The sequence below is a fragment of the Elephas maximus genome, chromosome 21 (genome assembly GCF_024166365.1).
Source record: "Elephas maximus indicus isolate mEleMax1 chromosome 21, mEleMax1 primary haplotype, whole genome shotgun sequence".
NCBI classification, from domain to species: Eukaryota; Metazoa; Chordata; class Mammalia; order Proboscidea; family Elephantidae; genus Elephas; species Elephas maximus.
The window spans coordinates 5,553,848-5,623,497 of record NC_064839.1 but is presented as its reverse complement, the minus strand read 5'-3'; the positions used below and the strand labels follow the sequence as shown (position 1 = coordinate 5,623,497).

General features: G+C 41.0%; 1 protein-coding gene across 6 annotated transcripts; it reads left to right on the top strand.

Annotated features, from left to right (window-relative positions):
* Window positions 1–15,955: 15,955 nt before the first annotated feature.
* HEATR3 (HEAT repeat containing 3) lies at window positions 15,956–60,224 on the top strand. 6 transcript variants are annotated; one of them, XM_049863635.1, is made up of 15 exons: window positions 15,956–16,227; window positions 16,362–16,534; window positions 18,218–18,305; window positions 19,831–19,943; window positions 21,802–21,911; window positions 24,937–25,077; window positions 25,981–26,258; window positions 35,574–35,664; window positions 35,770–35,927; window positions 36,216–36,298; window positions 38,080–38,216; window positions 44,809–44,897; window positions 49,767–49,910; window positions 51,945–52,121; window positions 57,570–60,224. In XM_049863635.1, the coding sequence occupies exons 1-15, from the start codon at window positions 16,096–16,098 to the stop codon at window positions 57,690–57,692; spliced, it is 2,037 nt and encodes a 678-aa protein (XP_049719592.1). In that variant the 5' UTR covers window positions 15,956–16,095; the 3' UTR covers window positions 57,693–60,224. The 6 variants fall into 6 exon arrangements, with proteins under 6 accessions (XP_049719592.1, XP_049719594.1, XP_049719593.1 ...); XM_049863636.1 differs by having other exon boundaries at window positions 16,154–16,232; XM_049863639.1 differs by lacking the exons at window positions 15,956–16,227; window positions 16,362–16,534 and adding an exon at window positions 16,585–16,904.
* The last annotated feature ends 9,426 nt before the right edge of the window (window positions 60,225–69,650 follow it).

Here is a 69,650-nt window from a genome sequence, read left to right as displayed (position 1 = left end):
CCTTTTCTGACAGTATCTTTTCCCTCATCCAATTAACTCCCTCCTCTTTGTCCCCTTGGTACTTTTTTATAAATACTTGCCACATTATATCTTTATACCTTAATTATATATAACACCTATGTATCTTTGACTGCAAATTCAGATGTGTAAGAAATATAACTACATTTTGTTACTACAAACTAACTTTAAGTCTCTATTCCGAGTTCTTGTCATTTGTGTATCTTTAGTATCCAAGAGTATCTGGCATATGGAAGGGGCTCAATTACTACTGGCTGAATAAATGGGTGAATCTTGACTTTAGTTTTGAAATTGGGTTTGTACATAAATATACTAAATCATAAATTTTCTTAAATTTTTTATCTCATTTTAGGGGAGGTTCTTGAGATAGAAAACTAAATGCACAGATTTGTAATTTAAATAACAGTAAACACACAAAAAAACACAAACCCATTGCCCTTGAGTTGATTCTGATTCATAGCGACCGTATAGGACAGAGTAGAACTACCCCACAGGGTTTCCAAGAAACAGCTGGTAGATTTGAACTGCCGACAAGCTGGTTAGCAGCCAAGCTCTTAATCACTGCACCACCAGGGCTCCATAAATAACTGTTTAAAAAAAAAAAAAGCCCATTGCCATCGAGTAGATTCTGACTCATAGCGACCCTAAAGGACAGGGGAGAACTGCCCCAAGGAGTGCCTGGTGGATTCAAAGTGCCAACCTTTTGGTTAGCAGCCATAGCACTTAACCACTACAGCACTGGGGCTTCCTAAATAACAGTAGGAAAACTAAAATAGGCAAATAGGCAAATCTATTATAAATTCAGCAGGTAAGCCAAAAGAGAAGTATATCCTTGCTAACCAAAAAAACCAAACTACGCCACCAGAGTTTCCATATCCTTGCTAGAAGCTGCTTTTTATTTACCTCCTTTTGTTTTTTTAAATTGTGCTTCAGATGAAAGTTTACAGAGCAAATTAGTTTCTCATTAAACAATTAATACATTGTTTTGTGACACTGGTTGCCAACCGCGACACGTGTCAACACTCTCCCCTTCTCAACCTCAGGTCCCCCATTTCCATTCATCCAACTTTCCTGTCTCCTCCTGCCTTCTCATCCTTGCCCCAGGCTAGTGTGTAGAAGCTGCTTTTTAAAGTTTAAATTTCCTACAAGTATTTATGAATATCGTCAGCCTTGTTGTTGTTGTTAGGTGCCCTCGAATTGGTTCCGACTCATAGCCACCCTATGTACCACAGAACAAAACACTGCCCAGTCCTGTGCCATCCTTACAATCATAGTGATGCTTGAGCCCGTTGTTGCAGCCACCGTGTCAATCCATCTCTTTGAGGGTCTTCCTCTTTTCTGCTGACCCTGTACTTTACCAAGCATGATGTCCTTCTCCAGGGACTGATCCCTCCTGACAACATGTCCAAAGTGTGTAAGACACAGTCTCGCCATCCTTGCTTCTAAGGAGAATTCTGGTTGGACTTCCTCCAAGACAGATTTGTTTGTTCTTTTGGCAGCCCATTGTATATTCAATATTCTTCACCACCACAATTCAAAGGCATCAATTCTTCTTCGGTCTTCCTTATTCATTATCCAGCTTTCACATGCATATGATGCAATTGAAAATACCATGGCTTGGGTCAGGCACACCTTAGTCTTCAAGGTGACATTTTTGCTCTTCGACACTTCAAAGAGGTCCTTTGCAGATTTACCCAATGCAATGCGTCTTTTGATTTCCCGACTGCTGCTTCCATGGGTGTTGATTGTGGATCCAAGTAAAATGAAATCCTTGACAGCTTCAATCTTTTCTCCGTTTATCATGATGTGGCTTATTGGTTCAGCTATGAGGATTTTTATTTTTCTTTGTGTTGAAATGCAATCCATACTGAAGGCTGTGGTCTTTGATCTTCAAGAGTAAGTGCTTCAAGTCCTCTGCACTTTCAGCGAGCAAGGTTATGTCAAAACCAAACTTATTATGAAAAGTTTTAAACACATACAAAAGTAGAGAGAATAGTATAATGAACACTACATATCCATCACCCAGCTTCAACAATTAGCAACACAACAGATTGCCAGGTCTTTTCTCCTGCGCAGCTGCTGGGTGGGTTTGAAACCACCAACCTTTCCCTTAGCAGCAGAGCACTTAACCATTGCGCCACCAGGACTCCTTTGTTTCTTATATACCCCTCTATTTCTACTTCCTCCCTCACCCCTACAAAGGATTATTTTGAGGTAAATCCCAGACATCATTCATCTGTAAATATTTCAGTAAATATCTCCAGAGGTAATAATTCTTAACATAACCAAAATACCCTATCACAGCTAAAAAAACCAATAATAACGACATACCATAAACTATCCAATTGCCTCACAAATTTTTGGGGGGGAGTTGTTTGAATCAGGATCCGGGTAAAGTAAGCTTGAATAGCAGTAGTTTGGGAAACACAACTGAGGGGACTATTTAAGAGGAATTACAGTAAAACCTGCAAAAGCCAGAGCCTGTGTAAGGTGGAAACCTGTAAGAGAAGGAAAACTCACTGGGTGTTGATGAGGTAAGATTTTTAATAGAGAATGATTGAAAAGTGGTAGGCACCCTTTCAAAGGGTGAAAGCTTGCAAGACCTGGAAAAACAAGGCAGTCCAATCAAGCTCTGGCTCTCATAGGCTTCACCATATCTGACTGGAAGGAGCCCTGGTGTCACAAACAGTTAAGCAGGCACTCAGCTGCTAACCGAAAGGATGTCGGTTCAAACACACCTAGCGGCTCCACTGGAGAAAGACCTGGAAATCAGTTGCCGTAAAGATTAAACCAAAAACCTACTGCCATCGGGTAGATTCTGACTGATAGCAAACTAACAGGACACGGTTGAACTGCCCCATAGGGTTTCCAAGGAGCAGCCAGCTGATGGATTCTAACTGCTGACCTTTTGGTTACCAGCCAAGTTCTTAACCGCTGTGGCACCAGGGCTTGGTGTAAAGATTATCGCCCAGAAAACCATATGGGGCTCTGTCATGTGGGTTCACCATGAGTCAAAAAACAACTGGATCATGGCACCTAACAACAGCGTATCTGGTTGAATTTGTGAATTTAACTTATTTCTTAACTTTATACATAATACGTTGCCAATAAATAATGTAGAGTGACTTGTCAGAAGTTTCCACAGTGAACAGCAGCATGATCACAGTAAATACCACTGCTGCCACTACCGTCTCTCTATGTAGTAACAACTGCATAGCCTCAGAAGCCCTACGGTAAAGCCAGCACATTTTGAAACCCCACAGGTGTCACTGTGTCGTACTATGGTGGCTTGCCTGTTGCTGTGAAGCTGGAAGCTATGCCACCAGTGTTTCAAACACCAGCAGTGTCATCCATGGGGGATAGGTTTCAGCTGAGCTTCCAGAATAAAACAGACTAGGAAGAAGGACCCAGCAGTCTACTTCTGAAAAAATCAGCCAGTGAAAACCTTATGAATAGCAGTGGCACACTGCAGACAGTGCCAGAAGATGAGCCCTCGGGTGGTAGGGCACTCAAAAGAGACTGGGGAAGAGCTGCCTCCTCAAAGTAGAGTCAGCCTTAATGACATGGATACAGTAAAGCTTTTGAGACCTTCATTTGCTGATATGGCATGACTCAAAATGAGAAGAAACAGCAGTAAACAACCATTAATAATGGGAAAGTGGAATGTACAAAGTATGAATCTGGAAAAACTGGAGGTTGTCAAAAATGAAATAGAATGCATAACCATCAATATTCTAGGCATTAGTAAGCTGAAATGGACTGGTAGTGGCCATGTTGAATCAGGCAATCATATGGTCTACTACACTGAGAATGAAAAATTGAAGAGGAATGGCGTTACATTCGTCGTCAAAAAGAACATTTCAAGATCTATCCTGAAGTACAATGCTATCAGTGATTGGATAATACCCATATGCCTACATGGAAGACCAGTTAACAGACTATTATTCAAATTTATGCACCAACCACTAATGCCAAAGATGAGAAAACTGAAGATCTTTAAGAGCTTCTGCACTCTAAAATTGATCAAACATGCAATTAAGACACATTGATAATTACTGGTGATTAGAATGCAAAAACTAGAAACAAAGAAGAAGGAACAGTGGTTGGAAAACATGGCCTTGGTTATAGAGATGATGCTGGAGATCACCTGATAGTATTTTGCAAGTCCAATGACTTCTTCATTACAAATACCTCTTTTTACCAACGTAAACATTGACTATACACGTAGACCTCGCCAGATGGAATACTCAGGAAACCAGCTGACTACATCTGTGAAAAGAGGTGATGGAAAAGCTCAACATCATCGGTCAGAACAAGGCCAGAGGCACCGTGGAACAGGCCACCAGTTGCTCATATGGAAGTTCAAGTTGAAGATGAAGAAAATTAAAACAAGTCCACAAAAGCCAAAGTATGACCTTGAGTATATTCAACCTGAACTCAGAGATCATCTCAGGAATAGATTTGACTCATTAAACACTAATGAGCAAAGACCAGATGAGTTGTGGAATGACATCATACATGAAGAAAGCAAGAGGCCATTAAAAGACAGGAAAGAAAGAAAAGACCAAAATGGATGACAGAAAACAAGTGGAAGCAATGATGAAGTAAAAGAGCTGAACAGAAGATTTCAAAGGGCAGCTCCAGCAGACAAAGTATTATAATGAAATGTGCAAAGGCCTAGAGTTAGAAAACCAAAATAGAAGAACACGCTCAGCATTTCTCAAGCTGAAAGAACTGAAGAAAAAAATCAAGCCTCAAGTTGCAATTTTGAAGGATTCTACGGGGAAAATATCGAACAAAGCAGGAAGCATCAAAAGAAGATGGAAGGAATATGAAAAGTTACCAAAAAGAGTTACCAAAAAGAACTGGTTGACCTTTAAGTATTTCAAAAAGTAGCACATGACCAAGAACTGATGGTACTGAAGGAAGAAGTCCAAGCTGAACTGAAGGCATTGGCAAAAATACAATGCTTCAGGAATTGACAGAATAACAATCAAGATGTTTCAACAAACAGATGCAGTGCTAAAAGCACTCACTTGTCTATGCCAAGAAATTTGGAAGACAGCTACCTGGCCAACCCACTGGAAGAGATCCATATTTGTACCCATTCCAAAGAAAGGTGATCCAACAGAATGTGGAAATTATCAAACAATATCATTAATATCACATGCAAGTAAAATTTTGCATGTGAAGATCATTCAAAAATGGTTGCAGCAGTACATTGACAGGGATTTGCCAGAAATTCAAGCTGGACTCAGAAGAGGATGTGGAATGAGGGATGTCAGATGGATCCTGGCTGAAAGCAGAGAATACCCGAAAGATGTTTACCTGTGTTTTATTGACCATGCAAAGGCATTCACTTTTGTAGGTCATAATAAATTATGGATAACATTACAAAGAATGTGAATTTCAGAACTTTTAATAGTGCTCATGTAGAACCTGTAAGTAGACCAAGAGGCAGTTGTTCAAAGAGAACAAGGGGATACTGCATGGTTTAAAATCAGGAAAGGTGTGCATCAGGATTGTATCCTTTCATCATACTTATTCACTCTGTATGCTGAGCGAATAATCCGAGAAGCTGGATTATAGGAAGAAGAACAGGGTATCAAGATTGGTGGAAGACTCACTAACAACCTGTGATGTGCCAATGGCACAACCTTGCTCGCTGAAAGTGAGGAGGACTTCAAATACTTATTGGTGAAGATCAAAGACTACAACCTTCAGTATGGATTACACCTTAACATAAAGAAAACAAAAGTCCTCACAACTGGCCCAATAAACAACATCATGATAAATGGAGAAAATATTAAAGCTGTCAAGATTTCCTTTTACTTGGATACACAATCAACACCCTTGGAAGCAGCAGTAAAGAAATCAGACAAAACACTGTATTGGGAAAATCTGCTGCAAAAGACCTCTTTAAAGTGTTAGGAAGCAAAGATGTCATTTTGAGCACTAATATGCACCTGACCCAAGCCATATTCATGCCTCATATTCATGCAAGAGCTGGACAATGAATAAATAAGACCAAAGAATAATTGATCCCTTTGAAATATAGTGTTGGTGAAGAACACTGACTATATCATAGACTGCCAGAAGAATGAATAAATCTGTTTCGGAAGAAAAGTACCACTAGAATGCTTCCTGGAAGCAAGGATGGTAAGACTTCATCTCCATACTTTGGACATGGTAACAGGAGGGACCAGTCCATGGAGTAGGACATCATGCTTGGTAGAGTAGAGGGTCAGCAAAAAAGAGGACCCTCAAAGAGATGGACTGACACAGTATCTGCAACAATGGGCTCAAGCACAACAACGATTGTGGGGACGGCGCAGCACTGGGCAGTGTTTTGTTCTGTTGTACATGGGGTTGCTATGAGTTAGAACCAACTTGACGGCACCTAACAATAAAGTCATGCACATGCGACTATAACTACATGGTGCTAATGCTAAGGAAAATTAAAAAAAAAAATTATGAAACTTTCAGTTTAACCAGGGCAGACTGAGCAGATTTTCTCTCCCTTCCAAAAATCACACTAAGGAAACAAAAAGATACACCCCTGTGAGTACTAGGAGAGTGGGAGAAGGTACAATGGATAAGAAATTTCAAAAAGTTCTCATGATGGGAAGCAGACACAGGAGCAGTGGCTGATTTAGGCAGGAATAAGAGCCTGCATCCTTTGTTCCTGTAAAGGAGCAATCTCCCAAGGAAAGGAATCACTTTGCCTCTCAGCACTCTGGAAAGGCTTAGATGCCACAGAACACATGGGTAACTGGAGGGCTAAAAACAGGAGAACTAGTTGAAAACTTTTATTCAGAATGGTTAGAGCCCCAAGGTTTTCCCCTGACCCGGTACAGCCAGGCAGACAGCCCTCCACCCATCCCAGCCCACCCCATCTCCACCATAGGAGCTGGGAGATGTATTCCCTCATGCAGTGGTTCTCAAACTTCAGCACGCATCACAAACGCTTGACCTGGAAGGCTTATTAAAACACACAGTGCTGGGGTCCGCCCTCACAGCTTCTAATTCAGTAGGAGCCCTGGTGACAAAGTGGTTATAGTGCTCAGGTGCTAACCAAAAGTTTAAATTTTTACAAAAGCAGACTGCGACATCTCTCTTCCACGGAGCAGCTGGTGGCTTCAAACTGCCAGCCTTCTGGTTAGCAGTTGAGAGCTTTAACCACTGCACCACCAGGGCTCCTTCGTGAGGATTTACAGCCTTGAATACCCTATGGGACTATTCTACTCTGTTCTACAGGGTCGCTACAAGTCATTGACTCAATGGGAGTGGGGTTTTTTTGGTTTGGGATTGGGTCCAGAATTTGCATTTTTACCTAGTTTCTGTGTGATGAAGCTGCTGCTGGTGTGGGGGCCACATGCCGAGAACCACTGCTCTGGAGAAATCAAAGCTGGAAGGGTGAAGTGCAGGCCTGCAAAGGGGCATCAGCTGAGAGTCTGCCCACCCACCCACCCAAACACCCACTGCCGTCGAGTCAATTCTGACTCATAGCGACCCTATGGGACAGAGTAGAACTGCCCCATAGAGTTTCCAAGGAGCGCCTGGTGGATTTGAACTGCCAACCTCTTGGTCAACAGCTGTAGCACTTAGGCACTACGCCACCAGGGTTTCCGGCGAGAGTCTGCCCACTGGCTTCCTTTCCCTCATTTTTCTTCTAGCCAGGCTTATGCCCTTGGTCCTACTTCCCAAAAAGCCAGATTATCATTTGAATGCACATCAGTAAAGTCTAACCATCAATAAACTGCAGTTGGCATGCAAACTTGCTAATCTAGTAAAGCTTTTTAGGCCTGTCTAGAATCTGGGTAGCCAAGGATCACCAGAAATTTGAGAAAAACCTTTAACAAAAAAGAGGAAACCAAAACAAACAAACAAAAAACAGGACAAGCAATCCAGATAAAACAGGTAATACAAAGAGCAGTATAAAAGTTCAAAAAAAGTTTTAATTACACATAAAAAAGACCAGACTTAATGGTCTGACAGAGACTGGAGGAACCTCTTAAACTGTGGCTCCCGGACACTCTATTAATCCAGAACTGAAACCATTCCCAAAGCCCACTCTTCAAAGGTTACACAGGACTGTAAAACAAAAAACAATACACACCAATAACATGCTTCTTAGTTCAATCAGATACACGAGACCAAATGGGTGGCTCCTGTCTGAAAGCAGGATAGAAGGCAGGAAGGGACAGAATTAGTCAAATGGACACAGGGAACCTGGGGTGGAAAGGGGGAGTGCTGTCACATTGTGGGGATTGCAGCCAAAGTCACAAAACAGTGTATGCATAAATTTTTTAACAAGAAATTAGCTTGAACTGTAAACCTTCACCTAAAGCACAATTAAAAAAAAAAAAAGCTGTAATTAATATCTTTTGAGCAAGAAGCAAAATTACACCCATGAAACAAGAAAAGAAACATCCAAATAACAATAGTATTGGCAAAACGTAATAGAAACTAAAAATGAAGGGTTGGTGGGTAAAGCTGAGGCATTTTTAGACCCTCTCCCTTTTTTATCTTCTGGAAATATATATAGCAGTGTCACAGATATTGTTAGTTTCCATCGGGCCACCTCCTACTCAAGGCTGCCTCCCTACAACACAACAAAACTTTGCCCAATCTCTTACCAATCGCCAATCTGACAAAAAGTGTCCTTGTCTTTTCCTGAGTAAGAATACACGCAAAAGAGAAACTTTATCTTCAGCAAGCTTTATTTTGCTTGAGTCAAGCAAAAGGAGTCTAAGCCTCTCCAAAAGACTGACTCGAAAAGGGAAGCAAGGCTAGGGCTTATATGGGTTTGGTGGAGACAACAGAGTGATGAATACTTAGTGGGCTTCTTTATAGGGACAGGTACTTCTCGGAATGGTGGTGCATGTTAATTAGGTTGCCCACACATCTGGAATCTAACATAGAACCCGCTGATATTCAAGATGGAGTCCTCTAGGCAGCCCTTGGCATCACTTATTATGGCATATAGTGCAAGCTCACTTGATCTTCGGCACTACACTGCCATCTTCGGAGGACTGAGGAAGGTTGAACAGCGGTCATGCTTTGTGCAGAGCCTGTAAAGGAGGAGGTGACTAGAAAAACATTAAGAAGGAGATAGTAATTTATGGATTGTTTCAATCTTATCTCCTGTTGACAGGGTGGGTTCCTGCTTACCCAACGTCTAGACGGTAATCTTTTAACACCTCCTTTGTCCAGCCGGCAGCACAGTTAGCCCTATCTGTCTCAAATCCTGTACCATCTTCAGGACCCTTGGGATGCTTGAGTCCCTTGTAGCTACTGTGTCTTAATCCATATCACAGAGGGTTTGGGGGACTTCCTTGTTTTTGCTGATTCTCTACCAAACTTGATGTCCTTTTCCAGTGATTGGCTTTCCTGATGATTTGTCCAAAGGGAGCTAAAGTCTCACCCTCCTCACTTGTAAGGAACATTCTGGTTGTATTTTTTTCTGAGACTGATTCTATATCCAATCTGGTCTTTTGTGTCTCAAAACTGATTGGTTTAAAAGTCACCCTACACTGATATGGCCTCATTAAAATAACAAAGACAACCCTATTCCCAAATGGGATTACATCCACAGGTATAGGAGTCAGGATTCCAACACATATTTGGGGTGGGGGGGAGATACGGGGGGGGGGAACAATTCAATCCACAGCAGCACCCAATAAATATTTGTTAAATGAACAAATGATATGGAATTCCTAACAGGCAGCAGACCCTCTGCAGTGACTTCACCAGGTGCTTGTCAGCAATTACACGATCGTAACACTTACCTCAGGAAGTTCTGAGGACCAAACGGGAGGATCAGACTCAAGAGCCTATCCCACCTGAGCAGGAGGTGTCAGGGCCTGGGACAGAAATAATCAAAATGGCTCACAGCCCTCTGATATTTCAAAGACCCTTAAAGAGTCTTTGTAAATGAAGAAACTGAGGTCTAGAAGAGGGACATGACCTCCCTTGATCACTGGAGGCAGAGCTGTTTATCTACAGATGACATTACCAGCAGTGACACTCCTTACTGATGACTACTCAGTCACTTTACATAGTGCCAGCTGAGGCAGAGGGCAGTCACCATGTAAAGGGAGTATACACCCCATGGGCTTTAAATCAGCCTAACACCAGGCACCACCATGCATCTGTCAGTTTGTCCCACTGTGGTGGCTTGCTTGTTGCTATGATGCTAAGAGCTACGCCACCAGTATTTCAAATAACATTGGGGTCACCATGGCAGGCAGGTTTCAGCAGAGCTTCTAGACTAAGACAGACTAGGAAAAAAAAGCCAAAAGATTTACTTCTGAAAATTAGCCAATGAAACCCCATCCAATACAGCAGAATACTATCCAAGACTGCACTGGAAGATGAGCCTGTAGGTTGGACAGCACTCAAAATACTGTGGCCACAACAGTGGACTCAAACATGCCAACAATCGTCAAATGGTTCACGACCAAGCAACATTTCATTCTGTTGTACCTGGGGTGACATGAGGCAACTAACAACAAGATAATCATTGTTTGGATTTTCTTAAATGTCTGGTTAAAGATTACCAGTCTTCAAAGGTCACTGGGCTCCTCTTAAGACTAATAACAAACTGGAAGTGGTTCACAGGTTTATGAGCTCTTTATAGCTTATCAATCATTTTAGCAGAAATGCTAATTTATCGCCCAAAGAATAAACACTGATAATGGACCACAAGGATTTACCCTAACTAGGAAGTACAACCATAACACTCCTTAGAATCAAAGATGGCAAGACTACATCTCACATACTTTGGACATATTATCAGGAGAGATCAGTCCCTAGACAAGGACATCATGCTTGGTAAAGTAGAGGGTCATCGAAAAAGAGGAAGACCCTCAACGAGATGGACTACACAGTGGCAGCAACAATGGGCTCAAGCATAATGATTTTAAGGATGGCGCAGGACAAGGCAGCATTTCGTTCTGTTGTACACAGGGTCGCTATGAGTCGGAATCAACCTGACAGCACCTGACAACAAGGTTTTGAACTATTTTTCGCTCATCACCAGTGTCATATTAGAAAGTGAGAGGAACAGCAGGAATCTCTGTTTTTATTTCATCTGATTCTATTTAGATTGATTAAGTGGTCTCCATTCATTCAAAAATTACATGCCTATTAAGTGCTCGGCCCTGGACTAGTGTTGGGGATGAAGCAATATATGAAAACAGTCTAGTCCTCAAGGGTTTTAGTATCTAGCTGGGATATAGGCAGTTACATAACTACAGAAAGACATTTAAAATTGTAACTATAATTTTGAGGTGTGCTTTGAAGCAAAGGTGTAAGTTAAGTGCTGTCTCAAGAGAGACCTGACTCATACTGGGAAGTCACAGGAGTCACATACTAAGAATTCACAGTCACATTAACTAGTACTCAAGGTGGAGCTGGGGCTTGTGCAAAGCCCTGAGGTTAAAAAAAAAAAATCATCTATATAGACCAAATGGTCAACACCGACCCTAAAGCAAAGATGAGAATGTGGGGTGGGGAGGGGGTGGAAACAACTAGAACAGAAATAAGAATGTTGATATAATGTGAAAAATGTAACCCATGTCACTGAACAATATGTATAGTGAGTGTTAAGTGAAAACTTAATTTACTGGGCACTTTCCCCCAAAACACAATAAAATATTTAAAGGAAAAAAAAAAGCCCTGAGGCAGAAGAAAGCTTGATCCCTTGGAGGACACCTAAGGCAAGGGTGGATGAAGAGCAGAGTGCAAGAGGTGAAGTGAGATGAAGCTGGAGTCTGGGGTGAGACCCTGCAGCCCAGCTAAAATTTTGATCTTTATCCTAAGAGAAAAGGAAGCCATTTTAAGCAAGGGAATGAATATAGTGAGAAATATGACAGGACAACATTCATTTTGAAAATATCATTTTAGCTGCTGTATGGATGAGGGATGGGGCAGGGTGAAAATGGAAAGACCAGAAGGCCATGTGGTCAAAATAAAAGAAGACAAAGAAGACAGTGGCACTTGTGAAGACAGAGAGATCTAGGGAATAAAACACACCAGTGTGTGTATACATACATACACGTTTTTGTTTTCTTTCAGATTTTATTTGTTGTTGTTGTTGTCATTGAGAATATACCTAGCAGAACTTGCACCAGTTCAACACTTTCTCCATGTATAATTCAGTGACACTGATTATTCTTGAAGTTGTGCGGTCATTCTCACCTCCTGTTTCCAGTTGTTCCTCTCCCATTGATAAACTCACTGCCCCCTAAGTTTCCTACCTAATCTTTCAAGTTATTGTTGTCAATTTGATCACACGTAGATAGTTCTTAAAAGAGCACAATGTTCAAGGTAGACATTCTTTACTAGTTAAACTAAACTATTGTCTGTATACCAATATATATTTAATATGCTGAGTGGGTTTTTTAATCTTCTACCAAAGTTTTCTTGCCCCTAAAGTTGGCCTTTAAGAGGCCCCAGCTTCTGTAAAACCTCAGCTAAAACTTTGTGATAATTTTCTAAAATGTGCTATAGTAATTAATGTTATCTCTCTTACTATTCTTGACTCTCTGAGGGTTGCCACGAGGTGGAACATTTCTCCCACACAGTGATGACCTGAAAGTTTTGCATTTATTAGGTGCTCAATAGATACATGTTAAATTATAAACACTAAGAGTCTCCTGTGCTTTTCCTCCCTTAGCTTCCTACACTTACCACAAGTGTAACTAAATCATTATTCATATAGTCATGGAGTTTCTGGGTGGTGCAAATTTTTAATGCACTTGGCTATTAACTGAAATGTTGCAGGTTCAAGTCAACCCAGAGGTACAGTGGAAGAAAGACCTGGCAACCTACTTCTGAAAAATTGACTATTGCAAACACTATGGAGCACAGTTCTACTCTGATACATGTTGCCATGAGTCAGAAAATACTTGATGGCAACTGGTTTAACTGGTCATATAACCATATATTTAACACACTTCTCGCGGGAGTATAAACTCCATAAAGACAGACCAAATCTGTCTCGGTCACTGATTAATCCCAAGGCCCAGCACTCAATCTGGTGTGCAATAACTACTTGTGAAAGAATTTTTTTAATGTTAAATGTTTCAACCAAACATTTACATACTGCTTATTATGTGGTAGTCTCTGTTCTTTGTGCCTTAAACATATTAACATATTTAATCCTTATGACAGCTTTATCCCATTTCACTGATGAGGAAACTGAGGCAGCGATACTAGGTAACTTCGTATGAGAGTTCGTCCTATGAAATACGGATATGCATTCATTCTAAAACATTGACCGGCTTTATGACAGGAGCTGTGCTGGGGACACAAAATAACATCATGAAATTTATGTCAGGCTTGGTGTTAAGCACTTTACATAATATTATTTAACCCAAAAGAAAGTCATCAAAACATATTATAATCAAACTTGCCAAAACCAAAGATAAAGAGAGAATTTTAAGAGTGGCTAGGGATAAATGAAAAGTCACCTACAAAGAAAAGTTGGTAAGACTAAGCTCGACTACTCTGCAGAAGCCGTGAAGACAAGAAGGCAATGGGATGACATACACAAAGCCTTTAACGAAAATAACTGCTAGCCAAGAATCGTATATCCAGCAAAACTGTCTCTCAAATATGAAGGCAAAATTAGGGTATTTCCAGACAAACAGAAGCTTAGGGAATTTGTAAAAACCAAACCAAAATTACAAGAAATACTAAAGGGAGGCCTCCAGTTAGAAAACCAATAACATCAGATAACAACCCAAAACTAGAACATAGGACAGAGCAACCAGATATCAATGCAGATAGGGAAGTTCCAAAAATAAATCAAAGCTAAAACACTAAACATAGGGAAATGGAAACCTCAATATGTAGAAGATGACAACATTAAAACACAAAAGAGGGACTAAAAAATGTAGTCACAGATCTTTCATATGGAGAGGAATTCAAGGCAATATAAAGAAATAAAAGATTGGTTTAAACTTAGAAATATAGGGGTAAATATTAAGGTAACCACAAAGGAAACTAACAATCCTACGCATCAAAATAAAATACAAGAAAAACATACTCAACAAATACAAAATCAACGACAAGGAAAAAGATGAAAAAAATACATTAAGAAAAGGACTCAGCACAGAAAATTAAGTGAAACAAAGAAAGTGTCAACAGAACACACACACACAAAAGCCATCAAAATGACAGCACTAAACTCATACGTATCGATAATTACACTGAACAGACTAAATGCACCAATAAACAGACAAAGAATGGCAGAATGGATTAAAAAACACAATCTGTCTATATGCTGCCTACAAGAGATACACCTTAGACTTAAAGACACAAACAAACTAAAACTCTAAAGATGGAAAAAAATATATCAAACAAACAACACTCAAAAAAGAGCAAGAATGGCAATATTAATCTCTGATAAAACAGACTTTAAAGTAAAATCCACCATAAAGGATAAAGAAGGACACTATATAATGATTAAAGGGTCAATACACCAGGAGGACATAACCATAATAAATATTTACACACCCAACAAGGCTCCAAAATACATAAAACAAACTCTAACAGCATTGAAAAGAGAGATAGACAGCTCCACAATAATAGTAGGAGACTTCAACACACCATTTTTGATGAAGGACAGTGCATCCAGAGAGAAGCTCAATAAAGACATGGAAGCTCTAAATGCCACAATCAACCAACAGAACACTCCACCCAACAGCAGCCAAGTATTTTTTCTTTTCCAATGCACATGGAACATTCTGCAGAATAGACCACATATTAGGCCACAAAGCAAATGTTAACAGAATCCAAAACATCAAAATATTACAAAGCATCGTTTCTGACCATAAAGCCATAAAAGTAGAAATCAATAACAGAAAAAGCAAGGAAAAAAAAATCAAACACATGGAAACTGAACAAGACCTTGCTCACAAACTACTGGGTTTTAGAAGAAATTAAGGATGGAATAAAGAAATTTACAAAATCAAATGAGAATGAAAACACACCCTACTAGAACTTTTGGGACACAGCAAAAGCAGCGCTTAGAGGTCAATTTATAGCAATAAACGCACACATCCAAAAAGAAGGGCCAAAATCAAAACATTAACCCTACAACCCTAGAAAGGGAGCAGCAAAAGAAGCCCTCAGGCATCAGAAGAAAGGAAATAATAAAAATTGGAGAAGAATTAAGTGAAATAGAGAATAGAAAAACAATTGAATGAGTTAACAAGACCAAAAGCTGCTGCTTCGAAAAGATCAACAAAACCGATAAACCACTGGCCAAATTGACAAAAGAAAAACAGGACAGGAAGCAAATAACCCAAATAAGAAATGAGATGGGAGATGTCACAACAGACCCAACTGGAATTAAAAGAATCATAACAGAATACTATGAAAAACTGTACTCTAACAATTTAAAAACCTAGAGGAAATGGAAAAATTTCTGGGAACACACTACCTACCTAAACTAACACAAACACAGGTAGAACCACTAAATAAGCCTATAACAACAACAACAACAACAAAAAAGATTGAAAAGGTAATTTAAAAACTCCCAACAAAAAAAGCCCTGGCCCTAATGGCTTCACTGGAGAATTCCAAAACTTTCAAAGAAGAGTTAGCACCACTACTAAAGGCATTTCAGAGCATAGAAAAGGAATGGAATAACTCCCAAACTCATAACTTAAGCCTCACAATAGCCTTGCAAATTAGGTACTATTAATTCTATTTATTAGAAAGGAAATACAGGCTTGGCCGGGTTCAATAACTTGACAAACTCCACAAGGGCGGAAGGAGGCGGAATCCAGCCTCCTCCCACGTCCGCGGAAAACCACGGGACTCCACCCCTCTGCCGGGTCTGGCTCCGCCCATCCCCTCTTTTGCGCCTGCGCGCTCTCCGCGCCAGCCCCCTCCTCACCAGAGACGCACCACGCGCCTGCGCACTGCTTCCCCATGCGTGTTCGGTCCAGCTGAGCGGCACGAAGTCAGTCCCCTTTGGGACAAGTCCCTGTCACAGGCTTGGCAGCCCCCACCGTCTGCTGCTGTCCTCCTCGCTCCCTCTGCTCCCACAGCGCACACGCCATGGGCAAGAGCCGGACGAAGCGCTTCAAGCGACCTCAGTTCTCCCCCACGGGCGACTGTCAGGCTGAGGCGGCGGCGGACGGCACGGAGGGAGAGGAGGACGACGGCCCGGCGGCGGAGCTGTTGGAGAAGGTGAGGTGAGGGCCCGGCCGGGAGCGGGGGCAGGGCGGCGCGCCGTCCCCGGAGCCCTCGCGGGCGCTGTCCTCTCGGGGTCGCGCGGCTCCGCCCGTGCGTGCCCCGCCCTGACGTCCCGCCCGTGTCCGCAGCTCCAGCACCCGAGCGCCGAGGTCCGCGAGTGCGCCTGCGCGGGGCTGGCTCGGCTGGTGCAGCAGCGGCGGCTGTGCCCGGGGCTGGCTCGCCGGGACGCCGTGCGCATGCTCGGGCCGCTGCTGCTGGACCCCAGCCTGGCGGTGAGGGAGACGGCGGCCGGCGCGCTCCGGTGAGTGGGCGGCGGCGGGCGGGCGGCGGGCGGGCGGGCGTGCGGGGTGCGCCGCCAGCTCCCCCGGACCTCGCGCCCGGGCGGGAGCACCCTTCGTCCAGCGCGTCTGCCCCGCCTTCTCTTCTCAGCCCCACTGCGGCGGTGGGTGGGGAGGGGATTTGAGCCCGGACCCCGCCTGCACTGTCAGCCTGCTGCTTCCGGGCGACAGCCCCTTGCAGACGCCCTGGACTACGCCTCGCCCTTGCCTGCTCCTGGAAGCTCCGTGGAGCCCTGCGGTTGACTTAGCGCGTCCGCCCCCCTGCTCCTCTCTGAAGCGCGCAGGCCCGTCAGTGTGCCGGGACTTACTCTTGGGGCAGGGGATTTCGAGCAGGTAGGACAGGAGGGCGACGGACGGCCCCCTGCTTTCACAGAGCCTGTGTTGAGACAGGCAGGAAACTAGCAAACAGGTAGGTGAGAGCGTAGTGAGAGGTGCTGTGGGGAAACAGCCTGGTGAGTTCTCTCTAGATGACGTTTGAGCTGAGCCCTGAAGGACAGGAGAGCCAGGCCTGGGAAAAACGTGGTGAGGAGCGTTCATGACGTAGGGAGCAGCTAGGGGAAAGACGTGAAGGGACAAAGGGCGTGGTGCGTCAGAGAGCACAAAGGTTCGTGTGGCCCAGTAAAGCTGGGAGTGAGGAATTACAGGAGATGGGGCCGGAGAGGAGGACCGGGACCAGATAGTGTAGGTCCAGGGCTTACTCTAAGCAGGGAGTGACGTGATCTAACGATCACCCTAGTGGCTATGCAGAGAGTGGACTGCAGAGGGGGCAAGAGCAGTAGTATTTGTGGTTCTTATCGTAGCTCTGTATTTGCTATTTATGTCTCATTCAGTGGTTTAGCAAATGTATGTTGCATGCCTTCTGTATGCCAGGCACTGTGTTAGGCTCTGGCCGTGTGATAGTGAGCAAGACAGACATAGCCCTGGTCCATAGTGTATCTTAACAGTTTAATGAGGCAGATAGACATTAACCAAATGGTCACAGAAGTGTGTATTACAACTCACAATAATTACAAAGGGTACTGTGAGAAGTTCAGGGAAGAAAACCCTGAGGGAATGATGTTTGAGCTGAGAGCTGAAGGAGGAGAGAGGGTTAACCGTTCCATGGAGGAGTAGAAAAGCCCCCTCCCCACCAGATGTAGACACACTGGGAGCTCCTGGAAGATGGTGTGTGTCTTCTGATTTGTCTTTGTTTCCCCAGTGCCTAGCACAGTGCTGTGCGCTACGAAGGCGAGCATGTCTTTTCAGTTTAAAATTTAATTTAGCCAGGGCTGTTTCAGGGGATGTCATCCTCAGTAGCTTTACCCCTGCCCTTGAAATCTTGATTGCAAGAAAAGGCCCCTTCATAGATGATCAGGCCATGATTTATCCACACTGAGTAGGAAAAGTCTTCTCCCATCTCCGTTCCTATATTCATGAAGCTGTGTCCTGTCTCAGACCTTCTCTTCAGAACTGGGTGCTTACATGACAAGTCATTTGTTTACATCTCATAGGATGTAAACGAGGTTCCACAGCACTTTACAGAGGTAATAAGCGGATTTTCTCTCCAAAACCTTCAATATGGTTAACAATAGAAATACATTTGAGAGTTTGATAGAGTTTTGTGACATATGATCTGAATGTGAAATATATTTTAACTTCTTTTGTAGAAATCTCAGTGCTTGTGGCGGTTTTGAGGTTTGTGATGACATGGTGACTAAGGATGTCATGACGCCCCTAGTGGCACTGCTAAAAGAGGTATGCAGTTTTTAGAGCCTCTGGATGGTAGTTTCTAAATGTAGCTTTTCATATACAAACTTAGTTTCCTTTTTTTGATTTAGTAATTTGGTGTTAACTAATTTGTCTTCCCTCAAAATATCCTGTGAGGATTTAGTTTCTTTTCCTGGGAATACTCATCTACTTTCATTTCTTTGCTGGTCTCTGTTACTTTGTCTCCATCACCTTTATTGAAAAAGACCCTCCTATTTTTTTATGACTGGCTCTTTAGAGTTTAAACTTGATAACAATAAAAGTCATTAGCATTTATTGTTTTTTTACTTATGTACGAGGCACTGCTTGGTGTACTGTGTGTTATTTAATCTGCACCATGTTCTTACTCGCCTTTTACAAACAAGGAAGTTGATGCACAGACATTAGGAACTAGCCATAAAGATTACATTAAGGTCTCATAATTAATATCACACCCAGTCTTATTGTGAGATGTGTTCAGGGGTCAGGGAGCTCTCACTCTGGTGTCCCTCTGGCACACTCTTCTGTATGGGTGGATAACTTTCACTTAGGGCTATATAAAGGATATCCAGTTTTGATGGCAGGCCTCATTCATGTTCGTTTTAGAGCAGTGGTTCTCAACTGGGAGCGATTTTGCCCTGCAGGGATCATTTTGAGACATTTTCAATGGTCATAACTGGGAGTGGGAGGTTTGTGCTGGCATCTAGTGGGTAGAGGTCAGGGATGCTGCTAAACGTGCTACAATGCACAGGACAGCCCCCTACAACATAGAATTATTCTTTCCAAAATGTCAATAGCACCGATATCAAGAAACTCTGCTTTAGGGATGCCACAAATTTTATTCAAGGAGCAGTACTTGAGAGTGCTTCAGAGCACTAATTTTGGAGCCATGATGCCTGGGTCTAAATCCTGGCTTTGGTGTATACTAAGCTACCTTCAACAACCTCCCTGTACCTCAATTTCCTATTTGTAATGGAAGATTGGGGAAAATAATTCATCTACCTCATAGGTTTGTAGTGAGGATTAAATGACTTAATATATGTAAGGTGTTTAGAATAGTGCCTTGTACATGGAAGGTGCAACATAGATGTTGTTTTGTGCCTTTGAGCCAATTCCAACTCCTAGCGGCCGTATATGACAGAGTAGACCTGTCCCATAGGGTTTTCTAGGCTGTAATCTATATGGGAGCAGATTGCCAGATCTTTTCTCCCGAAGCATGGTTGGTGGGTTCTAACCGCCGACCTTCGGTTAGCAGGCGAATGCGTTAACCGTTGCACTACTAGGGCTCCTATACAGACGTTAGCTCCTATTACGTGTTATTTTTCTTCCCTGTCTTAACTGTCTTTTATCATGTTAGATAAAATACCTTGTATTGATTTTATGTTTTCATTAAAAATATGAATTATATCCAGTTTGCACAATAACTGGGGGACCTTTTTTGTATGTGGCTTTTGCCAGAAGGGAAGCAGGGTCGTGGTAACTGCACTGCTTAATTCTTTTGAACCTGGGTGCTAATCATGATATTTGGTTTCAGTGTAGTGCTGGATTGAATTCAAATGAGATGTCTCCACATGAAAAAAAAGATGAGAACAGAAATTCTGTTGAGAACATAGCCAATGAGGCTGTGAATGTGCTGTGGAATATATGGTAAGATGCTTTCCAGCACAGCTGCTGCCACATTGCTGCGCTGGCTGCTGCTCTTTCTGTCAAGCTACTTAGGAATCTTTTCCGTTTGGTAGGCCTGGAAATTGTGATACTGATAACTTAGCAGGAGATGGTACTGGGTGACCCAAGATAAGCCGTCTTTTCCAAGTCCTTTGTGTGTGTGTTTGACATCTCTTCTCCCCAGTTGTTACTACTGACAAAACAAGATGAATCGTGACCATTAGCACTTAGTGTACCCCCTTTTTCCTCCAGTACCCACATACCCTAGGCAGCATTTGTCGTAAAGCTGGTCAGGTCCCGGTGCAATAGCTGCTTTGGTTTGGTATCTGGAGAAATGAGGATCCCAAGCCATGGCTGGTGCTTCTCTCCTCTGCTCCTGGAGTTACCACTGACAGGAAAGCAGATGCACAGAAGAGCCTCCTTGGTCCAGTGGGAGGTAGAGGCCAAGCTCAGACCACTCCCCACTGTTAGTGGCAGTGGTGGGCTGGGGTGCACTTGCTGCTAGGAATGGAAATGGCTCAGAACACAGCCTGGATTTTTTTTTCCCCATCCCGTTTGATGTCCCACATTTCTAGCAAGGTTCTGTCATAGTTCCTTATGTTCAGTCAGCAGTGATTATACCCTCTGTCCAGAGTGCACAGGCGTTTCTTAGAATGTGAGATTGGTAGGGTCCTGAAAAGCTGCCTCCGCAGCAGTCCCAGCTTGCCTGTGATCACGTTTCAAACTACTGGGTGCATTCCGCCAGGAAAACGGGAGAGATCGGATGTAGGAAAGCGGCGTCGGAGCGCGCCGGCAGCTGCAGTTTTTCTGTTGTACCACAGTAACCTTACCTTTTCATACATTGTTGAATTTGGAAATATTTTTTAATTCTTTGGAAAAAGCCTGAATATACCTCCAAAGTGATTTCTTTTTTAAGTGCCTGTAAGCCCCATCTGTATCATTTACAATTATCCTAGCTCTTAACCTTTTTGCTTCATATATTTTAAATTACCTTTACATGTGATTTGTCTTCTAGACTGTATTGTGGGCTTCTCAAGAACAGGGTTATAGCAGTGTCTCAGTAACGAGATAGATAGAATAGTTTATTTTTAGATAGAGTTGATTTAATAATTTAGTTCTGTTAGCTCTTTGTCATGTTTATGTGTAGTATGCACGGAGGATACCTTTCTCTGGGAATATGAGTAAAGTATTATAACTAGCTCTGTTGACTCTGTTTAGCATGGGTGCTTATTAAAAACATTGATAAGTTTTCTGATTCTTTTTTCTTAAAGATACTGTAATTTCTCATGTAATTATTACAGTAATTTCTCTGTTGTAGATGGTAAGTCCTGCTTGATGAAATTATAAAAGTGTCTTAGAAGGAATGAATAAAGCATAATTTTGCTGTTTTTAAATCAGTGCTTTTTGTGTGTGATAAGTACAGGGCCTTCTATCCTTACTCTAACTTATTACTGTGTTATGGTAGAAAGAAGAATAGGCTGGACCCAAGGGACCTAGCTCTACCGCTAACAAAATATGTCATCTTTGGATAGATCACTTTACTTTTAGGACCTCAGTTTCTTCGTCTGTAAAATGGGGAATTGAATTAAATAATTTCTCAGATCTCTTCCAGCTCTGACCTTCTATGAGGATACTGGTACCAAGAGGTAAAGGCGTTGGCTCAAAGGTCCCACTGTGCTAGAAATAAAATATACAGTGAATATGGATGGACATTGGTTTTTATAAAACGGCGGGTGTTTGCGGTTCTTCGGTTCTGTAAACCCTAATTCTTTTCATGGGTTTCTGTGCGAATTTATTAATGTTACAATGTGAAGAGTGAAACTTTTTCCCTTTAATTTAGTGAATGCGATAGTAGAGCAGTATCTGTATTCAACAAAGAAGGCTGTTTGGAGATCGTGTTAAAGTACTTAAGCAGGTTTTCCACCAATGTTGACCTGGCTATTTCAGTAGGTAAGTGAAGAAAAAGTGATAATTTATTGAGTGTGTGTAGCCTTACGAAAAATTGTTTGCTCAGATATAGCATGCTTATTCTACAGGAGCGATTTTTTTCTCGTTGTATGTAAATATGTAGCTGTTCTGTTTCTTCTCTTTGAAAATCTGTGATAAATGCTTTGATTACTCACAGGTTTTCTGCTTTTCACTTGGAAAGGAAGGAGCAGAATGTAAGTGAGCGTATGTGATTTCTAGTCTGCTGCCATTCTTAGAAGCCTTAGTTTTTAAATTCGTTTTCATCTCCATTTACTATGAAACAGTAACCCCACAGCTACCAGACCTTTGAGCCAGATTTGATTGGAATCATCTAGACTGACTTAAACATCTTGTCCCACTGTCATACTTCCAGCAGAAAGCAGATAAGCTGTGTGGTTTTCTTGAGAGAGGACAATAAGTGACTGAAATTTCACTTAGGTCTGCTTTCCTTCTGTCAGCAGGGAAAGCAGAATCCAGCAACTTCAGCTGTCTTGGCTCCTACCCTTCTCTGTATTGGCTTAGAGAGCCATTGGGGCCCCTTAGCTCAGCAGGAGGGGAAGACAGAACCAGAGGGTGAGAGTGAAGAAATAATTGATGAATAGCATTTCTTTTTTCTCCACATAGTGGCAGGCTTCCAGTTGTTCTTTATCTAACTCTGCATTAATGCTGGCAAGGACGAAGTGCATACCCTCATTGATGTTTCTCTTGGCTCTAATGGGTACTTTCAAGAGAACAGAAAAGAAAAAAGGGGGAGGGGAATAAATACTACTTGGGAAAACTTAAAAATCAGTTTCTTAAATGGAATCTCGGCAGAGTGAGGATTTGTGAGTAAATGTGGATTTTAAAAACAGTTGGTAGGGGACTTTTAATCTCAGAGGACAGTTTTTATTACAATAAGAATTTTAGAAGAGTTAGTTTATAACTTTTAAAAGAAAAACCAGTTCTATGTCTATGACTTTTGTTGTAAATTTAGTTAATTTTTTAATTTTGCTTTTTCTCCTAATGAACTTCTTTGAAATAGACTGTGGTCATTTTGCATTGTGTAATAGTTTCTCTTTTGCATTTAGTCAGGCTAATGATTTACTTAACAAATGTCGGTTCCTTTTGTTTTGAAAGTCAAGCAAGGCTTAGGTATAGTAAAGTGAAGACAGGAGATTCCATCCTGTATTTTAATATAGCTTTCTTTGAACTTGTATTTTCTTTTTTTTTTGAAAAAAATTTTTATCATGGTAAGTATATAGGTAACAAACGTTTAGCATTTCAGTAATCTTCACATGTACAGTTCAGTGACTTTAATTATGTTTATCGTGTTGTTCAGCCATCACACCATTATTATGTTGTCTTTTTATGGTATCAATCACGACCTGACCTTTTACTAAAGTGAATTTCATCAGGCTCTTAATGAAAAAATATTACATTCAGATATATACATGGGTATTTGGGGAACCAAACTAGATTACAGCAGTAGTATGTGTTTAATTTGGGTGGGTATGATCTATTTTGGAATATTTAGATCTGGACAGAAATGGGTCTGTATGAAATTTCATAAAAAATCATCCTGGGCTTGCTTCCTCTTTTGTGTTTCAGAGGTTTCTTCTCAAGCCTTTTCGTGTAGTCCCAGTTATTTTCACACCTCCTTTTTTTTTTTTTTAATTGTACTTTAGATGAAGGTTTACAGTTTCTCATTAAACAACTAATACACATTGTTTCTTGACATTGGTTGCCAGCCCCATGACATGTCACCACTCTCCACTTCTCAACCTTGGGTTCCCCATTACCAGCTTTCCTGTCCCTTCCTGTCTTTTCTTCCTTGCCCCTGGGCTGGTATGCCCATATAGTCTGGTTTTGTTTTATGGGTCTGTCTAATCTTTGGCCGAAGGGTGAGCCTCAGGAATGACTTCATTACTGAGCTAAAAGGGTGTCTGGGAGCCATACTCTTGGGGTTTCTCCAGTCTCTGTCAGACCAGTAAGTCTGGTCTTTGTGTGTGTGTGTGTGTGAGAGAGAGAGTTAGAATTTTGTTCTACATTTTCCTTCAACTCTCTCCAGGACCCTCTATTGTGATCCCTGTCGAAACAGTCAGTGGTGGTAGCCGGGTACCATCTAGTTGTGCTAGATTCATTTTGGTGGAGGCTGTGGTACTTTTGGTCCATTAGTCCTTTGAACTAATCTTTCCCTTATGTCTTTGGTTTTCTTCATTCTCCCTTGCTCCAGTGGGGTGAAACCAGTCGGGTATCTTAGATGGCCGTTCACAAAGTTTTAAGACCCGAGACGATATTCACCAATGTAGAATATAGAATATTTTCTTTATAAGCTGTATTATGCCATTTGCGCTAGATGTTCCCCGAGACCATGGTCCCCATAACTCTCATCCCAGTAATTTGATCCCTCAGGGTGTTTTTATACTTTCGGTGAAATATTTCTAATATGCAGGCTGTAATCCATTGTCCTGTTATAATTTGAGGGAAGGAGTTAAGTACTAAATGCATCATATGTCACTATCAGTATTTTACCCATTTCTTAACTTGTTCATATTTTTATGTGAATGTAAATTTTTTTTCTTTAAGAACTGTTGCTTCACCGGAAATAACCCTAACTTTATAGGTCATGCTGAATTTAAAGGAAGCCAGAATGTCTGTAAACCTAGGGCTCGTTATCTACAACAGAGCTACTGAGACTGTGGACCGTGGGCTGATGATGTTACACAATACGTACAGAAATTGAGGATAAGCCTTTATAAATGTTTACAGTAACTTGACATGGTCATGACATTTAAGAGCTTTCTTATTACATTTTATAAAATTTCATTCTGTACAGGATTAGAAATTAAAAAAAAAAAGTCTTTTGCAGTATTGAAGTTTAAAAACCCTGATTTGCCTTGAAGTAAAATCTGTATACATGTGTCTAAAGCATTTGTAAAGATGAACGTTTTTTGATAAGTTATATTGTTTTAAGGTATCCTAAGCAGAATTCATTTGTTTCTAAATATTTAATTTTTGCATTAAATAGCCTATTGTTTGCAGACCGTGACGGAAGATAATCCAGAGTTACTGAAATCCTTTAGTGCTGCAGGATTGTGTGTACTGGAATCAGCAATGTTGTCGCCTGTCAGTTCCATGGAGTACCTTCTATTAAAGACGTTAGTGGCAGGTAAAATTTAGCCATGGGGTGATGTACCTTTTTAGTAACTTCTCAGTGTAGCATTGGGGGCTGGTGTTGCAATCATTTCTTCATTTCATCACACCTGGCCTTCTTATAAGCCTGTCTGTGCTTATATGCCTGTTCCGAAGATTTTAATATTAAAGTGGAGACCCTTAACTCAAGCAGTTCTCTATATTTGTGAAGCCTTCTAGACTAGATTTGTTTTCAGTGAAAGAAACTACTGTTATGTGACAAAGAAATGCTGGGACCAGGATCCCTTTCTCTGTATGAACCAGTGAGTTCAGAAATTGGCTCTGGGGATCCAAGGCCACTTACTTTTCCAAAAGTTCTTTACTTGCAATGCTCATCTTCCCAGAACGTCTAAATACACAAATTAGAAATAATCTGATGGTCTGTTGAGTAGTACGTATTTCATATAATTCTGCATCTGTGCTCTTGCCCTTTGGCCTCATGGAGGTAATTAGTCTTGAAAGGTATTTTTAAATTAGTCTAACTACTTAATGATAGCTACTGTTCTTTTTTGATAAGAGGAATTTTAGTACATTCCGCTCCATTCTTGGAGTACAAGAAGCTGCTGAGGAGAGCAGCCCAGGAAGAGATGAAAGAAAATGAGGCAACTTGATTTATAGTTTAAAAAAAACTTGATCTACGTTCTCTTGGTCTGCTGATGTATAGTGTATTAGAGAAACATATCGTGTACTGAGGAAGGGAGGTGATAATGAAGGATTATCATAAAGGGAGCTTTTTGACGTTTTACAAAAATTGAACAAAGGCAGTGGGGTTGAGATTTTTGAAATTACACCTGAGCTTAAAGAACCAATCTTGTGGAAATTGCACTTAATAAAAGATTTCACAGGTGATTCCTTTGTCCTTGCATTCATTTTTTTCCAGGCACAGTTTGGAATCTAAAGGACCTTATTCCTTCAAAGAGTCAGGCAGAAATCATAAGTGCTGTACTAAAGATCCTAGCTGAAGTTTTGGAAATGGATGCTGGTGAAACGGTTGTTCAGATGAAGGAGGCTGAAACTCAAAGGTTGAAAACTGCTGCAGAGACTGAGGAAATATTAGAGAATGCTAATGGTGATGTTTTGATTGAAGATGATGAAATGGAAGAAATTCCTCATAAAAGAAAAGCAAGAAGGAAGACTTTCATTTCAGATTTACTTCCAGTAAGTCAGGTCGATGCTGTCAAACATAGATTTATACCAGCTTTCTGTCATTAACGTCCTTAGCTTTATAGCAGAAATTTACCACAAAGTTAGCTATAAAGTGAATCAGCAAAAATCATATTTTCCTATCAACTCTCATTAAAACACTAGAAGTCTACTTCCAAACGAGGGAAAAACATTTTGTCTAAAATGAAATTTATATACAGGAGATTTAAAAAATGGGATAGACCAGTACTTTTGCAACACTCTAGAAACGTGCGATCATCTCCCCCAGCTCTTGTGTTGCCCACTTCAGATACACACTATGTTCTAGACTGTCTTTAAGCTAAAGGGATTTTTAATTTGCTTGGGTGCATGTGTGTTTATTATGGTTATGTCATCCTGGTGTATTGACCCTTTAACCATATAGCGTTCTTCCTTATTCTTTGTGGTGGATCTTGCTTTAAAACCTATTTTGTCAGAGATTAATATTGCCACTTCTGCACTGTTTTGTTTGCTTGATATGTTTTTTCTCCTTTGAGTTTTAGCTTGTGTCTTTGAGTCTCTTGTAGGCAGCATATAGACAGATCATGCTTTTTCAATCCATTCTGCCACTCTATCTTTATTGGTGCACTTAGTCCATTTACGTTCAGTGTAATTATTGATAAGTTTGAGTTTACTGCTCTTACTTTGATGTGTTTTTTTTTTTATGTGTTGACAGTTTCTTTGTTCCACTTAATTTTTCTGTGCTGAGTTGTTTTTCTTTATGTATTTTCTTTTCATCTTTTTCATTATTGTTGATTTTTTGTTTGCTGAGTCTTTATGTTTTCCTTTTTTATTTTGATGTCCAAGTTTGGTAGCTTCCTTTGTGGCTACTTAAAAATTTACCTTTATTTTTCTAAGTTTAAACTGACCTTTTATTTCTTGATATCACCTTCACATCCTCTACATATGGAAATTCTATGAATACTCTGTTTATTCCTTTTGACTTTGTCATCGTCTGCATATTGACACCTCTGATTCTCCTCTTTTAGCTTTGACTTGTTTTTGTGACTTCCTTACCTGGGTTGATAACTGGTTGATCTGTCCTGTGTCCAAGTCTTGGGTTGTTGTCTGATATTGTTAGTTCTCTAACTGGAGGACTCCCTTTAATATTTCTTGTATTTTGGTTTGGTTTTTACAAATTCCCTTAACTTCTGTTATCTGAAAATGACCTAATTTCGCCATTGTATTTGAGAGACAGTTTTCCTGGCTATATAATTCTTGGCTGGCAATTTTTTTCCTTCAAGGCTTTATACATACCATTCCGTTGCTTTTTTGCCTGCATGGTTTCTACGGAGTAGTCAGAGTTTAGTCTTACTAGTTCTCCTTTGCAGGTGACTTTTCGTTTATCCCTAGCTGCTCCCAAGATTCTATCTTTGTCTTTGGTTTTGGCCAGTTTAATTATGTTATGTCTTGGTGACTTTCTTTTGGGATCTACCCTGTGTGGGGTTCGTTGAGTGTCTTGGATAGATACCTTCTCATCTTTCATGGTATCAGGGAAGTTTTCTGCTAGCAGATTTTCAACAATTCTCTCTCTTTTCTCTGTTATCCCCACCCCACCCCACCCCCGGTTCTGGTACACTTGTCACTCATAGGTTTTTCCTGTTGATAGTGTCCCACATGATTCTTAAACTTTTCATTATTATTTTTCATTGTTTTTTCTGATTTTTCCTCAAAATAATTGGTGTCAAGGGATTTATCTTTAGTCTTACTAATTCTGACTTCCATTGGCTCAATTCTGCTTCTGTGATCTTCTATTGAGTTGTCTAATTCTGAAATTTTATGGTTAATCTTTTGGATTTCTAGTTGCTGTCTCTCTGTTCTTTCTAGCAACCTGTTAAATCTGTCGTTTTGTTCTTGTATTGTTTTCCTGAATTTCTCTATTGCTTTGTTTGTGTGTTCCTTGGCTTGGTCAGAGTTTTGTCTGGTGTCCTTCCTAATCTCTTGGAGAGCTCTGTGTATTAGTCTTTTGAATTCTATCACAGGTAGTTCCATGACCTTATCTTCCTCTGGAAAGTTTCCTGGTTCTTTATTTTGTTCGCTTGCTGGAGCCATCTTGACCTGCTTTTTTTTTTTTTTTTATTATTATTAACTTTTATTGAGCTTCAAGTGAAAGTTTACAAATCAAGTCAAACTGTCACATATAAGTTTATATACACCTTACTCCGTACTCCTACTTGCTCTCCCCCTAATGAGTCAGCCCTTCCAGTCTCGCCTTTCGTGACAATTTTGCCAGCTTCCAACTCTCTCTATCCTGCCATCCCCCCTCCAGACAGGAGATGCCAACACAGTCTCAAGTGTCCACCTGATACAAATAGCTCACTCTTCATCAGCATCTCTGTTCTACCCACTGTCCAGTCCCTTTCATGTCTGATGAGTTGTCTTTGGGAATGGTTCCCGTCCTAGGCCAACAGAAGGTTTGGAGACCATGACCGCCGGGATTCCTCTAGTCTCAATCAGACCATTAAGTATGGTTGACCTGCTTTTTTAATGTGATTTGATATTGACTGTTTCTGAGCCATCAGTAAGTTATTTTATTTTATTTGTTTTTTATTTATGTTTATGTTTAGCTTTTTGTTTTGTTTTGATATTGCCCAAGTAGGCTGGGCCTGTGTGCTGCTTTGGTTATTGGCATCTATGAAGTTCTCACGTCCTGCCTTCAGGTGGTTAAAGCAGCCACTAGCTATGTGAGCCCAGGAGTCTGTTCACTTTTCTTGTGCAGATGCGGCACAGGTGAGCAGGTCATTGATCGCCGAGCGCATGCTGTAGACTCTCACCTACAGTCCTAGATGAGCAAGGCTGCATAGGGGTGTTTGGAGCAGGCACAGGTATCTGGCTGCAATATGGGGCTATGTGCGGAGCAAGGCAGGGGCTGATGGCCGCCCCTTGGTAGAGGGCATATCCCTGTCCCCTAGAGTGCATCGTGGGTGGGGTATTGCAGCAGCCAGTGCTCTTGGCTGGAGGGACTGGGAGGTGGCACTTATGCTCAGACCGCTACCATGGGTGGCTAGATGGAGTGGGTGGTACCAGCAGCCCTCAGGCCCCTAATGTGGGTGGGTGAGGTCCCAGCCTAATGGGCATGGCAGTGTCAAATATCAGGAACCTGCCACTCCCCCTTGGCTGCTGCAGTTGAAAATGGGCTCAGGTGTATGCCTTGTTGTTTTACGCTAATGAAGGTATGCTGTGTTGGATCAGCCCACACAGGTCTAGTCAGAGGTTAAGGACGCTGCAAGTCTGTGGACCCCTTCTGTCTGTGGCTGGACGAAAGGGCAGGGCCTCCCAACCTGCCCTGGGCTCCTGGCTTAGGGGACGTGGTGTTTTTTAAAGCCATGAGACTGGTGTGTTCCTGCTTAGGGGGCATGGCAGTTGTTGAATACTGCCCGACTGGTGTATGAAGGGAGTGGGTTGGGGGTGTGTGACGGGGCAAGGAAGCTGTGAAGCTGTGAAACTCCCTGAGGTGGAGGGGTTATTCTTCCCCCGCATGACAGGTTAGATGCTTACCTTAACTTTCGCAAGTCCAGTGCCACTTCCAACGGCTCCTGAGGCTTGTGCAGACTTGCCACTGCCTATCCTCTCCTGACGTGGTGAGACATGTCTGAACGCTGTTGCTCACCTCAGCCTGCACGCACCAGACGACCCAGCCAGCAGGATGCCAGCAGTCTCGTGACTGGCACTTCTTCGCTTCTCTTGAATTGTCTCTCCTTTCCCTGCCACTCAGTCTGACTGTTCAGCTTTGTCTTTGACGATCGGGGCTCCTAGATTGTCACATAAAACCGATTCACTTGTTTTTCAGGTCTTTGTTGTAAGAGGGACCACAGGAGTGTCTGACTCTTCTGCCGTCTTGGCCTTGCCTCCTAATTTGCCTGGATTGTCCCTTGCATTCTCGTCTCTCATTGTAGTAAACATGTATATGACAGCATTTGCTGCTCGTTTTCACATGTGCGATTCAGTGCCGTTAATTAGATTCATCTTGGTGTGCAGCCATTAGCAGTATCCATTTCCTAGTTTTCCATCCTACTTAACAGAGACTCAGTGCCCCATAAGCAATGACACATCATTTCCCTTTCCTGGCTGCCCCTGGTAATCACTAGGAAACTTTGGTCTGTGATTTTCCAGTTGTAGATATTTCACATAAGTAGGATCATGCAATATTTGTCCTTCCGTGACTGACTAATTTCACACAGCATCATGTTTTCAGAGTTCACCCTGTTGTAGTGTCACAACTTCATTTTTCCTTGTGGATGAGTAACATTCTGTTGTGTGTACATACCACGTTTTGCTCATCCACTTACTAAGTCTTTGCCCATTTTTTGATTGGCTTGTCTTTGCTAATTTGTAGGCATTCTAAATACATTTTCTGAATATTAAACCCTTTTCAAATAATTTGGTTCCCCAAAATTTTCTCCCAAATCTGTAGGTAGGTTGTTTATTGATAAAGTCCTTTGATGAAGGTCAACTCACCTATTTTGTCTTTGTTTCTCGTGTGTTTGGTGTCATATCTAAGAATCCATGGTTAAATACTAAGTCCCAAAGCATTCCTTCTATGTTTTCTTCTAAGAGTTTTATGGTTTAGTTCTTACTTTGAGGTCTTTGATCCATTTTGAGTTAATTTTCTTATGAGATATGACATATGGGTGCATCTTCTTTTTTATTTATTTCTTCTTCGTTCCATATGTCATTTACATCTTAATTCTTTTGCATGTGGAAATCCAGTTGTTCCAACACCATTTATTAAAGAAAGTATTCTCTCCTTATCAGATGTTCTTAGTACCCTTGTTGAATCTCAATTCTGTTCCCTTGGTCTGTATGTCTGTCATTATACCAGACTGTTTTGATTAATGTAGCTTTAATAGTACGTTTTGAGATTAGGAAATGTGAGTCTCCCTACTCTGATCTTCTCATTCTCTCTTTTCTTTTAGTATTTAGCCTTACCAGAGTGGTAAGTCAAACTTTCATTTATTTACTACTGTTGAGCAGAGGAGGTTGGGTGATTGGGGGAGTTAATGATGGTTTGTAGTTTTTGCAGACTGAATGATTGTAGCGTATTTGTACTAGTGGGTGTGATGTTGGAGTAAGGGGGAGCTATCTTGGATACAAGAAATATTTCAGTGAGCCAGTCAGCAGAGAAGGAGCCAAACTTTGGGAGAGCATTTCGTCAAGGTGTAGAAGACAGAACAGTGAGTTTTATTCATTCAGGTGCACATTTACTGCACTCATCTGATGTGCCAGGTGCTGTGCTAGATACCAAAGCTAGAAAGGTGATTAAGACATACTTCTGTCCTCGTCAACCTCTCCTATTTGGCGAAGACAGACGTATAAACCCATAGTTATAATGCCTTTACTTTGAACAGTTACAGAGCTGTGCACCAATTCTAAGGAGTTTCCTGTAGAGTAGGCATGTCTAACCCATCCCTGGTGGGAGAGGAAAAGAAGCAGTTGCCAGAGAAGACTTTTTGGACAAAATGCATGAGCTGTCTTAGGGAAGAGGGAGGTAAGAAGCAGCATGGTGGAAGCCGCATGATAAAAGCAGGTTAGTGTTGTTTAGACAGACGATTCAGGCAGCCAGATGGGAAAGAATATAAGGAGCCCAGAGGTAGGGAGACCTGTAAAGAGGCTACTGAAGTCGTTTTGAAGAACAATGACAAAGCCTGGACTGGAAGAGAATGGTATTAACATTCTGTCACTTTTTCTAAAATTTCAAAGGTGGCCTATCCTGATTCATATAAAATGAACTAAGATTGTCTTAAGTCAGTATCTTAGAATTTTGATAAATTTTTACCCAGTAAGAATTCTTTAAGCAGAATATATTGAAAGTAAATGGAATAGTATATTACTTTCTTTGTGTTCATGAAGTCTTGAGAGGTATAAATTGGCGATGTTTTAAAGAAATAAAAAATTTTCTTTCCACAAATAACTGTTAGGTCTAAAGCATTGTGTTAAGTGCTGGAGAAGATGCAGAAATGTAAAGGCCTTCCTGTTTTTAAGTTGCCTGCAAATCATAAAGTGGTTGGAAATCATAGCGCCAGCTTTTAGTGCAGGGGGCAGGGTCTAGAACCCCACTTGTTGCATCTGACTGTGTGAGTTTGAATAGAACTTAAAATCAGTGAAGCTAGATGGATAAAGGCTCAGCTGTGCTCCTTGCCCTCCAACAGGGACGTTTATAAAAACCCTCGCAGTGTCATCTCTTCAGTAATCACAGGAAGGTTAAGTTATAGATCTGGAGTGTACTTGGTTTAGTATCCATATGTGGAAAGTCAGGATGTGGTAAATTAGTGCTCTGAGGCTCCTTGTCATCGTTTGCTTTATACTGATCAGGCCTGAGTTTATCTAACAGGTGCAGGTATAACATGTTTCAGCACTCCCTATTCCTGTCAGAGCAGACATGGAACTACAGTTCTGTTGTCAGGAACTCCTGGAAAAGGGGAAGATGGTATTCCTGGGCCATGTCCCCATCTCCAGCCTTGCTTCAGGAGCCTCCAAAAGGGAGCTATCGAGGAGCCAAGACCCACGTCTGCTGAGATTAAGATGGGATTTGCCACTGCCTAAATTTTTTTTTTTTTTTTAAAGACTATTGATTTTTTTTTTTTTTTCCTTAATTTCAGTTTATTGTGCTTTAGGTGAAAGTTTACAGCTCAAGTAAATTCTCGTTCCAAAATTTATGTACATAGTGTTTTGCAACATTGGTTGTAATCCCTGCAATGTGACAGCACTCTCCTTTTCACCCCAGTTCCCCGTGTCTGTCCATTTTTCCTGTCCGTTCCTGCCTTCCTGTCTTGCTTTTGGGGCAGGCGTTGCCCATGTGGAAAAACTTGGTTTTTAACTGTTACTTAGAGATTTATTTTCCTAAGCGTTGTTTAAAAATAGAATTTTGGTGCTTATAAAAGGAAGTGTTTTCTTACAGCAGAAACTTGCTTTTCGAAGTCTTGTTAACGTAACTGAGTAGACTGGATGAGTAAGCAGGCTCGTCAGTCAGCCACTGCTGTCAGTGCCAGTAGGGTGCTGAACTTCCTGCTGATGTGTGCCCAGAATACGAAGTTACAGTCAGCTGTGGCCTTTCGCTCAGCCTGAGGCTGGGCGGCTCGTGCAGGAGTCCTTTAGAATCAAAGCCTTCCTTACATTATTTAACTTAGGGAGGTATAACCACAAATAGGTAAGAAAGAGCAGTTCAACCCAAGGGTTATTTCGTTTTGCTTTTCTAACAGGTAAAAGTAGAGTGCCCTGCCCAGTTTCAGAAGTTACAAATTACCGATTCATGGTCTGCTTTATTTCATTTATTTCTTCATCTCTTGATCCACTCTTCCCTTTTTCAAGTATTTTATAGCAAATCTCAGATGTTATTTCATCTAGTTTTTTTTTTAATGTTAGTTTGATAACGATAAATAGGGAAGTGTTCCGAGTAGGAGAGTTACGTGAAGAAAGGGGACTTAATTTCACAGTTCCTTCTAAGCCAGATCTTTGTACATTTTTAAGTGGATGAAAGCCCAGTGACATGTCTTATTTAGCTTATAGTCTCTAATAAACGTTTAGCTGAGGAGCATGTACATACAAAGCAAATAGTAAGTTTTATGTACATTCTTTTTTTCTTTTGGTGAAAATATACACAGCCAAACATACATCCGTTCAACAGTATCTACCTGTACAGTTCAGTGACATCTGTTGTTAGATTCTTCACATCGTGCAGCCATTCTTGCTATCTATTCACAAATTATTTCATCGCCATTAACTTAGAGTCACTGTTCCCCAAACTTCTCATCTGCTCTGTAGAGTTACTGATGTCAGTTTGATCTCATATAGATATTCTTTAAAAGAACACAATGCTCAAGGCAAACTTTTTTTTTTTTTATTGTGCTTTAGGTGAAAGTTTACAGCTCAAGTTAATTTCCCATTGAGTTTTATGTACATATTGTTTTGCGACATTGGTTGCAATCCCCACAATGTGACCACACGCTCCCCCTTTCCACCTGGGATTCCCTGTGTCCAGTCTTCTAGTTCTTGTCCCTTCCTGCCTTCTCATCCTGCTTTGGGACAGTAGCTGCCCATTTGGTCTTGTATATCTGATTGAACCAAGAAACGCATTCTTCACGTGTGTTATTTTTTGTATTATAGGCCAGTCTAATCTTTGTCTGAAAAGTGGACTTTAGAAATGTTTTCAGTTCTGGGTTAGCAGAGCATCGAGGGACCATAGTTTCGGGGGTTCCTCTCAAGGCAGACTTCTTTACTAATTGAGCTTGTGTACGTTCATGCTAATAATAAATGGATACAAATTGAGGAATTCCTGAGCTACAGTTATGAAATCAGCTTTTTTTTTTAAAGAACACAGTTCAAAGCTGCAGTTAAATCGTTGTACAAAGAAGTTCCTGTTGGGATTGTAAATGAATATTAGCGTTGTAGAGAGGAAAATGGGACCATCACAGGGTTTGTGGATGTGTTTTTAACCTCTGACCCAGGTAAATCTAAGAAAACAAGACACCCAGATAATCTAAAATATTCCATGCTAGTGGAATGCTTGGTAAATTATTGTACATCCATTTAATGGAATATTATGCAGCCATTAAAAACACAGAAAACTTGAAATTTGGAAGCATTCAGAGAAGATATATGAAAAAATCCATTATTTTTAGTTTATACACTGTAAATATCAGCATGGCTCTTTTCCTAGGTGATTTGAAATCGTGAATTTGTACTGTTTTTAGAAATGTTAATCGATAAAGTGGAGGTCATGTTACAGATTTTTCAGAGAAAAAATCCCCCACGTTCTTCAGTCTTGAAGTGCTTGGTGAAGTAGTTTTCAGAGCAACCCAGGAAGTAAGCCTGTCTGCTCCCTGCCAAGCTCTGTTGGTCATGTAAGGGTTTGTTAGTAGTACTTGTTACTGCACCTCTTTCCAAGAAGACGGTTAAGCCTCTAGAGGCAGGTTTGTGGTGTGTGAGTGCTTGGTGTCTGAAATGAACTCCTGTTTTAGCCTTAGTATGCCAAGCTACTTAACACATTAGGTTATGTTGCAGGATGACTTCAGTTCAGAATTGCTGAATATTTACCTGCTCTCTCCAGCTAACTAGGCAAGGTGGAGAATAACAGTGTTGCAAGATGGAAACCCAGCTAAGGGTGCATGCTGCACAGTGCCCAGAGGAGCTGTGGTGCCTGTGTATGGTTGTAGCACTTTGTGACTTCTCCCACATCCCCCACCTCCCGTGTCCTGTGTTCCAAGTGCAAAAATCTTCTTGTAGGTTTTAACTCAGAAAATTCACTCAAAAATATTTTCCCAAACGTTGAGAGTTGGTTGTTTGCTTTTTTAGCCCACTGACAAGGAACTGAGACAGACCACAGCACTGCTGTCAGCCCAGCAGACTGCTCTGGAAATTATTGTCAACATGTGCTGCAGTGAAGGTTCGTTACAAGTTTACGTTTAGACGTTTTTCCCTGGGCTGAGAGGGCAGCTTTCCTGTGGATTTTCTTAAATATTACAGTTACATGTCTTTTGTATCTTTCCAGATCCTTCCGATGATGAGTGGGAAGAGCTGTCTAGCAGTGATGAAAGTGATGCGTTTATGGAGACTTCCCTCAGTGAGTGTGGTGGGCAGCTGCTGTCTCCCCTGTGTCTCTCCCATGAGATTCACACCACGCTCACCAACTATCTCATCCCAAAGAAGGTGATCTGTCTTCATCCTAGGGTCATTATAGAGCGTGGGAAAGGCTTGAGAGAGCTGTTCATTCTGTATGGAGAGGAAGAATAAGCTCGCTCTTCCAGGTTGTAGGTGATTGATAAGATCTGGGAAAGGAAACAACAGCTCTGGAAGCAGCCTACAAAGTCATTATATCCTTTTCAAGCCTAACCATTCTGCTGAGAAGTAATATGTTGGAATTTCTATAAAAACATGATGTGTAAAATGATGCTACTCTTATAACCTGTTGCTTTACTGCCTTTCTTAAATCTATAGATTGTTGAGAAAACTGCCTTTCCAAACAGCACTGCAGTTGACATATGTTCTAAGAACCCCGCTTGGAAACCTTTGATTAGAAAGTAAGCATTTCTGTTTTCAAAAATATTTGTCACTATCTTATTAAATGAAATGATAGACCATTAAATAGAGATGCCGACTCCCCTGAGACCCAGCCGTTCCCTTTCTAGATACATACCATAGGGAAATGTATGCATGTGGTACGAGGCTACATGTATGAGAACCCCAGTGTCCATCAGTGGTAGAATGGATAAACAAATTTGATACAATTATGCAGTAGAGTATATAAGCAATAAAAAGGATCTGAACTGGAACTACTCACAACATGGATGAAACTTACAACGTGGACCAAAAAAGAAAGACAGCAAATATACACAGTATGGTTCCATCATATAAAGTTCAAAAACAGGCAAAACTAAATTATATTTTTTAAGAATGCATGCGTAAGTGGTTAACCTATTAAGAAAAGCAAGGAGATGTTTACCATGGAAGTCTGGCTAGTGGTTACTGCTGCAGGTCAGGGAGTTGGGGTGTGATTGGGAAGAGAGAAGTGGGCTGTGAGGGTGCCAGCAGTGTTTGTTTCTTTTCTTTTTTTTATCGTGTTTTAGGTGAAAGTTTACAGCTCAAGTTAATTTCTCATTCAAAAGTTTATACACACATTGTTCTGTGACATTAGTTGCAGTCCCCACAATGTGACAGCACACTCCCTCTTCCCACCCTGGTTTCCTGTGTCCATTTGTCCAGTTCCTGTTCCTTCCTGCCCTCTCATCTGCCTTTGCACAGGAGATGCCCGTTTGGTCTGTATATTTGAACCAAGAGGCAGGTTCCTCACGTGTATTGATTTTTTATTTTATAGGTCTGTCTAATCTTTGTTTGAAAAGTGGACTTCAGGAATGGTTTCAGTTCTGGGTTAGCAGAGCATCCAGGGGCCATAGTTTCAGGGGTTCCTCCAGACCCCGTCAGACTATTAAGTCTGATCTTTTTATGTGAATTTGAATTCTCTCCTGCATTTTTCTCTTGCTCTGTCCAGGACTCTCTGTTGTGTTCCCTGTGAGGGTGGTTACTGGTGGTAGCTGGGCGCTATCTAGTTTTTCTGGTCTCAGGCTGGTGGAGGCTGTGGTTCACATGGTCCCTTATTCCTTTGGGCGAGTATTTTCCTTGTGTCTTTGGTTTTCTTCATTCTCCTTTGCTCTGGGTGTGACGGGGCCAATAGATGTACCTTAGATGGCTGCTCACAAGCTTTTAAGACCCCAGACACTACTCACCAAAGTGGGATGTTGTGCTAATTGATCTAGATGTCCACCGAAACTATGGTCCCCAGGCCCCAGCCCCAGCTACTCCATCCCTCATAGTGTTTGGATGTGTCTAGGAAACTTGTCTGCTTTTGCTTTGGTCCAGTTGTGCTGACTTCCCCTGTATTGTGTGTTGTCCTTCCCTTTACCGAAGTTGACATAGTGTTTATTTCTTGTCTGCTTGACAGTTTCAAGGGTGATTGCTTTATATAAACTACTTGTTAAACTCTATGTGTGTTAGGCACTTTACTGTATATATGTCATATTTCACAATTAAAAAATTTCTAAAGATGCTGCCTTGCATAATAATTTTTATAAAGCAGATTCTTTATGACACAGGAATGACTTAGAGGCCTGAGTCCTCAAGCAATTTTATTTGGCAGATTAACAGTTCACCTTAAGGTTCTTTGTGAACTGCCATAGACCTCCTTCTGTTTACAGGCATCCACAGTCAGAACCTGAAGCTGAGATTAAAAGTTAATCCTGAATTCTATTAATAATTCTCTTAATTGCTGAGAGGAGCAGATGGCATTATTTCACTTCCTTTCCAGAATGAACACGATACAGTGCAGAGCCCTCATCTGTCTCCAGACTCTGGTGTCTCTCCTGGATGTGGACCACCTGGGAGGGGCTCCAGCCCTTCAGACGCTTGCTCAGCATCTGTCCCAGCTGCTTTTTTCTCGGCCGGGTAAGTACTTAGGCCTTATTGTGAAGGGCAACTTGGATGGAGCAGAATTGGAAAGGGGCAGTAACTTAGGCTTGGTGATTATACACGTTTTGCTGCCCAACCTGCAGAAAGCTTTTCCAGTCACTAACAGCCATGTATTTATTGTTGCCAGCAGCATAGAGTCAGAACAAGGTGTGGAGGCAGATCTATGGGTTCTTTTTTTCTTTTTTATGAGAATTGTTTGTGTCTTATCGTGTCAGGCCAGTTAAGGCTGAATCACAAATAGCTTAAATATTAGGCCACATTAAGCTGTTTGAGTAATCTATGTTTTTGTAAATATAAAACCATTTATTTATATATATGTACTTAAATTGTAAATATACATGTAATGAAACGTTTGCCACTTGAACAGTTCTTCACATGAACAGTGGAGTGGCGTTAACTTACGTTCATAATGTTGTTTACTGTCACCCTTATCTGTTCCCATATTTTTCCATCACTTGACTTATATTTGATTGGGTAATACATGTGTTGTACAGAATTCAAAAGTTATTAGAGGACGTAGAAAGCCTTCTTCTTTGTCCCACCCATAGCCACACAATTCCTCTCCCATCGTCAGCCAACGTTACCAGTTTCTTGTGTATTCCAGAGAGATCCACGGGCTGTAAAAGTGCCTTGTTGTCAAGGAGATGGTGGAACCCTGCACACAATTCCATACCTTGCTTTTTTCATCTAACGTGTATTTCTTCAAACTCCTTTGCGTAGTAGGAGCTGAATCTCTAAGTTGCAAGTCTCTGAAATGGATTAACTTCATGTGTACACGGAAACCTAGAGAGATACCATAGTTAACTATTCTTGTAAAAGAGTCTAGTTATTTATGGTTTAATGCATGTTCTTTTAGTAGATTTTCATAGGTCATTAAGTAGAATCTCATTTAACTTGGCACTTTAAACTATAGGAGCTCAAACCAAACAAACAAATAAAAAAAATAGAGAGGAAAAAATATGTAGTGAAGGCCTTTCTCCCCATCACTGCACCCAGCATGCATCTGGAGTGAGGGTCAGAAGGGAGGGGCGAATCAGCTGCTCTCTCAGCTCCTCTTGGTTTTAGGGTATCTTCAGGGGTTTGTCAACCCTGGTGGCATAGTGGTTAAGTGCTACGGCTGCTAACCAAAAGGTTGGCAATTTGAATCCACCAGGCACTCCTTGGAAACTTCATGGGGCAGTTCTGCTCTGTCCTATAGGGTTGCTATGGGTCAGAATTGACTCCACGGCAACGGGTTTGGGTTTTTTTGGTTTAGGGATTTCTCATCTAACTCATAGCAACCATATAGGACATAACTGCCCCACAGGGCTTCCGAGTAGCAGCTGGTGGACTCGAACTACAGAACTTTTTGGTTAGCAGCCAAGCTCTTAACCACTGCACCACCAAAAAACCCCAAAACTCCCCCCCCCCACCAAAAAAAAGGTGATACAGTGGTTAAGAGCTAGTGGCTGCCAACCAAAAAGGTTGGCAGTTCAAATCTACCAGCTGCTCCATGGAAGCCCTATGGGGCAGTTCTACTCTGTCCTATGGAGTCGCTGAGTTGAAATTGACTCGATGGCAACGGGATTGGTTTTCGGTTTTGTGGGTTTTTGAGGGTAAACTTGAAGATATGTAATATCTGCTTTCTGCACTGATTTTAGAACCTAACCACCGAATAAGATTCAACTCTGTTCAATCGAATGTTGTATTCATATATTGCATTGTAAACTCCTCAACACTTCTCAGACAGCAGCATTAAGTGTAAGAGTTAAAAGATCAGTGTGTGCTTGCTTTTGACTAAATTCAAGTTTCTGTGTAAACATTCAGAAACTGGGCTTCAGTTTTTTTAACGTCTCTTTTGTGTTCCATGAAGTTCATAGGAAGTACTATGTATTTAATGGTGCATATTTTATTCTAGATTCATTTTAAAAAATTAAGCAGATAACTTCTTCTGTATTATTCAAAAACCGATACAGCTGTTAGTCTGTCTCCAGCAGCATTTCACCATTTGTCTGTTAACAGATGTAGTTTTCAGGTGATTTAAGGCTGTTTGTGCACTCACTGGCTGTGATCACGGGGTAGCTATGCCCAGCCTTACCCAAGCGTTTTGTGTAGATAGACTATAGGGGCAGTGCTACCCTCCATTCCATTCTAAGCCAGGACTAGGCCAGTGCAAGAGTACAGAGGTGGCTCGTCAGTGTGAGCAAGCCAGAAACAATCTGTAGCTTTGTCTTTCTTCCCAGCCTTCTTATAAACCTGAACAAGACTGGATGATATTGGGGTGGGGTGGGGGTAGCTTTCGCTGGCTTTTGCTAGCATTCTGGTTGCTATCAGCCCAGCAGGGTGTCCCATGGGGTGGAGGTGGGGGAGGGCTGCTATTGCTCATGCCCATTCCCATCTGTCTATTCCCGTGGATTGAGACTGGGAGCCCGGCCAAATGAGGGAGTCCATAGGCAGGGCCCTAGGTTATCCAACTCTCTTATTGCCCCTAAGCCCTGCAAACATCGAGAGGTCACCCCATCTGCCCTAGGTCCACGATCAGCCATCTCTTACCTCTGGGCCATCTCTCTGAGATACCATAAGCCCCATCTCCAACTAGCATGAAAAGTTTACTTCACTTGAAATAAACACACATACTCTGTGCCTGCGCTATACAGAAAACACTTAGATATGTTTCTCCGAGTTCCACTGGCTCTTGGTGACTTCTGATGCTTACATATCCATGACCTAGAAAAATCACAGGAAGCCTATACCAAGCAGAGCCTGGAGAAGTAATGGAAAGTTTCTGAATTGTAGGAAGATATAATTAAGCACTTTGATTTTAACTAAATTCCCATTTCATGGCTGTTCATTGACAGAATCTTTTTTTTTTTAAGCTACAAAAATGTGACATACTGCTAGGTTAAGAACACTTCTTCATGTATCCTGAAAGTCATGCTGTTTTTTCAGAAATAACCTATTACAGGTCACTGTCACTGTAGTAGTTTGAAAATCTGTTCATCTAATGATGTGGGCTTTGTGGTATTTTTAGAGATTTGTAATCTGAATTGACCTTCTACTTGTGATGGGTTCAAATCATAAGCAAGGAGGAAAGCTGTTGTGGGAAGATTGCCATCGAGATGGCTCTGGGCTTTCAACACTTGGAATTTATCACATAATGTAGTCTTATGGGTTCTGTATTGATAGTGTGAACGGTTATTGGAGAATTCAGTGGGGAGGATAGGACTGAATTTCTCTACACTTCGGTTTTACGATGTTTACCATGGGTGTTAAATACATGAGGATCATATTCTAACTCGTTTTAGTTTTCATGGAGAAAATATAGTTCTGAATAGTCATAAAATTTATGATACTCTATATGTACCTACATCATGCTTACAGCTGCTAAAAGGAGAAGGTTTTTTCGGTAGGAACTGGGTCGTGCATTCAAAACAGTAATATCTTCTCTCTCATTAAAGAAACTGTTGATCTTCTCAAATTGACAACAGTAACTCTGAAGGTTAGATGAGAAACTTAGGGGCAGTGAGTTTGTGTTGATGGCGAAACAGCCTGAGAAAGGGGGGTGAGAAAGACAGCACAACTTGCAGAGTGTAGCCGTTGTCACTGAGTTGTGTGTGTGGAAATTGTTGAATTGATGTTTGTTTTGCTGTCTGTATCTTCACCAAAAAACAAAAATTGATCTTCAAAATATCTAGAAACTTTTAGCAATATTATTTTTATGTTGGGTCAGGCTATCATTGCGCTCCATTACCTGGGTTCCAAAATCATTCAGGGTTCCTTATTTTCCCAGATTTTGGGAAACTGTTTAGACAGCTCTTTTTTCCATCAAAATCAGAATGGCAGTAGCACTCACTCCAGTGTATGCTTTCTGTTTCTTACTAGAATGTGGAAAATCAGTTTGAAAAATTCGTCTAAATGTAATTGGCTGCTTGGTTACTTGTGGGTTACTTGTTTACCCACATTTAGGCATACTACAAATTCTTAGATACTATGTAAAGTTGTTGAGAGGGAAGACATTTTAAATCACCTTTTTTGACATTTACTTAATATCTTTGACAATTCCACATTTATTGACCTTTTACAGAAAATTTATCAGAAAAGCATTGTGGTTTGAAGTTTCTTTCCCAAATTTGGATAAGTGACCTGAAATGTGAATTAAATAAAATTACCCAAATGTTTTCCTTAATTTAGGGAAAATATGAATTAAGCATAATACAAACAGGTAGTTTAGATTAGGGTTTTGATTCTAAGGTAATGACTTTCCTGAGAATAAAAAAAAATATATATATATATTTTTTTTTTTTCATGAGAATAGAGGGTAAAAAAAAAAAAAAAGATTCTGAGCTGTGTTCTAGTTTGTATTGAGTTAGTGCTTCATACTGTAGCTTGTTGCATGTGCTCATGGATTTTGAGGAGAGCAGTTACAGCTTTACTGAAATATAAATGTAACTTACATTTCAGAGTCAATATGGTGACTTTAAAATAACTTCATACAAAGTTTTGAGTGTCTTTTATATATTGGCTTTTTGAGTGGACATTGATATCCCATCTTCCTGATCAGGAAGCTGAGATTTAGAAAGTTTAAGGAACTTCTCCAGGGTCATTCATTCTTTTAACTCACGTTTATTGAACGTTTTATATCAGCACTGTTCCAGGGGTGCAGCCGTGACCGAGACGGGCAAGGTCCCTGCGCTCGTGGAGCTCACGTTCCGATGAGTACTTGATGCGGTTTCAGCCGTGAAGTCACATTGAACGTGAGCTGCGTTAGCTGGAGTAGTATCAGAAGGAGGAGCTGGTGTATGAGCAGGGACCAAAGTGAAGTGAGGGGGGTCACGTCAGAGGAAGGATTCCAGCCCAGGCCTGTCTGCTCCCTAAGCTATACTATGGTCTGCTTTCTTGATACTTACAGGAAACCCTCTGCTTTTGTCCTGTCTGCACAGATGGCCCAGACAACCTAAAAAAAGGGGGTCAGAACCTTTTATAGGATCCCTAGCACCACAGGGCAGGAGGCCAAGGTATCACTACATAACAAATTACTCCAAAACTTTGTGGCTTAAAACAATGATTGATAGTATTATTTCCTGTAGTTTTTATAGGTCAGAAATTTAGACAGGACACAGTGAAGATGGCTCATCTCTGTTTCACAATGTCCAGGGCAGTAGTTCTCAACTAGAGACAATTTTGCCCCTGAAGAGACACTTGGCAATGTCTAGAGACATTTTTGGTTATCTCAACTGGGTGTTGCTACTGGTACATAGAGGTAGAGGCCTACAACGTACAGGACGTCCACCTACAACAAAGAATTATCTGGTGATTGAGAAACCCTAGACTAGGGCCTCTGCTGGAAGACAGGGGCCAGAGTCATCTGAAGTTGTGGTCACCTGTCTGGCTTTTGTTGTTGGGGCAGCCGGCCAGAACACCACATGTGGCCTGTTCATGTGACCTGGGCTTCCAAGAGCAAGAGAGAGAGAGAAAACACACACACGGGTCAGGTGGAAGTCATGCTGCTGCCTTTTATGAGCTAGCCCTGTCACGTCTGTGGTCTTTTGTTGTTTGAAGAAGTCACAGAGTCGCACCCTGATTCAAGTGGAGGGGATAGACTACATCTTTATGGGAAGTATCAAGGTCCTGGAAGATCATGTAGGACTGTGACCATTTTTTGGAAAATATAATCTGCCCCACAAAGTCGGTCACTTTCCCTTCCCACAAAAGGGGTTAAGGAGCTGACCCACCTGGGTGGCCTTTATCCTCCTGTGTGACTGTGTGAACATAATTGTTTATTGCTGTTTGTGTGGAAAGAAAGAAGGAACAATAAGGAAAGATGAAGACAAGAAGCATGAGTGGGAAGGGGAAGTAGGGTCAGTGACAACCATAGAGACATAGTGGCCTGACCCTGCACAGGCAACAAAGTTCATGTTTAGGCAGTGGGTTTGCTGTGACAAGGACGCACTCTGATCAGTTGAGCCCCATCATGGGTCTGCAGCACCAGGATGGTGGTCTGTGAAAGGCTGAATCAGTCTACAAAAGCTTGTTCAGGTTTATCATGCCTTAAAGTGTGAATCAAATGAAAATCAAACATCTGGAAGTCACCACCTGTCTGTAGAATGCTCCTTTGCTTTAATTATCTCAATTGTGGTCATCTCTCAGTTGCCTGTACGTCCTAAAAGGAGCCCTGGTAGCACAGTGCTTAAGCACATGGCTGTTAACCGAAAGGTCCGTGGTTCAAACCCACCAGCTCCCCTGCAGGAGAAAGATGTGGCCGTCTGCTTCCATATAGAATACAGCCTTGGAAACCCCATGGGGCAGTTCTTCTCTGTCCTAGAAGGTTGCTAGGAGTCAACTGACTCGATGACAACGGGTTTTTTTGGCTTATACATCCTAGGAAAGGACAAAAGTGATAACTTTTTACAGATCAGCCTGTTAGGGTAGTGGCGCAAGAATGTACGCTTAAGTACACTGTTCACAGGGTCTTCAAATCAGAAGTTTTTATTATAATAGCATATTACCATTTCTGTCTACTTTGCTTTCTGGTTGTTCTACAGAATAACTTAGAGAAGGACATATCTTATATTTCATTTTTGTGTTTTAGATTTTGCTAAACATACCGACTTTGCAGAAGCCATAAGTAGCGCCTTGAGGGCCCTTTTGCAAACAATGGCTTCTAAGAACATTTCTCAGGTAAGATTTTTAAATATTTATTTTTATTTCAAGAATAATGCATCATCCTTATAAAAAGAATTTGAGTGCATAAAGTAAAAAGTAAAATATCTTCTTCCCCCTCAACACACACACAGGTTATTTTTTATTGATTGTAGGATCTCTTTCTGTACAACTTTTTGTTTGATGTATATGTTATGAATATAATCTCTGCAGGTTATTTGTCTTTAACATTTCATGACAGGAATTTTCAGACACACCATTCTGACCTCCCATAGCTCTTCAGTTCTCTCTGATAGGTGCCTTACCACCTTTTTTTTTTTTTTTTTTTAACTTTTTATTAAGGAGATTTCCAGACGTTCCTAAAAGTAGAGATAACAGTATAATGAACCCACGTGCATCCAGCATCACGCCTCAACACTGTCACCCTTCTGCTGTTCTTAATTCATTCGTACCCTAATTTTTTTACCTAGAGTATTTTATAGCAAATCCCAGACATCATGTCATTTCCCCCAGCAATACTTTATCATATGCTTCATTGTGTCTCTGACAGAAAACAACTTTAAAAAAATTACAAAAACAACATAACCGCAATACCATTAATCAAAACCCAAAAACTAAGACATTTCTTTGTTATTATTGGATATGCTGTCGAGTTCAACTTTCCCTTAAAAATGTCTTTTTACATTTGGTTTGTTCAAATCAGGATCTAAGCAAGACTCAGACATTGCTTTTGTTTGATATTTTGGTCTCTTAATCGCTTAAACGTATAGCATTTTCCCTCCCCATGTTCCTTCCCCACACCATTTATTCACTCACTTTGTCTTGTAGTTTTTCCACATTCTTGATTTGGCTCATTTATCCTGATGATGTTGTTTAACACGTCCCTCTGCCCTCCATATTTCCTGTAAACTGAGAGGTGGGTCTAGAGGCTTTATTAGGTTCAGGTTCAGATTTTTTGGCCAGAATAAAGCATAGGTGGTACTATATATGTTTTCTATTTTTATGTCACAAATCATATAATGCTGTAAATAGTGATGTTAAGATGAATCAGTTGGTTCACCTAATGGTTTTAGCAACCAGTAGTCCATTATCTCATTAGGGGTTGCAAAGTGGAGATATTCTAATTTTGTCATTCTTTTTGCACTTATTATCTATGCATCTGTAAGTAAAGAATTTTCTCTCGTTAATTATACAGTTTAGGTAAAGCATTGTACAAAACAAGGGTAAGATCAGTCTATTATTTGCCTCCTCCCACCTTTTTTTTCCCGAGAATAACGAGTTGATGCCCTACAACCTGTGAAAGTGGCAGCGAAGTTTTGTTTTTAGTGTCACTGTGAACTCATCATGTTTTTCATATTCGTATTTCATTCTATTAAAGTTCTTTCTGATATAAAAATTGTCCCATCTTTAGACAGGAGGAACCCTTTCACATTGGCTCCTGTATCTCTTTGACATGAATCCAGTCTTTGCTTTTAGGCACAACAAGATGTCCTAGACTCATCTTGTATACTCACTCCTCACTTATCAACATGGTTAGGTTCCAAAGACAGGTCGTTACGGAAAAATTGTGGTAGCCTAGGACTAACCAAGACGGTTCCAGCGTTTCCTCTAGCCTGTCACATTCAGTGCCCAGGAGATGATCTGAAGTCAATGAATTCAGATCACAAAATGTGGGATAAATAACTACGTCATTACGTAACTGCCAAACCACTGAGAATCGTGGCCCAGCAACACTACTGAGTGCAGGTTAAGGTTTCAGTGTGACTGCTTTTGCCTGTAGAGCTGTACAGTCAAATTACTGTGAAAGTTACTTAAAAAAAAAAATTCTTCTCTGTTTAGTTTGTTACCAAGTTCTCTTCGTTTGCTTTATCTTTTTTTTTTTTTTTTTTAGGGATTACTTTTTTGGCTTGCTTTAACTTTTATTTTCTAGTTATATAAAATACACAGTTTCAGAGTTAAAACCAGGAATCAGAATATATTCAGAGAGGCCTGACTTCTGCCCCTCTGCCCCTATTCTTTCCTTCCACTGTTGGTAATCATCCTGGTAATAATTTTTGATTTATCATTGTTCTTTTATTAAATATGTAAGCAAATATGTATTCGTATTTCATCCCTTTTCATAAAAGCAGCATTTCTGCACATTGCTCTCTTTTCCCCCTAAGCGGCTATGTCATGGTAGTATACAGAGATCTTTCTCGTTTCTGTTTTTATAACGTAATACTCCACAGTGTAGATACTTCGTGGTTTATCCAACCTGTCTGCCTGGTACTGGTGAACACTTGAGTTGTTGCCAGTCTTTTGCTATAACAAATAGAACCGTGATGAATAACTGTTTTTGTACATGTTATTTTGTATTTTTCCGTTGTGTCTTTGGGATAGATTCCTAGAAGTGAGCTTGGTGGGCCAAAGAACAGATGCGTTTGTAGTTTGCTGGGCATTGCTGCGCTGCCCCCTGTAGGGTGGCAGCATGTAGCATCCTGACCGCAATGTATGTGAGCGCCTGTTTTGCCATAGGCTTAACATTGTGGTATCAAACTGTTGGATTTTTGTCAGTTTGACAGGTGAGAAGATGTATCTCAATTTTAATCTATACTTGTTGAGAGGAGGTTGAACAGCTTTTCACATGTTTTAAATGCCTTTTCATTTTGGTGTCTGTGACTTCCCTTTCATTTAACCATTTTTCTATTGGGTTGGTGGTCTTTTTCTTCTGTGTATGTAAGGGCAAATTCTAGGACCTCACCCTAGATCTACCGAAGCAAAAACTTTTGTGAAAAACCAAACAATCTGTATTCTAATAAGCTCACCAGGTGATTCTGATGTCTGCTGAAATGAGAACCACTTTCTCAGTCATTCTCTCCGCTTCCTTTCCACAGTCTTCCTGTTTTGATTAATGTGTCATTAGGTCGTACCACCCATTTCTTCTCCTGGTTACAGTAATCTGCCATCCCCTGGGACATTCCTCTTCGCTTCAAGATTTCTGCCAGCAATTCCCTGTCACTCCTAAATAGTCATAATCATAATTTTAGGTGACTTTGGTATCCACGTAGATGAGCTTCCAGTACCCTGGCTTTTCAGTTCTTGGACCTCTTCTTCATCAGTGGGCTTGTCTTCCATCCCTCCTTAGCCATGCATTCCATGGTGGTACCTTCAGACACAGTGCTTCCCCAACTTGACCTTGTTCCAGTTTAATGGGAACACCTGTGGTGTTTTTCTGTTAAGTACAATGTATGCTGTTGGCTTCTAGCACCTGTACCTGTTGCTGCTGAGTCAGCTCTGACTCATAGCAGCCCTATAAACCAAAAAAACCAAACCCAGTGCCGTTGAGTTGATTCCGACTCATAGCGACCCTATAGGACAGAGTAGAACTGCCCCATAGAGTTTCCAAGGAGCGCCTGGCGGATTTGAACTGCCGACCTTTTTTGGTTAGCAGCCGTGGCACTTAACCACTACGCCACCAGGGTTTAGCAGCTCTTTATAGGACAGGGTCAAACTGCCCCATAGGGTTTCTGAGGCCCTAAATCTTTATAGAAGCAGACTGCCACATCTTTTTTTCCGAGGAGCAGCTGGTGGGTTCAAACCACTGACCTTTAGATTAGCAGCTGAGTGCTTAACCACTGTGCCATCAGGGCTAGTAGATCCTCTTTATTTAAAAAAAAAAAATTGTTTCTTCATGTATTTGAGAATTTATTATTTTTTTTGTGGACATGACTTCTGACGCTCAGTTTCTATCAAGTGGGAATGGTGATAATGCTTGGCCTGCCAGGTAGCTGTTGAGAGGATCAGAAAACCCTAACTGTAGGACCAGTAGGAATGTGTTCTATATTCTATAAGGTATTTTTGATGAATTGCCATGGTATGCAGGCAGTGACTTCCTGGGTCAGTCTGGTATTTAAAGAAATTAACTGTAGGCTCATGCTCATTTAATGGGAAATGATTCGTGTATATATATATATATATTTATTGTGCTTTAAGTGAAAGTTTACAGCTCAAGTTAGTTTCTCATACAAAAATTTATACACATATTTTTATGTGACCCTAATTGCCCCTATGTCACCACACTCCACCTTTCCACCCCGGATTTCCTGTGTCCATTCAACCAACTCCTGTCCCTTTCTGCCTTCTCATCTTGCCTCCGGGCATCATTCATATATTAAGGTAATAATTTTTAATTTCCCAGGTTGACTATGTATTGGACATGAGATGGAATTTTAGAGTTAGAAGGATACCCTCATTCTAATACTTTACAAGGAAAGGAAACAAAGGGGTAGATTTGCAAACCACTTGGGCAACCTGGGGACCTTACCTTGTATACCCCTTGCCATCAAGTCAATTCTGACTCATAGTGACCCTATAGGACAGAGTAGAACTGTTCCATAGGGTTTCCAAGGAGCAGCTGGTGGATTCGAACTGCCGACCCTTTGGTTAGCAGCTGGATGCTTTGGTTAAGCTGAAAGCCTAGCCACTACAGCACCAAGGCTCCGTTACCTTGTATAGAGTCAGCTAATTTTTATTAAAGCTACATGATACTATTTACATTTCTCCAAACCTTCTTTTATGATTAGTATTAAAGCAAGAAATTAGACTCTCTTTAGTCTGTGTACATCTGGAATGAAAGCAAGTCGTCTTCAAATGAAACTAGTAGGAACTGAAGTTCCTGTGTAGGCTTGCAGCTCCGATATAGTAGATGGTGGCAGTGACATGATCAGGCCTCAGTTTCATTTGGAAGACACAGCTAGAGTTGTACTTGGGAGCGATGAGAATGTGTAATATCTGCTAGGAGTTTGTCACTATTAGAAGCTACAGCCTAAGAAGAGAGTTTTGTCAATCCTGTTTTCACATGCTGTTCGAATTGTTTAACACTGTAAATGCTTTCTTTTCTTTCAACAGTGCATGACTCCTGATCAGCTGATGACATTATGCAAAGCAGGCATTTATAACAGTAATACCGGGGTTAGAGTAAATGTCGTTAGTATCTTAGGAATCACTGGCAGCGTCCTAGCCAAAGAAGATGGTACTTTTGAAACCCTTAAGGTAAAACAGTTAGCTTCCAATCATAAAATGTGAAATAATTAGAAATGGGGAAAGAGTAAATGTTGGTGTAGAATTTTTTTTAAAGTCTCTGACGTCATGGAAAGACATCTTTTCCACAGGTTGCTTACGAAGGTACAGTATTATTAGAATATACCCTACAGCTTGATCTAACAACATGTATTAGATAGTCCTTGAAAAGTTAAGTCACATTTTGCCATTTAATCTTACTTCAAAGATACTTTTTCAAAGTAAATTTGCCTTCAGTGAAAGGCCAAATTCAGGATTTTTAAATATGTCTTCTTCCTTTGCTGTTGCTTAAAGTGTATGCATATTTTCCCACGGAGCCACTAGTTTCTCTGCACACTGGGGTAAAGTGCATGTAAACAGCACCACAGTTATTCCCATATCACTTATAAATTTTAAGCAGCAGCCCTGGTGATGCCACTAAACTAAGGCATTCAGTCCCACATCTGCTTTCAGTATTTCGTCTCAGCACAGTTGCTTGGAACTGCACTTTGAGAGGTGCAGTGTCACTGGTAACTCAAAAGAGTAAAATTATCCTTCATTGTGCTGATAATAATTGAAGTGTTGGCTACTAATGGTTTATAAACTGATTTTGTAAAGTACTTCTTACCCTGCTAAGAACTTTATGATTATGACCTAATTTTTTAAAATTGTTTTTACTGTTTCTTACTATACGTAAGAAAACATTTGCCAATTCAACAATTTTTACGTGTATAATTCAGTGACATCGTTTACATTCTTCATGTTGTGCAGCCATTATTACCGCACCGTTCTGCATTATTCCACCATTGTTAACAGAGCTCAGTGCAGCCTGAGCAGTCGCATCCCTCACCCCCTCACGTCCTCCCCAGTAACCACTAATAAATTTTGGTTTCTGTATGTTTGCCTGTTTTATATAAATGGGATCATTTGTCCTTTTGTGACTGTCTTATTTCACCCAGCATGATGTTTTCAAGGTCCATCCATGATGTGGCATGTATCAGGACTTTATTTCTCCCTCTGGCTGAGTAATATCCGTTGTATGCATGTATAGCATTTTGTTTATCTATTATCTGTTGATGGAGGTGGCCAAATCTAAGAACTTTTTTTTTTAAATGATACATGCATATAGAAAAAATTTAGGAACGTGCAAAAGGATATGTAGTGAAAAGGTTCATCTCTACTTTAAATTCCCTGGCGCCCACTTAACCCAGGAGAGGCAGCCAGTGTTAACCACTTTCTTCTGTATCATTCTAAGGGTAGGATATATATATAGATAGAAACAAGTAGGTAAGAGAATCTGGCTAGGTGGCTATGAATGTGTACACATCCGTAAATGAATTCATCTATATATAATTCATCTTCACCCCTTAAGGCTATAATTTTCAAGGTCCATTTTAGAGGAGCGGCAAGTGTTTCTCAGGCATAATATTAGAAGATTTTTGCAGTGTTTTCATTATTCAGTTTCCCAAACATGAAGAAAAGTAGAGAGAAATTGCAGTGAATTTTGTGTACCCATCAAGTAGATTTAACAGTTTTTTAATGTTCCGCCATATATACTTCATGTAGATTCTTTGCTGGGTACTTTAAAGCCCATTAAAGATATGATATTTTGCCTCTATTGGTTCAGTATATATTTCTAAAAATGGACAGTTCTTACATAACTGCGTTGATCACACCTTAAACCCCAGTGCACCTTACGTAACAGTAATTTCATAATTGATGTCTGCCACCCAGTCCATATTCAAATTTTTCCAAGCAAAATGAGATTGTATTGAATTTTTTTTCATTTTTTTGTAATTAGAGCATTTTTCATGTAGTTTTAAAAGTAGAGTTTTTTTTTTTTTTTTTTTGCTGTTTTTATAGATGGGATTTCTATGCATTTTGACACCATGGGGAAAGCTTTCTGAGGGAGGTAGAAGGGAGAATTTAATGATTTACAAAACAGTCTTTCATACATCATTTAAAGTGCTAACTTTGAAGACTCACCTTAGAATATCAGACTGTAACGACGTGTGTTGTTGTCTCCAGACCATTGGGTGCTTTCTGCTTGAGGTCGCCACCAAAGATTGCTCCCTTGTAGTAGCAGGAGAAGCTCTGGATGCCCTCTTTGATGTTTTTGCAGATGGTAAAGAAGCTGAAAAAGCTTCGGTTCAAATTAAATTGTTATCTGCTCTGAAAGAATTCCAGCCAGTCTTCAAAATGAAGGTATGTAGCCGTTTTATTGAGAAAAGCAGGTCTAACATTCTGTGGCAATGAGGGTGTACGTGGCTGCCATCCTGCAGTTCAGTGGCTTGTGCGTAATGAATCTCTGCAAATCTCAGGGATTTATATAGCACCTCATCCCCAGCGCTGTGTAAAATCCTTGTTGACTGACTTATAGCTCCGTCAGTGTTCCTGTTGAGTCATTGTAACTTGAGGCCGGGATGGTATCTGACAAGTTCTCCTTTCCTTTAACAGTTCGGTAATGTTAGCAGTACTTCATGTATATAATTACTAGGGTCTGTAGCTTACAAAGCACGTTCACATTCTGTAAAATGGGACTAGTATCAGTAGTAACATCCGAACCTGTCGGACTTCAGGGAGGGTAATGCAAATCAAGATCAGCCCAAAGCTGATCCCTATAAGGTGAAGGTCAGTTACACCTCCACTCTCCAACCTTTTTATCAATTCTGACATCAGCTGTCCCTCCCACGGCACTCTCGCCTTCTCTTTTGTGTTCAGTAATCCATCGCAATGGTCACACACAACTCAGGGACCGTACTTACACTTAAGTGGTTTATTAAGGAACAGGGTATAACCTGGGATCAGGATCGTCAGGCTGCAACTCAGGATCAGGAAGCACGGAGGGTAAGTCTCCCTTCTTCAGTGCAGGACAGCTCTGTTCAGCTCCTCTTGGCAGGACAGGCTCCTCTCGGCCCCCCTGAGGACAGGCTCCTCTCGGCCCCCCTGAGGACAGGCTCCTCTCGGCCCCCCTGAGGACAGGCACCTCTCGGCCCCCCTGAGGACAGGCTCCTCTCGGCCCCCCTGAGGACAGGCCTCCTCTCGGCCCCTCTGAGGATAGGCTCTTCTCGGCCCCCCTGAGGACAGGCACCTCTCGGCCCCCCTGAGGACAGGCTCCTCTCGGCCCCCCTGAGGACAGGCTCTTCTCGGCCCCCCTGAGGACAGGCCTCCTCTCGGCCCCTCTGAGGACAGGCTCCTCTCGGCCCCCCTGAGGACAGGCACCTCTCGGCCCCCCTGAGGACAGGCACCTCTCGGCCCCCCTGAGGACAGGCACCTCTCGGCCCCCCTGAGGACAGGCACCTCTCGGCCCCCCTGAGGACAGGCTCCTCTCGGCCCCCCTGAGGACAGGCTCCTCTCGGCCCCCTCAGAAGCAGGTCCTCTTGGCCCAGCCATCTGTCACCACCAACTGCTGATGGGCTCCTTCTGGGTCTTTTGCCACCCTCAGTGCTACAGCCCTTTCTTGACCTGTGTTACAGCTCTTTCAGGAGGTTTCTCGCCACCTCCCTCTCTTCTTCTTCCTGCTGCTTTTTTTCCTCCTTCTTTTCTATCTGGAAAAACGTCTGCGGGCCTGTCTGCTTAAATATACAAACCCGTTGCCAATCTCAAGGTGTGATGCTCCACCACGGGCACAAACTGAACTGACCCGTCCCCTCTCAGTAGACCACAGGTGCTTCATTTGCATAGTATGCTACAACTCACCTCATTTGCATAGTCTATTGACCAATCCCTGCAAGTTACATAGCAATCACAGGGCAGGCTGTAGCCCAGAACCAGACAAAAAGTATCAAAACCAGGTTGTTCACAGCTTACCCAGGAAATGTCAAACAACCTAGCAAAAGTAACAGACCCTCTGGAGTAGAAAACTAGGGCAGAGATAACTCCTCACAGTTTAGAGGAAAAAATCTCTCAAACTTTTTTCTTTTTTCCCAAAGAATGAAAGCAAAAGGCCACATAAAACAGCTCATTTCACTACAAGTATGATAAAAAAATTTTTTTCATGTAATACATTATAGGCCAATTTCATTGTCAGGGATAATTCCTTTTGTTGCCCTGAAAACAAGACAACTCCAGACCGCTCTGAATTAGAGTATGCACCTTCCTTCATTGTTGTTGTTGCTAGGTGCCATCAAGTCGCTTCCAACTCATGCAACCGTGTGTACCACAGAATTGTGTACCACAGAATGCCCGGTCCTGCGCCATCCTCACAGTCGTTATGCTTGAGCCCGTTGTGGCAGCCGCCGTGTCAGTCCATCTCATTGGGGGTCTTCCTCTTTTCCGCTGACCCTGTACTTTACCAAGCATCATGTCCTTCTCCAGGGGCTGATCCTTCCTGACAACATGTCCAAAGCATGTAAGACACAGCCTCACCATCCTTGCTTCTAAGGAGCATTCTGGTTATATTTCTTCCAAGAGATTTGTGCTTTTTTTTGACAGTCGATGGTATATTCAATATCCTTCGCCAGCACCACAATTCAAAGGCATCAGTTCTTCTTCCTTCTCCCTTACTCATTGTCCAGCTTTCATATGCATACAATGCGATTGAAAATACTGTTGCTTGGGTCAGGTGCACCTTAGTCTTCAAGGTGACATCTTTGTTTTTCAACACTTTAAAGAGGCCCTTTGCAGCAGATTTACCCAATGCAATACGTCGTCTCATTTCTTGACTGCTGCTTCTATGGGTGTTGATTGTGGATCCAAGTAAAATGAAATCCTTGACAAAGTCAGGCTTCTCTCCATTTATCATGATGTGGCTTATTGGTCCATTTGTGAGGATTTTTGTTTTCTTTATGTTGAGGTGTAATTCATACTGAAGGCTGTGGTCTTTGATCTTCATTAGTAAGTGCTTCAAGTCCTCTTCACTTTAAGCAAGCAAGGCTGTGTCATCTGCATAACACAGGTTGTTAATGAGTCTTCCTCCAATCCTGGTGCCCTGTTCTTCTTCATAGTCCAGCTTCTTGGATTATTTATTTGCTCAGCATACAGGTAGAATAAATATGGTGAAAGGATACAACCATGACACACACCTTTTCCTGACTTTTTAAACCACTCAGTATCCCCTTGTTCTGTCTGAACAACTGCCTCTTGATCTGTGTACAGGTTCCTCATGAGCACAATTAAGTGTACTGGAATTCCCATTGTTCTAAATGTCCTTAATTTGTTGTGTTCCACACAGTTGAATGCCTTGCATGGTCAGTAAAACACAGGTAAACATCCTTGTGGTATTCTCTGCTTTTAGCCAAGATCCATCTGACATCAGCAATGATATCCCTGGTTCCACATCCTCTTCTGTATCTGGCCTGAATTTCTGGCAGTTACCTGTCGATACATTGCTGCAGCCACTTTTGAATGATCTTCAGCAAAATTTTGCTCACATATGGTATTAATGATATTGTTTGATAATTGCTGCATTCAGTTGGATCACCTTTCTTGAGAATAGGCATAAATATGGATCTCTTCCAGTTGGTTGGCCAAGTAGCTGTCTTCCAAATTTCTTGGCATAGATGAGTGAGCACTTCCAGTGCTGTATCCATTTGTTGAAACATCTCAATTGATATTCCATCAATTCCTGGAGCTTTGTTTTTTGCCAGTGCCTTCAATGCAGCTTGGACTTCTTCCTTCAGTACCATCGGTTCCTGGTCATGTGCTACCTCTTGAAATGGTTGAACATCATCTAATTCTTTTGGTATAATGACTCCATGTATTCCTTCCATCTTCTTTTGTTGCTTCCTGCGTAGCTTAATATTTTCCCCATGGAGTTCTCAGTGTTGCAACTGGAGGCTTGAATTTTTTCTTCAGTTCTTTCAGCTTGAGAAACGCCAAGCGTGTTCTTCCCTTTTGGTTTTCTATCTCTGGCTCTCTGCGCATGTTATTATAATACTTCCTCTTCTCCAGCCGCCCTTTGAAATCTTCTGTTCATTTCTTTTGCTTCGTCATTTCCTCCTTTTGGTTTAGCTGCTCGGTGTTCCAGAGCAAGTTTCAGAGCCTCCTTTGACATTCATCTTGGTCTTTGCTTTCTTTCCTGTATTTTCAATGACCTCTTCCTTCATGTATGATGTCCTTGATGTCATTCCACAACTTGCCTGATCTTCGGTCATTAGTGTTCAACATGTCAAGTGTATTCTTAAGATGATCTCTAAATTCAAGTGGAATACACTCAAGGTCATATTTTGGCTCTCGTGGACTTGCTCTAATTTTCTTCAGTTTCAGCTTGAACTTGCACATGACCAGTTAATGTATTTCTTTTGTCTGGCAAGCTCCTAACACAGAATTCAATATGCATGAGTTTTTAGGTGAATACAATTATATTTCTAGAAACTTGAGCTTTTTGAAAAAAGTTTAAGGCATTTTTAAAAAATAGGCTTCTTTTTCAGAAGAAAAGTAGCCACATAGGTAGTGCACGTTCTTTGTCTTCCTTACGTCTAAAATCCGTGTTGGTTTAAGAACGTAATTATTGGTTTTCTTTTAACATTTTCATGTTTTAGCATGTTACATTTAAAATTTTAGTAATAGTGGAACTGTCTGTCGAGCTACGTTTCACCAGGAGATGACTTAATCCTTAAAGAAAAAGGTCAACCAAACCAACTTAATCATGCTTTGTTCAAGCTTGGAGTTTTTTATAAAATGTATAAAGTGCATATACAATGAATAAAATTTTATATGTATAAAATGTATGCAGTGAAGGAACAGTTGCAATAAAGGCTGTGCAGTATGTTTTTTTCTTTTTAAAATTTTATTTTGGTGAAAGTATACGCAGCCGAAGATTCACCATTTCAGCACTTCCTACGTGTATAATTCAGTGACCTTGGTTACACTCTTCCAGTTGTGTCACCATTCTTCTATCCTTTTACAAGTTTTCCACCACTGACATTTTAAACTTACTGCCGCCTGAGCTTCCCATCCAGCCTTTCAAATTAACTATTGTCAATTTGATCTCATACAGATAGTTCTCTAAAAGAGCACAATTCCCAAAGCACGTGTACTTTACTAACCTGGAGAAGCTATTGTTCAGCATATGTTTTAACCCAGAACGCATTTAAACACAATTCAGGGCATTTTACTGACTTAACTTCTCTAGACCAGTGGTTTTTCAGCGAACCCTGGACCTGCAGCAGCAGCATCACCCGGTAACCGTTAGAAATGCTGATTCTCAGGCCGACCTCAGAAACCCACCAGTTTGTTTTTTAACAAGCGTTCCAGATGATATCGTTGTACACTGAAGTTTTAAAACCACTGCTGTAGACTAGAGGAGAGTATGTACTGAAACTGGATGCCATTAATAGAATTGTGCAGATATCCACTGTTCTGTTTTTGTGGCAGTGAGACTGAGTTCAAGCTATATTGTAGTCTGTTTGCTGGTAACTGTTCAGTTTGAAGTTATAATTTTTTTATTGAGATATAATTAATGTACCGTAAAATTCACCTTTTTAAAGTATACAGTTTAATCATTTTTGTAGATATTTTAAAGGTACATACTTTTAATTTTTCTTTATGGCTCATGTACTTTGTTCCATTTACCTTAGAAATGAAAATCTTTCACCAGATCCTGGCAGCTGTCTTGCTCAGAAGATGGTCAAGTGTACCCTAAATTAACACTTCCTTTATTTAAATGGATTAATAATATATACCAAATCTCACGTTTTGCTCTTTCGGCAGATACGAAAAGAAGGGAGAAGTAAGTACAGTCAAGAGCAGCTGTGTGTTCTCGACAATGTGAAAATGAACCTGAGAAGGTTTATCACTTACCAAGAAACTATTGAGAAAAGACTGAGTTCTTGAACCATCAAAGGGGAGACCTGTTTTGCTCTTAAGTGTTCAATGCTAAGAATACTGAAGGGTTTCCATTGACTGTGTGTTTCTGAAAGTACCAGTGTTCTGTACATTAATAGCAATTTCATAAAAACTTCAAAAACCTCTCAAGAACCTTATCTTTTAAGATCTAGGATCTGTGTGGCATTCCCAGCCCTCTCTGATCAATTATGTTTCCAGCATATTTTAATCACTGGAAGCACAAAGAGTGGAAGCAAGGAAGCTCAAGGAATCTCAAGTGGCCTTTAACTAATTCATGAGCGTTGAAAGGGAAGAAGCTTCCGAACAATCATGTTTTCCTTGAATTTTTCGAAGAAAAAAGAAAAAAAAAATCCAAAGTATTGGTTGGATGCTTTTTTAAGTCAGTATCATTTTATATCAGCTGAATCTTGAACTGAAAGATGAAGACAAGCTTTATAAAACCGTTTCTTGGTATGAAGTGTACTGACTGTTTACCTTTTGTGAAGAAGTGAATGAGTTGAATTTGTATTTCACTATACTAGATTATGCTAGTGAGCTTATCATCATCTATACAAAATGAGGAGCCTTGGTTGCTCAGTGGTTAAAGCGCATGGCCGCTAACCAGACGACCAGCAGCTGGAGCCCACCAGCTGCTCCGTGGGAGAAAGATGTGGCAGCCTGTAAAGACCTACAGCCTGGGAAATCCCATAGGGCAGCCCTACTCTGTCTTACAGGGTCATTAGGAGTTGGAATTGACTCGATGGCAGTGAGTTTGGTTTTGGTTTTTTATACAGGATGAACTGATTAATTATTGCTTTTTAGCATCACTCCTTGATTTAATTTAATATGGAACAGGAATTGAGAGATACTTATTTTCTAATAAATAGCTTTTTATTTGAAACTTTGTCTTACAAAGTGTTCTTTAAAATACTAGATAGTCCTGTTCTTGTGTGTTTGCTTACTAGCAGATATGCTTTGAATACATGTGAGACCTTAAAAACAAGGTTTGCAGCAACAGGACTGTGAAGATGCAGTGACAAAGTGACAGCTGCAGCAAGGGGGAGCTTTCAGTGTGAGCCATTGTCTGAGAGGTACCCCTGCCGGCCTGAACAGGAGGGTTGTGGATGGAGAGTTGGAAATTTCACCGCAGTGTTCTCAGTTGCCCTGTTAAAAGGCCAGTACCTAGTATGACTTAACTTTCATTTACTACTTTTACAGCTGCATAAAAGGAGCTAGTAGTGTTACATTTTATCTGAGCTGTAACATATTTTACGGACTCTATGTATGATACACATTATTGGGAATCCAAGATTTGTTCCTAGTTCTCACAGTCACTGAGATTGTTTAAGACCGGGTATTGGTTGTATCATAAGAAATGTCAGATCCAAGATGAATCGTTTTTGAGTCCTGATAAGACATTTTAGGGTAATTGGCTATTAGGCTACACCATTTTGTATTACTAGGCTAGCTGTCATAAATTATTTGACTTCATTTTCTAGGTGGGTCTTGTAAGCATTGATTTTTTTTTTTGCCTGTCAATAATGTTGACTGTTAAACAGTCATGACGACTATTTTTATATGAGTTCAAATTAGGACATAATGCAGCTGAGGCCAAGAAAAACATGAATGTGGCATTTGGAGGGTGTTGCTAACCAGTGAACGATATAGTGGTGGTTTCAGAAATTTCACTGTGGAGACAAGAGCCTTCAGTAAGCCTCGAGGAAAACCAAAATCTGTCATAAACGAAGACCAATGGAAAGAATTATGGAAAGCAAACCCCCAATTATAGTTTGAAGTCTTGCAGCAGACTTGGAGTGTCTCCTATGACTGTTTCCCACCATTTGAGTGCCCTCAGAAAAGTGAAAAAGTTGTACAAATGGGCTCCACATGAAAATCAGAAATTTCAATGTCTAGAGGTGTGCTCAGCCCTGCTAACCTGCAACAAAAATGAGCCTTTCTTGCAACGCATCATTATTTGTGATGACAAATGATACTGTTTGACAATAACAACCTACCTGGGCAATGGTTAGTTGCAGAGCAGTCTCCAAGACATTGTCCAAAACAACCATTGCATCCCAAAAAGGTTATGGTGGTTTGCAAAAGGCATAATCCATTATTCTTTTCTGCAACAAGGAGGGTCAAATAGTGCAAACGCATACTGTCAGGAAATTGATCATATGCATGAAAAACAGATCAAACCAGCAAAGACTGGCCAGCAGAGATGGGCCAGTTCTGCCACGCGACACTGTGTGACCACACTTCTCAAGCCACCCCTCGAAAATCAGGAGTGAGGTTATGAGATTCTGTTGAAACCACCTTACTCACCTGACATCTCCCCAGTGGATTACCACCTTCTCAAACACCTGGAACTCTTCATATGTAATAGAAGATTAGCAGATCAAGAAGCTGTAGTTGAAGCATTTGAGCAGTTTATAGTCTCAAAAGATGAAGAGTTTTTAAGAGAGGGATATATAACATAGCGTTGGCACAAGATAATTGAACATAATGGAGCACATTTTGATTAAATTTGTTTCATCTCAATTTATAATGTTTTTACTTTTCCTTAAAAAAAAATTTCATGTGGTATATCCTAAGATTCCCAATAAAAAGTGATATGTTTTTTGCCATCTAGTCAGTTCTAACTAATGGCAACTCCACATGTGCAGAGTGGAACTGCCCCACTGGGTTTTCAAGGCTGTGACCTTTTGGAAGCACATCACCAGGCCTGTCTTCAGGGTGCCTCTGTGTGGGTTAGAACCACCAACCTTTTGACTGATAATCCAACCTTTGTGTCACCCAGGGACCCATAAGAAGTGATACATGGTCATTAAAATTCCTGTTGCTTCATTGTACTGCTGGATGATGAGTTTGGGATGTGTGTGTGTTTAGTGATGATGGTCTTACCTAAGCAATGACCCAAACTTTTTATAGTATGAATCCTTTGAAAATAATTCTTCCAGTGAAGAAATGTTTCAGAGCCACTAAAAAATGTATTTATACAATATAATTATTTTCGAGGAGGAAAACATCTCCAATTCTGTTACTTGTTTCCCATGCTTTCCAACCTATAAACATTGTGCAGGATATTTAGCACAGGACCTAGTACATAGTTGTTAGGTGCTGTCCAGCCAGTTCCAACTCATAGCAACCCCATGTACAACAGAACGAAACACTACCGAGTCCTGCATCATCCTCACAATCGTTATGTTTGAGCCCATTGGTGCAGTCGCTGTATCAGTCCATCTCATTGAGGGTCTTCATCTTTTTCGCTGACCCTCTACCAGACAATATCCTTTTCCAGGTACTCGTCCCTCCTGATAACATGTCCAAAGTACGTGAGATGAATTTTTGCAAACCTTGTTTCTAAGGAGCATCCTGACTGTAATTCCAAGACATATTTGTTCATTCTTCCGGCAGTCCATGGTATGTTCAATATTCTTCACCAACACCATAATTCAAAACCATCAATTCTTCGGTCTTTCTTACTCATTGTCCAGCTTTCATATGCATGTGAGGCGATTGAAAATATGACTTGGTCAGGCACACCTTAGTCCTCAAGGTGACATCTTTGCTTTTGAACACTTTAAAGAGCTCTTTTGCAGCAGATTTGCCCAATGCAATGTCTTGTCTGATTTCTTGACTGGGTGTTGATTGTGGATCCACATAAAATGGAACTTCAATATTTTCTGTTTATCATGATGTTGCTTATTGGTCCAGTTGTGAGGATTTTTGTTTTCTTTTTGTTGAGGTGGAATCCATACTGAAGGTTGTAGTCTTTGGTCTTCCATCAGTAAGTGCTTCAAGTCCTCTCTCTTAACAGCAAGCAAGGTTGTGTCGTCTGCATATCGCAGGTATTAATGCATCTTCCTCCAGTCCTGATGCTGCATTCTTCATGTAGTCCAGCTTTTCAGCTAATTTTCTCAGCACACAGATTGAATAAGTATGGTGAAAGGGTACAACCCTGATGCACGTCTTTCCTGATTTTAAACGACACAGTATCCCCTTGTTCTGTTCAAACAACTGCCTCTTGGTCTATGTACAGGTTCCGCATGAGCACAAGTTAGTGTTCTGGAATTCCCATTCTAGTACATAGCAGGATATTGGTAAATATTTGTTGAATGAATAGATGTTAGTGAAGTTTTATCAGGCAAGCTCTAAAGCAGTTGTCGGATGCAGAGTCATCATACAAAACCATGGAATCAGTTATTACACTGAAAACGTGCCATCCTAAAAATTTATAGACTCTGGGGCATCGTTAGGTCTGTGTTGCCACCCTGCAATGTTGTTATTCTAACAAAAGGGAAATGAAGATTAAATATCCTTTACAGCTGTAGCTGTTTACATACTAGCTCAGCAGGAGACAAGAACATTATTCATGGCACAGTATAATGAAGAAGACATGACTTGGGAAAAAATAGCCTGCTTTAAAATGCATTTATTTATAAATCATTCAAAACAGCCCTTAGAAATAGAGACTTATAAGTGTTGGAGTGTGCATTAATGTGAGATCCTTTGTGTTAGAGATGTTTTTAAGTGTTCAGCCTGCCATGGCATGTTTGCCCAAGGACATAAAAATCAGCACTTTTCATCCTGGCTTTTGTTTTTTTTTTTTTTTGCTTGTAAGATGGAAATTTATTTTGAAATAGTCATTTAATTACATTTCTTTAATGGCAGTTTTATCTTCTGCCTCTCTTTTTTTTAAAAAAAATACCTTTGAGTTGTTAAGTTAGAGAAAAATCCTTATTTCTTCAGCATTCCAGTTCTATTTTAGGCTTGTTTCCCACTTTTCTGAAATTGCCATGAACCTGTGTTTGGTTGTGTTTAGCCCATGTATAGGACATGAGCAATTTTAATGTTCTCTTCATTATATCAAGATACTTGTTTTCAGCAAAAACAGTAAATTTATGAAATAGTATTACAAACATTCACTTTTGGAAGCAGAAGACTTCCCTTTCCTTGTCATTTCATTTTTATAAAATGTGGATTCTTAAGCTTATAGTACATATACCGTCCATATACTCTTTGAAACTAAGGTCTATCATCATCTCTGTCTTGTCAGTGTGTACATTTAAGTCTTAAGTACACTATGATACTGCTTTCCCCACGTGTCTGTCAGTTTGTTGTACTGTGGGAGCTTGCGTGTTGCTGTGATGCTGGAAGCTGTGGCACCGGTATTCAGATACTAGCAGGGTCATCCTAGTGGACAGGTTTCAGCTGAGTTTCCAGACTAAGACTAGGAAGAAGAACCCAGCAGTCTACTTCTGAAAAGAATTAGAGAAACCTTATGAATAGCAACAAAAAGTTGTCTGATGCAGTGCCAGAAAATGAGCCCCCCAGCTTGGAAGATAATCAAAAGACGATTGGGGAAGAGCTGTCTCCTCAAAGAGAGTCAACCTTAATGACATGGATGGAGTCAAGCTTTCGGGACCTTCATTTAATGATGTGGCATGACTTAAAAAGAAACAGCTGCAAATATCCATTAATAATTGGAACCTGGGATGTACGAAGTACAAATCTACAAAAATTGGAAATTGTCAAAAATGAAATTGAACACATAAATATCAATATCCTAGGCATTAGTGAGCTGAAACGGACTGGTATTGGCCATTTTGAATTGGACAATCATATGGTCTACTATGCTGGGAATGACAACTTGAATGACGTTGCATTCATCGTCAAAAAGAACATTTCAAGAATGAAGTACAATGCTGTCAGTGATACGGTAATATCCATATGCCTACAAGGAAGGCCAGTTAATACAACTATTATTCAAATTTACACACCAACCACTAAGGCCAAAGATGAAGAAATGGAAGATTTTTATCAGCTTCTACAGTGTGAAATTGATCGAACATGCAATCAGGATGCGTTGATAATTACTAGAGTTTGGAATGTGAAAGTTGGAGACGAAGAAGAATCAGTAGTTGGAAAACACAGCCTGGGTGGTAGAAACAATGCCAGAGATCACATGATAGAATTTTGCAAGACCAATGACTTTTTCACCGCCATAAATGGGGACTATGCACGTGGACCTCACCAGATGGAATACACGGGAATCAAATCGACTACATCTGCGCAAAGAGACAATGGAGAAGCTCAATATCACCAATCAGAACAAGTCCAAGGGCCATCTGCAGGTCAGACCTTCGATTACTCATATGCAAGTTCAAGTTGGAACTGAAGAAAATTAGAACAACTCCATGAGAGCCAAAGTATGACCTTGAGTGTATCCCACCTAAATTTAGACCATCCCAAGAATAGATTTGATGTGCTGAACGTTGATGACAAAAGACCAGACGAGGTGTAGAATGACATCAAGAACATCATACATGAAGAAAGCAAGAGGTCATTGAAAAGACAGGGAAGAAAGAAAACACCAAAATGGATGTCAGGAGAGATTCTGAAACTTGCATTTGAACGTCGAGCAGCTAAAGCAAGAGGAAGAAATGATGAAGTAAAAGAACTGAATGGAAGATTTCAAAGGGCGGCTCGAGAAGACAAAGTATAATGACGTGCAAAGAGCTGGAGATAGAAAACCAAAAGGGAAAGAACACCCTCGGCATTTCTCAAGCTGAAAGAACTGAAGAAAAAATTCATGCCGTGAGTTGCCATCTTGAAGGCACAGGAATCATCAAAATAAGAGGGAAGGAATACAGAGTCATTATACCAAAAGGAATTGGTTGACGTTTAACCATTTCAAGAGGTGGCATATGATCAGGAACCGATGGTACTGAAGGAAGAAGTCCAAACTGCACTGAAGGCATTGGAAAAAAACAAGGCTCCAAGAATTGACAGAATATCAATTGAGATGTTTCAACAAACGCATGCAGCACTGGAAGTGCTCACTCGTCTATGCCAAGAAATTTAGAAGACAGCTACTTGGCCAACCAACTGGAAGAGATCCATATTTATGCCTTTCCCAAGAAAGGTGATTCAGTCGAATGTGGAAATTATCAAACAATATCATTAATATCGCACGCAAGCACAATTTTGCTGAAGATCATTCAAAAGTGGCTGCAGCAATATATCAACAGGAAACTGCCAGAAATTAAGACCAGATTCGTAAGAGAACGTGGAACCAGGGTATCATTGCTGATGTCGGATGGTTTGGGGCTGAAAGCAGAGAATACTAGAAGGATATTTTCCTGTCTTTTATTGACTATGCAAAGGCATTTGACTTTGTGGATCATAACAAATTATGGATAACATTGCAAAGAATGGGAGTTCCTGAACACTTAATTGTGTTCACGAGGAACCTGTACACACATCAAGAGGCAGTTGTTCAGACAGAACAAGGGGATACTGAGTGGTTTAAAAAGTCAGGAAAGGTGTTTGTCAGGGTTGTATCGTTTCACCATACCTATTCAATCTGTATGCTGAACAAATAATCTAAGAAGCTGGACTACATGAAGAAGAACGGGGCATCAGATTGGATGAAGATTCATCAACAACCTGTGTTATGCAGATGATACAACCTTGCTTGCTGAAAGTGAAGAGGACTTGAAGCACTTCCTGATGAAGATCAAAGACCACAATCTTCAGTGTGGATTACACCTCAACATAAAGAAAACAAAAATCCTCACAAATGGACCAATAAGCCACATCACGATAAATGGAGAGAAGACTGACCTTGTCAAGGATATCATTTTACTTGGATCCACAATCAACAGCCATGGAAGCAGTAGTCAAGAAATCAAAAGATGCATTGCATTGGGCGAATCTGCTGCAAAGGACCTCTTTGAAGTGTTGAAAAGCAAAAGTGTCGCCTTGAAGACTAAGGTATGCCTGACACAAGCTGTGGTATTTTCAATCGTATCAAATGCAGGAGAAAGCCGGACAATGAATAAGGAAGATCGAAGTAGAATTGACGCCTTTGAATTGTGGTGTTGGTGAAGAATATTGAACACACCATGGACTGCCAAAAGAAGGAACAGATCTGTCTTGGAAGAAGTACAACTAGAATGCTCCTTAGAAGCAAGGATGACGAGACTGTGTCTTACATACTTCGGACATGTTGTCATGAGAGATCAGTCCCTGGAAAAGGACATGATGCTTGGTAAAGTACAGGGTCAGCAGAAAAGAGGAAGACCCTCAAGAAGATTGACACAGTGACTGTAATAATGGGCTCAAGCATAACCAGGATTGTAAGGGTGGCATTGGACCGGGCAGTGTTTCATTCTGTGGTACATAGGGTTGCTGTGAGTTGGAACCGACTCGATGGCACCTAACAACAACATAATACTGTTTCACCACCCATTTGTCAGTTTGTCATACTATGGTGGCTCACATGTTGCTGTTAAGCTGGAAGCTATGCCACCACTATTTCAAATACCAGCAGGGTCACCCATGGTGGAAAGGTTTCAGCAGAGCTTATAGACTAAGACAGCATAGATAGAAAGGTCTGGTGATCTGCTACCAAAATTTAGCCAATGAAAACCTTATGGATCACAACAAAGCATTGTCTGACTTGCTTTGGACATGTCATCAGGAGGAATCAATCACTGGAAGAGGACATCGTGTTTGGTGAAGTAGAGCGTTAACGAGGCTGAAGGAGATGTCTTAGTGAGATGGATTGGCACAGTGGCCACAAGTTTCGACTAGAACATGCCGGCAATTGTGAGGATAATGTAGGACCAGGCAACATTTTGTTCCGTTGTATGTGGGGTTGCCATGAGTTGAAGTCGACAGCAACTAACAACAACAATGATACTGTTAGATTGTTACCAAAGAATTTCTTGGTCTTTTGGGTGATTCTGTCCCAGAACTTGAAATGGAAGCAAGGCAAAGTGTCTGGGCTAGCTGAAATACGGCAGCAACAAGAAGCCTGTGGCCACTGTAGTGTCCTCTCCTGGGACAGTTTCCTGTGAGACTTTGCATGGGGTTCCCTGCTGCCCTGCATTCACAGGTCCTGTCCGTTCATAGAAGCTGATCCTCCTCTCTTGTCAGTTTTGTGAGCTTCTCTAACCAAAAACCCAGTGCTGTCGAGTCGATTCCGACTCATTGTGACCCTATAGGACAGAGTAGAACTGCTCCATGGAGTTTCCAAGGAGCCCCTGGTGGATTTGAACTGCCTGCCCTTTGGTCAGCAGCCGTAGCACTTAACCGCTACACCACCAGGGTTTCTGTGAGCTTCTCTAGGCCTTTATGATAACCCCCTTTATTTTTTGATACCCATAATCAGTTCTGCTGTTTGCAGCCCAAAGTCCTGATTGATACACTACCCTTCTAGAACTTTTTCTGGACACACCATCTATACATTCATGAATACGTTGTTTTTGTAATGGGAACTTAATGTTACGCAACCTGCTTTTTTCTTTAACAGTAAAACCTCCTCCAGGGATTGATTCCTCCTCATGGGTCTGATACTGTGACAGAATCATGTAATGATTTTAGAATTTTAGGATAGGCCTTTCTGCCTGAACATGAGAAATTACTTCATCTCCATTATATTTTCTGTTAGATCTTAGCTTGACAGACAGAAGTTTGCTTTCTCCCCCATTGTTGAGACAGTACTTTGAAACATTCTTTTGAGCCTTCCAGTAGTTTGAAAAATTGAATCGTCTCACTCGTTGGACTTAATCCCAAACTTGTATAAAAAAATAAATCCATTGATGAGGACAGAAGTTTTTGGTGTTTATTTTACAGTAGTACTTAATCTTTGGGGAGTCATTCATTGTTCTGAGAATCTGATGAAAGTTATTGACTCCTCAAATAAATTCACTATGTAAATCTTTTAAGTAACAAATTACCCTCAAGACTTAGCTTAAAACTACAAACTTTATTTATCTACGTTTCTATAGATCAGGAATTCAGGAATTGCTTAGCTGGTTATTCTGCCCCGGTCTCTCATGAGCCTTCAGGCAACGGAAGGCTTGACTTGGCGTGGAGGATCCACTTCCAGGATAGCTTACTCCCATGGCTGTTGGTGGGAGGCCTTAGTGCCATGCAGTGTGGACCTCTCCATAAGGCTGCTTGAGTGTCCTCAGGACGTGGCACCTGGCGTCCCCCAGAGAGAGTGATCCAAGAGAGGGAGCAAGGAGAAATCCAAACACCTTTTATTACCTATCTTCGGAAGTAACAACATCAGCTCTGCAACTTTCTACTTACTTTGAATCACTAAGTCCAGCTCACTCAAGGAAGGGGAATTAAGCTCCACCTTTGAAGGGAGGAGTTTCAAAGAATTTGTGGAGATATTTTTAAAACATCACATGCACATACACATATGTTCCATGTAACATCAGAGTTCAGAGTGTTCATGTTTTCTATTTTTACCTATTTTCATGTATAGATTTTGTGTTGAGTTGGTTACTCTTCAAACTCAAGGTCAGAAGTGTCTTCTGAACACGTCTAGATGTAATTGTCTACTAACAGATATCTTTATTCACTCAATGTTTACTTTTTTATTAAATATTGATCCCATTTTATCTTTTCCTGCATTGGAGTTAGAGTAATCTTTTTGAAACATGAACTAACTCAGGTTGCCTCCTTGCTTTTATGAGGTAACACTTCAAAGGTTCCCACTATCCCATTACACAAAAGAGAAAGTTAAAAATCCTTGCCATGACCTGCAAGTAGGATGGTTACATGTCCAGGTTTGCCTGAGCGAGCCCAGGTTTCTGCCTGTTGTTCCAGCGTAATTGTTAGCAGCACCCTACTTGACCATCAGAAGTGCCCTGGTTTAAGATGAAAGGAAACTAATCAGACATGACGCTTAAATGCAGCGTGTGGTCAAGGACTGGATCCAGAACCAAGAAAAAGACAGCTATAAAGAACGTAATTGGGACAACTGACCAAGTTTAATTTGTAACATGAATTAGATTTTTATCAATGAAAAATTTCCTGATTTGATTACTGTGTTGTGTTTACATAAGAAAATGTCTTTGTTCTTAAGGAAATACATTGAAGTGTTTAGAGGTAAAGGAACATGATGTCTTCGACTTACTCTCAAATGATTCCGAAAAAATAATATTCATCTACCTATAAGTAAACAGAAAGAATAACAAAGCAAATGAAGCGAAATGTAAACAATCAGTAAATTTAAGTGCTCTGGTTTAGGCATTCATTATATGGTCATCATCCATAAAGCCCTGCGTGGTCTGGGTCAGCTTAGCCCTCTGGTTTCTCCTGCTCTGCCTTGTGATCTAAGCTTCAATCATTCCATCCTTTAATTTGTTGCACTGTGCTCCTTCTTGCCACGTGCATATGCCTACCCACTGCCCGGTTTCTTTTGCCATGTGACCCTGGTTAACTCCCGTTCAGCCTTCAAAACTCAGCTCAGATGACAATTCCATAGGAAAGCTCTCTCTAACGCCCCAGACAGGATCAGTGGTCAGTGCTCTAGACACTTAGAACATTTTATACCATATGCCCTTCCTTCACAACACTCGTGTAAAAAATTTTGTTGTTGTTGAAAACGTACGTAGAATATACACCCATTCAACAATTTGTACCTGTATGATGCAGTGACATTGATTACATTCTTCAAGTTGTGCAACCATTCTCACCCTCCTTTTCTGAATTGCACCTCTCCCTTTAACATAAACTCACTGCCCTCTAAGCTTCCTACCTAACCTTTAGAGATGCATAGCACTTGATCAGATTTATTGAGGCACCTAACTTAGTGCCAGGCACTCTGCTGGTTACTGAGGATACCAAGGTGAGCAGAACAGGCATGGTCCTTGTCCTTACAGAGCTTACAGGCTAGTAGGAGAGACAAACATAATCACTGTAAAATTACAAAAGTGAGAAGTGCTACCAAGAGAGGGTGCCTGCTGCTATGAGGCCATAAGAGAGACTCGACTTAGTCACAGAGGACACAAAGGCTTCCCTGGAGAAGTAATAGTAGCAGTAAACTAGGTGAAGAAGCAGGGAGAATAGTTTCAGGAAGAGAGAATAGCATGTGCAAAGACTCGGGCCAGAGGGAGAAAGGCAAGGATGAGGGGACCCAAAGAAGCTCCAGGATATTAG

Bases quoted from the DNA above. Each gene is read 5' to 3' on its own strand.
- HEATR3 (XM_049863635.1), top strand. From the start codon at position 16,096: ATGGGCAAGAGCCGGACGAAGCGCTTCAAGCGACCTCAGTTCTCCCCC. The intron at 19,944-21,801 runs GTAAGATGCTTT...CCTTTAATTTAG, and splicing joins AATGTGCTGTGGAATATATG to TGAATGCGATAGTAGAGCAG. The intron at 35,665-35,769 runs GTTCGTTACAAG...GTATCTTTCCAG, and splicing joins CAACATGTGCTGCAGTGAAG to ATCCTTCCGATGATGAGTGG.